At 48.6% G+C, this 72,089-nt stretch overlaps 2 protein-coding genes across 2 annotated transcripts in view; both read right to left on the bottom strand.

Moving 5' to 3' along the window:
- LOC144892559 (P2X purinoceptor 4-like) overlaps positions 1-5,552 on the bottom strand; it is a 218,736-nt gene extending 213,184 nt beyond the window's left edge. Inside the window, exons 1-2 of the mRNA XM_078779581.1 lie at positions 5,496-5,552; positions 235-365 (exon numbers count right to left, since the gene is read on the bottom strand). Of these exons, the coding sequence (XP_078635707.1) occupies positions 235-365 (131 nt within the window). The 5' untranslated portion in view covers positions 5,496-5,552. The remainder of the gene's footprint in view (positions 1-234; positions 366-5,495) is intronic.
- Positions 5,553-39,599: 34,047 nt separating this feature from the next.
- Positions 39,600-64,880, bottom strand: MRPL18 (mitochondrial ribosomal protein L18). Its single transcript, XM_068119568.2, has 4 exons — positions 64,669-64,880; positions 62,402-62,633; positions 54,712-55,003; positions 39,600-40,428 (listed from the first exon to the last, which is right to left on the bottom strand). Exons 1-4 carry the CDS (start codon positions 64,724-64,726, stop codon positions 40,114-40,116), a joined length of 897 nt encoding a protein of 298 aa, XP_067975669.2. The 5' UTR covers positions 64,727-64,880; the 3' UTR covers positions 39,600-40,113.
- Positions 64,881-72,089: the final 7,209 nt, after the last annotated feature.

Raw genomic sequence — 72,089 nt, 5'->3', positions numbered from 1 at the left:
ATAATCCGTCCACAACTTTTTGAAACATCATATATACTGTATATCGTTTTAGACGCTATCACACAACGATGAAGAATTATTTTAAAAATTAAAACCACCAAAAACATGTGGCAATGATAACCACCAAAACATCCATGATATTCAAACAACAAAAGCCAAAATGAAGGAAAAACACCCCTTGCATGAACAAGCAGCTGTTCTAAAAGAACAAAGAACAACAACATTAAAACTCACCCCACAAAGTACACCAGGACGAGCAGTTGAAACACGCGGAAGATAACGCCGAGTCGTCTGCTCCGAACAACAACACTCTTGGAGGTCTCGTAGTCAAAGAACCCTTGGAAGCAATCCATAATGTTTCCCATCTGCTTGGACAAGGAACCAAGCATTTGATAAAGTCATGAACATGGACAAAGAGGTCGATACCACCACCTCCCCCCACCCCCGCCTCGTGTGTGACCCAATCCACCGTGTGTGTGTGACCCACTCCCCCATGTGTGTGTGTGACCCACTCCCCCGTGTGTGTGTGTGACCCACTCCCCCGTGTGTGTGTGTGACCCACTCCCCCGTGTGTGTGTGTGACCCACTCCCCCGTGTGTGTGTGTGGGACCCACTCCCCCGTGTGTGCGTGTGTGACTCACTCCCCCGTGTGTGTGTGTGACCCACTCCCCCACGTGTGTGTGTGTGACCCACTCCCCGGCGTGTGTGTGACCCAATCCTCCACGTGTGTGTGTGACCCACTCCCCTGTGTGTGCGTGTGACCCACTCCCCCATGTGTGCGTGTGACCCACTCCTGTGTGTGTGTGTGTGTGTGTGTGTGTGTGTGTGTGTGTGTGTGTGTGTGTGTGTGTGTGTGTGTGTGTGTGACCCACTCCCCCGCATGTGTGTGTGACACACTCCCCCCGTGTGTGTGTGACCCTCTCCCCCGTGTGTGCATGTGACCCACTGCCCCGTGTGTGCGTGTGACCCACTCCGCTGTGGGTGATCCACTCCCTGGTGCAGTGTGCGTGATGTGGGAGAGATGGGGGCGGGGATGGAGAGGATTTGAGATCTTGAAGTCACATTTTACATGAGATGTAATGACACATTTCAAACTGTATTTCCCATGTGTACGCACATGCATTCACATGTTATCAGAAGTAAATATATTGTGTAGATTACATCATTTGTGCATCTGATAAATTGCCAGTAACCATTTTGTAAAACTGAACGTGCAGCATCTAACTAAATGAAGATGTCCAAATGTCACACACGTCCATGCTCGTGGGATTCCCACGGGTGACCCCACTAGTTTAAATATACTACCGGTACATGTAACAATATCCTCCATTAGACTTGGTTGAATTTAAGATAAGTTGAGGACCGTTGTGGTCATTGGTCCTGACCCCAGTAACATGCTTCCAATGTATGAGTGATCAGCGGTGATGCTTCCAATGTATGAGTGATCAGCGGTGTGAATGAATCAGCAGCGAGCTCAGGGCCACAAACCTTTAAAGATTAAGTCACGTGCCGTACAACTACCTGTCCCACATTGTATAACCCGATGCTCAGTCAAAGACATCCTCAGTAATTTTACCTCCATCACCGGAGATGGACGGAGGTTGTGTTTTCACCCCAGTCTGTTTGCTTGTCTGTGAGCAGGATGTCTCCAAAAGTTATGGACGGATTCGGACGAAATTTGGTGGACAGAATGGGTGTGTGGCAAGGACAAATTGATTACATTTTTGTGAAGATTCGGATCTGGATACGAGAAGTTATTTCTTTTTAATCTACATATAAGAAGCCCTGTGTATTTATTTCTCTGCCACGCAGAAAGTGACCTCACGTTCACGGAAGTGATGTCACATTCGTCACTGAAAAGGAATCTGCGCAATACCTGCGCCATTTGCCAATTTGTTTCCACTCAGGAAAGGTGAATTCATGCCGTGCAGAACTATCACTGCATGCATATGAATTTGGGTTCATTGGATGACCATTTCAGTTGTTTTCACAACTATAACGCTCGGACGTGAAACGTTAGTAATTTTTATATATCCGTAAAAATTATACACATACAAAATAGTAAATAAAATGAGTAAAACTGAGGGGTCAGTAAAAAATATATAAGGGGCTGATTTTTTTCCTATCAACATAATCTATAAAGCAACTGATCTAATCGATCCAAGTGAGTACATCTATAAATTATGTACCGTTCGAATGTGAGCACGTCTACAAATTATGTACCATTTGAATGTGAGTACATATATAAATTATGTACCGTTCGAATGTGAGTACATATATAAATTATGTACCGTTCGAATGTGAGCACGTCTATAAATTATGTACCATTTGAATGTGAGTACATATATAAATTATGTACCGTTCGAATGTGAGCACGTCTATAAATTATGTACCATTTGAATGTGAGTACATCTATAAATTATGTACCGTTCGAATGTGAGCACGTCTATAAATTATGTACCATTTGAATGTGAGTACATATATAAATTATGTGCCGTTCGAATGTGAGTACATATTTAAATTATGTACCACTTGAATGTGAGTACATATATAAATTATGTACCACTTTAATGTGAGTACATATATAAATTATGTACCACTTGAATGTGAGTACATATATAAATTATGTACCATTTGAATGTGAGTACATATATAAATTATGTACCACTTGAATGTGAGTACATATATAAATTATGTACCACTTGAATGTGAGTACATATATAAATTATGTACCATTTGAATGTGAGTACATATATAAATTATGTACCACTTGAATGTGAGTACATATATAAATTATGTACCACTTGAATGTGAGTACATATATAAATTATGTACCACTTGAATGTGAGTACATATATAAATTATGTACCACTTGAATGTGAGTACATATATAAATTATGTACCACTTGAATGTGAGTACATATATAAATTATGTACCATTTGAATGTGAGTACATATATAAATTATGTACCGTTCGAATGTGAGTTCATATATAAATGATGTACCATTTGAATGTGAGTACATATATAAATTATGTACCATTTGAATGTGAGTACATATATAAATTATGTACCATTTGAATGTGAATACATATATAAATTATGTACCATTTGAATGTGAGTACATATATAAATTATGTACCACTTGAATGTGAGTACATATATAAATTATGTACCGTTCGAATGTGAGTACATATATAAATTATGTACCATTTCAATGTGAGTACATCTATAAATTATGTACCATTTTAATGTGAGTACATATATAAATTATGTACCATTTGAATGTGAGTACATATATAAATTATGTACCACTTGAATGTGAGTACATATATAAATTATGTACCACTTGAATGTGAGTACATATATAAATTACGTACCATTTGAATGTGAGTACATATATAAATTATGTACCGTTCGAATGTGAGTTCATATATAAATGATGTACCATTTGAATGTGAGTACATATATAAATTATGTACCATTTGAATGTGAGTACATATATAAATTATGTACCATTTGAATGTGAATACATATATAAATTATGTACCATTTGAATGTGAGTACATATATAAATTATGTACCACTTGAATGTGAGTACATATATAAATTATGTACCGTTCGAATGTGAGTACATATATAAATTATGTACCATTTCAATGTGAGTACATCTATAAATTATGTACCATTTTAATGTGAGTTCATATATAAATTATGTACCATTTGAATGTGAGTACATATATAAATTATGTACTGTTTGAATGTGAGCCCTTCTATAAATTATGTACTGTTTGAATGTGAGTACACAATTAATTATGTCGTTTGAATATGAGTACATCAATTAATGATGTACCGTTTGACAGTGAGTCCGTCTATAAATTATGTACCATGTGGATGTGAGTCCGTCTATAAATTTTGTACCGTTTGAATGCAAGTACATCTGTAAATTATGTACTGTTTGAAAGTGAGTACATCAATTAATGATGTACCGTTTGCATGTGACTCTGTCTATAAATTATGTACCATGTGGATGTGAGTCCGTCTATAAATTATGTACCGTTTGAATGTGAGTACATTGATAAATTATGTACCGTTTGAATGTGAGTACCTCTCCAATTATGTACCATTTGAATGTGTCTGTCTATAAATTATGTACCATGTCGATGTGAGTCTGTCGATAAATTATGTACCATTTGAATGTGAGTCCTGCACATGTCTCTCTTTCTCTTTTCTGCACATGTCTCTTCTTGTGTCTCTCTTTGCTCCTCTAAATCTGTGTACTCCTCTCTCAAGCCTGACAGTCTAACTGAGTGCAGAGTGCACATTGTAGGAGTATGGAGTGCACTTTACCCGAGTACAGAGTGGACTTTGCGTGAGTGCAGAATGCACCATGCGTGAGTACTGAGTGGACCTTGCGCGAGTACAGAGTGCACCTTGCGTGAGTACAGAGTGTACCTCGCGTGAGTTCAGATTGCACCTCGTGCGAGTACAGATTGCACCTCGCTCGAGTACAGAGTGCACCTCATGCAAGTATAGATTGCACCTCACTCGAGTACAGAGTGCACCTCACGGAAGTACAGAATGCACCTTGCATGAGTACAGAGTGCATCTCACTCGAGTACAGAGTGCACCTCGTGCAAGTACAGGGTGCACCTCGCTCGAGTACAGAGTACACCTCGCGCGAGTACAGATTGCACCTTGAGTGAGTACAGAGTGCCCCTCGCTCGAGTACAGATTGCACCTTGCGTGAGTACAGAGTGCACCTCGCACGAGTACAGATTGCACGTTGCGTGAGTACATAGTGCACCTCGCACTAGTACAGATTGCACCTTGCCTGAGTACAGAGAGGACTTTGCGTGAGTACAGAGTGCACTTTGTGTGAGAGTGCAGAATGCACCCTGCGTGAGTACTGAGTACATGAGTACAGAGTACACCTTGCGTGAGTACAGATTGCACCTCACTCGAGTACAGAGTACACCTCGCTCGAGTACGGAGTGCACCTTTTGTGAGTACAGAGTGCACCTTGCCTGAGTACAGAGTGCACCTCGCTCGTGCACAGAGTGCACCTCGTGCGAGTTCAGATTGCACCTTGCCTGAGTACAGAGTGCACCTCGCGCGAGTACAGAGTACACCTTGCGTGAGTACAGAGTACACCTCGCGTGAGTACAGAGTGCACCTCACTCGAGTACAGAGTACACCTCGCTCGAGTACGGAGTGCACCTTTTGTGAGTACAGAGTGCACCTTTTGTGAGTACTGATTGCGCCTTATGTGAGTACTGTGTACATGTTGTGTCCATGTCGCTTTTATCACTTTGGCTGGACCCCCTATAGTATGTCACCCACTATATGACTTACGAACCACAGGTGTCTTGTTCATAAGAGTTCACACAGCACGAGACCACAGCACAAACACGTGGAAGCCTAACAGGTAAAGACAAGTACACCATGAGTTACCTTGTTCACACCATGTCTTACCTTGTTCACACCATGTCTTACCTTGTTCGGTTACCTTGCACGCAGTCCGATTCCTCGGTTTGTCCCTCGTATTCTCTCCTGTCCATGACCCTAACCCTTCCCTTTATGGTTTCCCGGCCCTCCCCCTTCCTTCGCTCTCCCGGTCCCATAATTGCTCCTTTCAGCTCCTTAATCATTTCCAAGAGGGGGAGACGGAGCGAGGGGATGGACATGGAGATTAAATGGGATAAAATGACGAGGATGTGGAAGAAGCAGTTAATGGGTTGAGGTCACGGGTCGCTTCTGGAGAGCACTGAGAGGAAGGATCGATGAGATAACTATAACCATTATTGGGATTGGTCAAAAGGATGGGCAATCCCATATAGATTGTTATAGGGACCAATATGGACAAGGAAAAAGATGAGAGAGAGAGAGAGAGAGAGAGAGAGAGCAGTTTGTAAAGAAATCCTTGGAAACCCGAAATGAGCAAACGGTCCACAGAAACATTGGAGTTGTTGAGGTTTCTCTTGGAGATCGATAAATGGATTCAGATCATTGATTTGGTTTGTATGTGTAAAAGCAATTTGGGGTGAAATGTTATAGTTTAAAATCATCGGTGTAACATGCACCAGTTTACAAGTCATCACCATCCTGTCTGTACCACTGCGAGGTCATCGAGAGTACAATGTACATTACATCCCATGACGTCACGGATATTAATGTCGTCAGTCAAGGTCGTTTGGGGAATAAAAACAATGAAAACAGACAGACGACGTGTCCATGTCGTGCTTTTAATATCACTTACTCTTATTGCCCTGCTCCACCTCCTGGGAGGTCCGTTACTGTGACGTTCGTATATGACGTCACAAATGGGGAAATATTTTGTATTTAAAAACAAATCCAATCCTGCTTCAGTACCACAGCAAGAATTAAATAATAAAAGCTACAATTAATTAATCATGAGATTCTTATTCCATCTTAAATGGGGAATTATGCAAAACGATCCCGGATTAAGATTTTCACCATTTTGGGCCGAACAGGCAAGGAAAGGAAGGAACAGGGAAAGAGGATTAGGTTAGGGATGGTTAATAGGGAGATTAAAGGTCTTGGGTAAAAGGATGGAGGATGAGGACGTGGGATGGTGGATGGTGGATGGATGAGCATCCTGCTTGAAACCCTGGAGGAAAGAATGGGATTGGACAGACCCAGGAAGACAGGTCCACAGCCAGGAGAGAAAAATGAACAAAAGATGGCGGATATGTAGGAAGTCTCGACTTTCTGAATTTAACCAGGACGGGGTTACTGAGAGAACGTCTGCTTCCGGGAGAGACCTGGGAGACCAGCAGTGCACGGAAAGAAGAAGGTGTGCAAGGACCAGGATGGAGGGGAAGAGGATGGAAACCATCACCGGTAACATTGTTAATATTCGTGGTTCAAGGGGAGAGTTTACGTTTGTAAACTTGAACAATCCTTGCCAGAAGATGCTGAAAAAGAGCTTCAGGAAGTTCTGAGAAGGAGCGTTGGGGAACTTGGGATTCTCCTCCAATTACTCCCACATCACCTAATGGACAATTGGGCAATTAATAGGTATCTTTGGAACTTGCTTAATATATATATATATATTGTTTTTTATACCGATACACAGGTATATACCGGTATGAGCCCAGCAATATACCGATATTGGAAACATCGATACCGACGGAGCCAAATTCCAGGGTTTCTGAAAGTTTCCTCCACTTGTGTAACCACGACACTGGATCCTGGGCCCAAAATGGCGGCAGCTTGATGGCGAAACCAGGTACACCGTGGCAGGTTCAGAGTTTGTCATCGTGGTCCAAGATATCATGTCAGGGTCACCACCTTAGTGAGAACACTTCCGTTCACGTTTATAATAAGTTTTATTAACATTCCAAGTAAAGAAAACAGGAAAAAACCACCACGAGAACGTTCTTCAGGTCAGGTCGCCATGCACAAAACCCTACCTGGCCTGGGCTATATACCTGGCCTGGGCTATTTTGGGGGTTAATTTGGCTAGTGCTGTGGGGGGTTTGGCTGGGAAGTGGGAGTTTTACTCCTCCCTCCCCTCAGATATCGGAAACGGAAGATCTGATCATAATATAAATTGGGACGTATGAACAAGGTAATCAGACGAACATACCTGCATTGTAACTTTAGCTCACCTGGAACGTAGTTCAGGGGAACTTATGCGATGGCGCGTCATCCATCAGTCCGTAAACACGTGTCCAAGCACTGATGGGATTGTGACCAAATTTGGCGCAATTGATATTTGTTCTATTGCTGGAGGTCTAGGGGGAGTGGGAGGGGGGGGGGGGAGAGTGGGTTGTGGGGATTTCCCCCCAAAATAGGTATTTTTTTGTTTGTTTGTTTAAAGTCTTATGAATATGTTAATATGATTCTACGTGCTGCCCTGTCTTCTAGCAAGCATTGGAATTGGTTTAAAATACCGTTAGTCAGTGCAGTATACCGTTTATTCTACCAGGTGACCACCAGGGGTATTGCCCCTATTTTTGTAGATCAACATGCCTGGGTTGCAACAACATAAAGGGACAAAACTTCATTTATAAACGAGCTACTGCAAATAACACTGATTTGGGTATATTTTACACACATGCATGTGGAGATTTTACGGGTTTGGATGAACATGCGACCATAAAAAGTTATGGGACCCCCGCCAGCCCAGATATGGTTAAAGTGAAAGGACCGCCACATGATTGGTGAAATTCCCTGAAACGAAATCTTATTCCGTAACTTATAATAAAACCCGTAACTTATAATAAAACCCGTAACTTATAATAAAACCCGTAACTTATAATAAAACCCGTAACTTATAATAAAACCCGTAACTTATAATAAAACCCGTAACTTATAATAAAACCCGTAACTTATAATAAAACCCGTAACTTATAATAAAACCCGTAACTTATAATAAAACCCGTAACTTATAATAAAACCCGTAACTTATAATAAAACCCGTAACTTATAATAAAACCCGTAACTTATAATAAAACCCGTAACTTATAATAAAACCAGGTGCCACGTTTCAGTTGAATATGTTAAAGGCTTCGGGGAAAAGTCTGAAAAAGCCACTGGTGTGACGGACGGACAGACAGACAGACGGAGAGCAAACCTATTGTCCCCTACGGTGACACCAGTAGGAGACTAATAAAGAGAATCGACTCAGAATCAGAACGTCTTGGACATCCTTTCTTCCATGCTGAAGTCAACCCCTTTTGAGGCTGAAAGAACCACCCAGCAATCAACCTCCACCTACACCGTTCGACGTGCCTCCATGAACTTCCTCCAAATCCAAAATGAGCCTTTCAAAGAAGCTTGGGCCATTCTCTCACACATCCTCCTTCTTTCCGTCCCACACACTCCAAGCCGAGCAAGAAATGCAGAAAAGGAACTCCCAATATATCCTCTACACTGACGTTCCGCAACCTAGGCCTATGGGTCGCGACCCAAACATTGGGTCGCGAAGGATTTTCAATGGGTCGCATGATCGTTTACCCTAAATCGCGGGAAAAAAAACTTTATCGACGATTTACTTCTCCCGACTGAACAGAACAGAGATCAAACTAACGCCGACACAAACTTTATAGTGTGGACTCTTCTACCGCGCTGTACCGATGTACCGATGTACCGATGTACCGCGATGTATCGATGTACTGATGTACCGATGTACCGCGATGTATCGATGTACCGATGTACCGATGTACCGCGATGTATCGATGTACCGATGTACCGATGTACCGATGTACCGATGTACCGATGTACCGCGATGTGTCGATGTACCGATGTACCGCGCTGTACCGCGATGTATCGATGTACCGATGTACCGATGTATCGATGTACCGATGTACCGTGATGTACCGCGATGTACCGATGTGAAGAGCAGGGCTCTTGCTTGAGACGGACGAAGTGACAGGCAAGACACAAACTCGTCCGAGAAGATGTTTATTGTAAAAACCAACTCGGGAACTCTGAAAAGCCCGTTTATCGGGCTGCATATCTATCTATAATTCCAGTAATCTCTGTTTGTACGTTTGTACGTTTGTCTGTGACCGCTGTTTCTCGACAACCACGGGTCCGATATACTTTTAACTTGCCAGGTATATTGCTGGGGACCCGAGGATGTGCCTTTTCAAGGTTTCATATTAATCGGACAATTACTTACCGAGCTATGTCCAAAAAACGATTCAACCAATCAGAGAGCAGCGAACTATCGCGTGTGCCGAACGTGGCGGACACACTCTGCCTCGGACGGCACATTTGAGAGCGTATTCATTTATTTCACGTTTGCAAACTATGTTGGCGTTAAACTATGTTTTAAAACTAATAAAAACGAATTTGCGATTCATTCGCTTTCCTGCGCGTTTGTGCACGCGATGGCGATTTCTTTACCAAACTCCGGAAGCCGTTCGCTTTGGACCAAACCATTTCATGTAAATAGAGGGGGGGGATATAATTTTAGATATAGATATAGTACGGGCAATGCCCTAGTATATCAAAACCAGAAAGCACAACCGAAACCGAAAGCCACGCCTCTCAGGCGAGGCGCGCTTTGGTGGTCACGTGACCGACAGGTGCAAAGGATTATAACCGCACGCGCGGCACGCTTTGGTGGTCACGTGACCGGCCACCCCGGCGCCGTGGTTTGCCCGCCAGTTACGTCGCCGGCTGGAACAAGGAGATTCTGTTGCTGGTCTCGCTTGTGGGACCCAAGGGTCGCTACACACGCCCCCCCAGAATGGACTTGATCCAGGAAGGTCAACCTAAGGGGGGTCCGGATGACCTGACCGAAATGACCCCTGGCCAGTCGCGGGGGGGGGGGGGGATCCGGTGTGGTGGCGGGTGGTCGGACGGGGGGTGCAGTGGACGGGGGGCGGCCGCGCCGCGGCGGCTGGCCAACGTCCATGTAGGCCGGCTTGAGGCGGTCCAGCGAAATCCGGTCCGCCCGGCCGCCGATGTTGACGATGAAGGACTTGTTGTCCCGTCGTAGGACCCGGAAGGGTCCGTCGTATGGTGGCCGGAGCGGCCCCCGGTGCGCGTCGTGGCGCACGAAGACGTACTCCGCCGTGCGGAGTGCTGGGGGGACGTAGGATTGGGGGTCGCCATGGCGGGACGTGGGCACCGGGGCGAAACGTCGGGCGGCCTCCTGGAAGTCCGTGCGCTGGCGTGCGGCGGACCAGGGGCTGGTGGCGTCGGGCATGAACTCGCCCGGTACGCGGAGGGCCTGGCCGTACACCAGCTCGGCGGTGGACACCTGGAGGTCCTCTTTGGGAGCCGTGCGGAGGCCCAAAAGGACACACGGGAGCCGGTCGGCCCAGCCGTCGTCCTGGAGGCCGGCCATGAGTGCGGCCTTCATGGAGCGGTGGAACCGCTCACACAACCCGTTGGCCTGGGGGTGGTAGGCCGTGGTGCGGTGCAGGGTAACGCCCAACGTGCGGGCGACCGCGCCCCATAGTTCGGACGTGAACTGTGGGCCGCGGTCCGACGAGATGTCCGCTGGTGCGCCGAAACGCGCGACCCAGGTGGCGATGAACGCCTGGGCCACGTCGGCGGTGGTGGTGGAGGTGAGGGGCACAGCCTCCGGCCACCTGGTGGTCCTGTCCACCATGGTAAGCAGGTGGGTGAACCCCTGCGATGGGGGAAGGGGACCCACCAGGTCCACGTGGACGTGGTCGAACCGTCGCTCGGGCACGGTGAAGGGAGCCAGCGGAGCCTGGGTATGACGGTGGACCTTAGCCCGCTGGCAGGGTGTGCAGGCATTGGCCCAGTCGCGGACGTCCCGTCGCAGCCCATGCCAGACGAAATGCGCCGCCACCAGCCTCTGGGACGCCTTCCGGCCCGGGTGAGAGAGGCCGTGGAGCGAAGCAAAAATGCGACGCCGCCAGGTGACCGGCACAACGGGGCGAGGTCGGCCTTGGGAGATGTCGCACAGCAGGACCGTGTCCGCGAAGGGGACGTCAGCCAAGCGGAGGCCCGTGTCCGCCACCCGGAGCGCCTGCACCGTGCCGTCGGTGGCCTGGTCCGTTGCCATTAGGGCGAAATCGATGCCGAGGTGGACGGCGTTGGCGCCGGCTCAAGAAAGGCAGTCGGCCACGGCGTTGTCCTTCCCGGCGACGTGCCGGATGTCCGTGGTGTACTCCGACACGGCGGAGAGGTGGCGCTGCTGGCGGGCCGACCACGGCTCCGTGACCTTGGCCATGGCGAAAACCAACGGCTTGTGGTCGACAAAAGCCGTGAACGGGCGGCCCTCCAGGAGGTGGCGAAAATGGCGGACGGCCAGGTACAGCCCGAGGAGCTCGTGGTCGAAGGTGCTGTACTTCAACCCGTTGGGCAGGAGTTGCCGGCTGAAGAACGCGAGCGGCTGCCAGGCCCCGGTTACCCATTGTTCATGGACCGCGCCCACGGCGTAGTCGGAGGCGTCCGTGGTGAGGGCGATTGGAACCTGCGGTACCGGGTGGGCCAGCAGCGTGGCGTTGGCGAGGGCCAGTTTTGCGCCGGTAAAGCAGCGTCCATGTCCGTGGACCAGACAACGTCGCGTTTCGCCGGCTGGCCGCGGAGGGCGGCGTACAAGGGCCGCATGAGTTGCGCCGCTCGGGGAACGAAGCGGTGATAAAAGGTCACCATCCCGAGGAACTCCTGCAGCGCCTTGATGGAGCGGGGGCGCGGGAAAACGGCGATGGCCTCGACTTTGGCCGGTAGCGGCACGGCGCCGGTCCGGGTGATGCGGTGGCCCAAAAAGTCGATCGTCGCCGCACCAAAGTGACATTTGGCCGGGTTGACGATCAATCCGTGCTCGCTGAGGCGGCCGAACAGCGTCCGGAGGTGGAGGAGGTGCTCGGCTCTGGACGTGCTGGCGACGAGGATGTCATCCAGGTAGGTGTAGAGGAACGGCAAGTCGTGCAGCACGCCGTCCATCAGGCGCTGGAACGCCTGTGCCGCGTTTTTGAGGCCGAAGGGCATCCGGAGGAATTCAAAGAAGCCGAAAGGTGTAATAACGGCCGTCTTTGGGATGTCGGCCGGGCGGACGGGCACCTGGTGGTACCCCCGAATGAGGTCCACTTTTGAAAAAATGGGCCGCCCCGCCAACCGGGCGGAAAAATCCTGGATGTGCGGGACGGGGTACCTGTCGGGGGTAGTGGCGTCATTAAGGCGTCGGTAGTCGCCGCATGGCCACCATCCGCCCCCCGGCTTCGGGACGATGTGCAGCGGCGAGGCCCAGGCGCTGTCGGAGCGCCGCACGATGCCGAGGCGCTCCAGCACGGCGAACTCGACCTTGGCGACGGCGAGTTTGGCGGGATCGAGACGGCGAGCCCGGGCGTACACCGGCGGGCCCGTAGTGGGGATTTTTTTTTTTTTTTTTTTTTTCGTATACTGAATCGAGGCTCGTGAAAGAGCTAACATTTATTTCACAAACAAATCAACCAGACAAACAAAATATACAAAAGGAGGGAGCGGAAGACAAGATGGGGAGAGAAGGAGAAGCACACAACCACAACATTTGAGAGCAGGGAGAAGTGTGGGAGGGAGAGGGCTTGGGGGCAGGAGGCGTGGGCAGGGGAGGGGGGGGGGGGGGGGAGAGGTATAAAACACAAGGGGACCGAAATTAGCAGGGGTAGAAAAAATCAAGGTTTTGGATGGGGGAGGATAAGAGATGGTGGTGAACAGCTGTTTTAAAGACCTGGGTGGAGTGGGATTGAAGAGAGTGAGGGAGTTTGTTCCAGAGGCGGGAGAAAAGAGGAATGAAGGAGTGAAGGTGAGCAGAAAGTCTTGATTTTGGCAGTTTAACCATAAGAGGGTTGCAGGTAGATCTTGTGCGACCTGTAGGAATATTTGGGGGACAGAGCCCAGAGAGAGCTGGGGGGGGCAAGGCCAGAGAGGAGTCGGTAGAAGACGGAAAGACCACCAACCTGCCTGCGGTGAGTGAGTGAAAGGCCCTTGGAGTTAGCTTCATCGCGGGAGATGTGATGCTCGATGCCGTGACGCACCGTGATGGCCGAAAACGTCGGTCGCGTGAGGGCCGGGAACTCCACGAGGAGACGTGCGAAGTCGTCTGCCAATGGGAGGACGCAGGAAAACTCGGAGGGCGCGGAACGGCTCAAGGCGCATGCCAGGGAGCTGAAAGTTTCGGCATTGACGAGACGCCGGCGTTTCACGTCGACCAGCAGCCCGTGGGCGTACAGAAAATCGGCCCTGAGCAAAGCCATGGGGACGTCCGCCGTCACGAACTCCCAGTGAAAGAGCTGGCTGCCGAAGCGGAGGGCGACGGTGCGTGGGCCGAAGGTGCGGATGGCGGAGCCGTTGGCCGCGATTAAGGAGGGGCCGCAAACGGCGGCCCGCCTGTCCTCCGCCGAAGCGTGAATGACGCTCAGCTGGGCGCCGGTGTCGCAGAGAAAGCGCCGCCCCGACGCTTGGTCCACGATGAATAGCAGGTTTCCGGAACGGCCGGCGTTCATTGCTGGTAGGGAACGCCGGCCCGCCCGTTTCCCGACTTGCCGAACGTGCACGGGGGTCGACATGATCGGGCCTGCCGCCCGAACCTGGCATGGAAATAACACCAGGCCGGGTCCGGCGGGGGCTCCGGTCGACGCGTCGGGACCGGGTGACGCGGCGTCGCCGCTGCCAGTCGCGCCGGCCCGGCGGCCTCCGGGAAGGAAACTGCGGCGCGGGTGCCGGGCGGGTGGGCGGGAGGGCTCCCGGCCGCCACCCCGACGAGCTGGCTCGCCGCTCTGGCGAGCTGGCTTGCCGAATCGATCTTGTCGGCCTCCTTGGCGAGGTCGCGGGGGTTCACGATGGTCGTGCCTGCCAGGGCGACCCGTACCTGGGCCGGGAGCTGGCGAAGAAAAAGCTCCCGAAACAGGAAATCCGAGGGGTGCTTGCCAAGCAACGCGAGCATGTAGTCCATGCGTTCGGACGGGCACGTATCGCCGAGCTCAGGACGGTCGAGCAGGCGTCGTGCACGCTCAGCCGGGGAGAGGGCGAAAGCGCCCAGAAGAAGTGCCTTGATGGCGTCGTACTTGCCGTCAGCGGGCGGGTTCTGGAGGAAGCTCAGGCAGCGGGTGGCGGTCGCGGAGCCAAGCGCAGCGACCACGTAATGGTATCGCGTGGCGTCCTCCGTTATGCTACGCAGGGCGAACTGGGAGTCCGCCTGCGCGAACCAGACGGCGGCATGTGCTTCCCAGAAGGTGGGCAATTTGAGGGACACTGCGGTGTCCATCGCGTGTCGTAAATTCGGGGTCACCAGTGAAGAGCAGGGCTCTTGCTTGAGACGGACGAAGTGACGGGCAAGACACAAACTCGTCCGAGAAGTTGTTTATTGTAAAAACCAACTCGGGAACTCTGAAAAGCCCGTTTATCGGGCTGCATATATATCAAAACCAGAAAGCACAACCGAAACCGAAAGCCACGCCTCTCAGGCGAGGCGCGCTTTGGTGGTCACGTGACCGACAGGTGCAAAGGATTATAACCGCACGCGCGGCACGCTTTGGTGGTCACGTGACCGGCCACCCCGGCGCCGTGGTTTGCCCGCCGGTTACGTCGCCGGCTGGAGCAAGGAGATTCTGTTGCTGGTCTCGCTTGGGAGACCCAAGGGTCGCTACAGATGTACCGATGTACCGATGTATCGATGTACTGATGTACCGCGATGTATCGATGTACCGATGTACCACGCTGTACAGCGATGTATCCGGTCAGTCAGATCATACGTTTAGTTTCCGACACGCGAATGTCCATTGGTTTTCATTCGAAAGATTGACACATATCGACACACAGTAACAATCTGAACATATCGTTTCAGGGAAAAACGAACAAGCAGGTGAAATCCGTGTTCGTAATGTATGACAAGATGGCGGCGTTCAAGTCAAAGCTGGATCTATGGAAGAGAAGAGTACAGACCAATGATGAATTTGACATGTTCGAAAGCCTGGATGATCTGCTCAGCAAGAGTGTTGAGGAACGTGTGGACATTGAGGATGTCATCGTCGAACATCTGGTGAACCTGCGCAAGCGATTTGACGAATACTTTCCTGTTGATCGACGCGTGGAGAAGAAGTGGATCCGAGACCCTTATTCAGTCGACGTTCAGCAGTGCTGCAACTTGTCCGACAGATTGAAAGGACTTGATCGACATCGTGTCCGACGGTACACTTGAGACGCTGTTCAGGAAGGACACTTTAGTAAGGTTTTGGCTGACAGTGTCTCATGAGTACCCAGAGATTGCACATCTCGCGGTAAAGTTTCTGATGCCATTCACGACGACGTGGATGTGTGAGGCAGGTTTCTCAACGGTGACGTATCTGAAGTCCAGGTATCGAAACAAACTGGAGACGGTGGCCCTGTACGCCGACCTGAGACGACGTGGATGTGTGAGGCAGGTTTCTCAACGGTGACATATCTGAAGTCCAGGTATCGAAACACACTGGAGACGGTGGCCCTGTGCGCCAACCTGACAATCGCATTGTCGCCGCTTCAAAGCCGAATCGATGATCTCGCACCCAATATGCAAAGTCAACCATCGCACTCATGTGGATAATCCACATCTACAATGTTGCTAACGGAACATTTGAATTAGGCTTGTAAGTTTCACTTTCGGGTTTAATCAGTGAAAGTTGTTTATTAACGCACAGGTTGTAAACCTGGTGCGTTATAGTGTTTGCCTGGGAATTTCTGTCTCTCCAAAAGTGAAGCTCCAACAGTGTAGACGTTTCTGTCGCTCAGATGTGTAGACAGTTTCTGTCGCTCAGATGTGTAAACATGACGTCATCAAATCTATATTTAGGCTAACCATGGGCTACCCCTTTGGCTGGTACGCGGCCGCTCGCTAGTACATAATATAGGATATATTTGTTATATGTTATGTTATAGGATATATAGGATATATGTTATATGATATAGGATATATATAGGATAGGTTATAGGATATATATGTTATAGGATAGGAATATAGGACCCAAATGACCCAGAGGACCCAAATGACCCAGAGGACCCAAATGACCCAGAGGACCCAAATGACCCAGAGGACCCAAATGACCCAAATGACCCAAATGACCCAGAGGACCCAAATGACCCAGAGGACCCAAATGACCCAGAGGACCCAAATGACCCAGAGGACCCAAATGACCCAGAGGACCCAAATGACCCAGAGGACCCAAATGACCCAGAGGACCCAAATGACCCAGAGGACCCAAATGACCCAGAGGACCCAAATGACCCAGAGGACCCAAATGACCCAGAGGACCCAAATGACCCAGAGGACCCAAATGACCCAGAGGACCCAAATGACCCAGAGGACCCAAATGACCCAGAGGACCCAAATGACCCAGAGGACCCAAATGACCCAAATGACCCAAATGACCCAGAGGACCCAAATGACCCAGAGGACCCAAATGACCCAGAGGACCCAAATGACCCAGAGGACCCAAATGACCCAGAGGACCCAAATGACCCAGAGGACCCAAATGACCCAGAGGACCCAAATGACCCAGAGGACCCAAATGACCCAAATGACCCAAATGACCCAAATGACCCAGAGGACCCAAATGACCCAAATGACCCAAATGACCCAGAGGACCCAAATGACCCAGAGGACCCAAATGACCCAGAGGACCCAAATGACCCAGAGGACCCAAATGACCCAAATGACCCAGAGGACCCAAATGACCCAGAGGACCCAAATGACCCAGAGGACCCAAATGACCCAAATGACCCAGAGGACCCAAATGACCCAGAGGACCCAAATGACCCAGAGGACCCAAATGACCCAGAGGACCCAAATGACCCAGAGGACCCAAATGACCCAGAGGACCCAAATGACCCAGAGGACCCAAATGACCCAGAGGACCCAAATGACCCAGAGGACCCAAATGACCCAAATGACCCAGAGGACCCAAATGACCCAGAATTTCTGTCTCTCCAAAAGTGAAGCTCCAACAGTGTAGACGTTTCTGTCGCTCAGATGTGTAGACAGTTTCTGTCGCTCAGATGTGTAAACATGACGTCATCAAATCTATATTTAGGCTAACCATGGGCTACCCCTTTGGCTGGTACGCGGCCGCTCGCTAGTACATAATATAGGATATATTTGTTATATGTTATGTTATAGGATATATAGGATATATGTTATATGATATAGGATATATATAGGATAGGTTATAGGATATATATGTTATAGGATAGGAATTTTGTACATTTAATAAATTTTTAAGATTACAAAACTATTTGTTTTGTATTTATGGATGTTTAAATCAAAAGAAAAGTACATAATGTGAATACTAGTAGCAATTTTACAAAAACCATGGCATAATTTCAAATCTTGACCCGAGATGATAATTATGCTACATCATAATTTCCATGTGCCAACCTGGGCGGAATCCAAGTGGATTCACTTGTTTCATGTTGTTCATGATAACGGAACATTGAACCTGGATATAAGTTCAGGTGCATATCGGGTTTTTTCAGTAAAAGTTATTCTTGTTTTGTTTATCAGTTCATGTTACATTTTAAGTTCATCGTCTATTCACGATGAAGATTAAAATAAAGTTCAAACACCTCATCTTGTCACTTTAATAATTAAAGTTTTATTCTATTTCACAAAAGATACACCGCCAATGAATGTTGAGATTCATCTTCATCTTCATCATCTTCTTCTTCATCATCTTCATCATATTCATCATCTTCATCTTCATCATCATCTTCTTCATCTTCATCTTCATCATCATCTTCTTCATCTTCATCTTCATCATCATCTTGTTCATCTTCATCTTCATCTTCATCTTCTTCATCATCATCTTCTTCATCTTCATCTTCATCATCATCTTGTTCATCTTCATCTTCATCTTCATCTTCTTCATCATCATCTTCTTCATCTTCATCTTCATCATCATCTTCTTCATCTTCATCTTCATCATCATCTTCATCTTCTTCATCTTCATCATCATCTTCATCTTCATCATCATCTTCTTCATCTTCATCTTCTTCATCTTCATCTTCTTCTTCATCATCTTCATCCTCATCATCATCTTGTTCATTAAATCTTCATCTTCATCATCATCTTCTTCATCTTCATCTTCATCTTCATCATCATCTTCATCTTCATCTTCTTCATCTTCATCATCATCTTCTTCATCTTCATCTTCATCTTCATCATCATCTTCATCATCATCTTCTTCATCTTCTTCATCTTCATCATCTTCATCATCTTCTTCATCATCTTCATCCTCATCATCATCTTGTTCATTAAATCTTCATCCGGATTCATCTCTTCCGAAGCTGCTAACAAGGCGGGGAGTTTACGCCTGATTGGCTGACAATAATATCAAGTGGGCGGGGTCTGTGATCGAAGTCGCTGCTCATTCTCAAGGGGGCGTGGTCTCTCGCTCTCTCTCCTCATGGTCGTGGAGATCCGCACAAAATAACAACAAAATAAGGACAGTGTTTGGTGTGATTGTCGTCACTTTGCTTTATTGTTCAATTACGAATTGTACTACTGTACAACGATGATGAACCGAACCCTTAGCAACATATTAACGTCGTAAGCAATCGATATTTCCGTGACGGTTTGTGGGGGGGGAAGTGGGGGGGGGGGGAGGTTCGATTAGAGTCCCTTTATATACAGAGTTGCGACATAGAGGGTCCGGAAAAATCTAGTCACGTGATTGCGTGGAGCCATTTTGAGTCCATCGCGGACAGGATCAGGATCGGACGCATATCGGTCAGCGTTTTAACGTTCCCGCTGGTACGCAGCGTTCTCATTCGTGTTTTACATCGATTTTACGACAAAATGACAGGTTGTAGCACCTGTGGGTGCACAAATAGAACGGAGAAGGGATTCAAGATGTATAGATTTCCATCGGATGCTAAAAGACGGAAAATCTGGGAGAACAGAGTCAGTCGTGTTGGATGGAAAGTAACTTCTTCGTCAGTTCTCTGCCAGGTCAGTGTGATGGTGGTAATGGTCCCATATGCGTATATTTGTGCGCTGCGAGTGAGACTGGCCTTTGCTTTGGCTTTACAGGCTTGTTATCCATTGCTCGTGGATTAATTAGCATTTGAAGGGGAAGGTGTAGTGGTTATCTTATTCACATGTCACGGTTAACTTATCCGCATGTGACGGTTACCAATACGATATGTTTGGTCTAACCCACGCACACGGGCTGCCCTCTGCCCAATGCCCTCTGCTAAAGGCACTTTCCTGCCTGTGGTAGTTAGTACTCCAACAAGTGAATGACGTGCTTTGTTTTTAACAAAATTATGTAATTTGCTATAAAAGTGGAAGGTTACAGGTTCACGGTTTGAGTAGTAATCGTAAATGAGTTCAAAGCCTTTCACAATGGTCTCTGAGACCTTCGTAAAACAAATAATAAAATAAGTTTTATTTTTTGTACTTTCACATGGAAGATAGGATTATTGTCATTCAAAATTTTCAATGATGCTTCAGAAAGAATTTGCTAGAAACCAATTCATGCCAGTGATACAGTTGTATGCCACAACTGAGAAAGGGGGGGGGGGGGGGCATGCATTGAATGTATGTATTTGTCTCTGTTGATTTGAATGTGTGAGGACATTAACTTGTGTTTGTGTGTGTGACTTTCAATTTATAATTTGTATGTGTGTGCATTAGCACATGCGTGTATGTGTGTGTGTGATTGTAAATATGTAATTTGTATATGTATTAGAGATTGTGTGTGTGTGTGTGTGTGTGTGTGTGTGTGTGTGTGTGTGTGTGTGTGTGTGTGTGTGTGTGTGTGTGTGTGTGTGTGTGTGTGTGTGAGAACGAGCGAGCGAGAGAGAGAGAGAGAGAGAGAGAGAGAGAGAGAGAGAGAGAGAGAATTGACATTTCGTTCCTCTTTATTACTGGGAAGTTAGTGTACATGATGAAAAGTCATACAACACATTTCATATAAATAAGGATGGGGTTACATGAGGGCAAGGACTAGAATTTACAAATGAACTTGGAGGACACCATCAACCAAGCGGCAAAGGGATTCCTTCACGCACCATCGCTGTGAGAAGAGCGTACATTCAATAAATTCAAGCTCCAGATGTAAACGAGACGTAACTAGACCTTTAAAAATCATAAAAACATCATCATCAGATAAAAGTGGTGCACGAATGGTTTGCATTTTGTGCTTTCTTGATAAATAAATAGCAAGTTTTGCCTCCGCAAACAGATAGTTGGCTAAAATACATTCTTCTTTACACCGGTAAGAAAAATTAAAGCCAAATATAAAAACACAATGTGTGAAAACCAAGCCTAGCCCTTCAATCACACGTGATAAAACTGAAAAAAGGAGCCAACCTCGTACATTCAATAAAAGCATGAAAAACAGTTTCAGGGACATCACAGAAGGGACACATTTCCGAGTTGTCAGGGCATATGCGGTGAGATAAAACGTTTGAAGATAAAATATAATGTGCCAGTCGCCATTGCAGGTCCCCAGTGCGTTTGACAATGGGTGCCCTATACATGGTGAGCCATTTGATTGTTGCGGCAGCGCCAATTTGGAGCAGAGGTCTCCAGTGTGTTTGAGGTTCTGTTGGTTTACAGGGAACAAGAATTCCAACACACATGGAATAAACAGAGGATTTCTCCATTGTATTAAAAGGAATAAAACCTTGGAAAGAAATTAAAAGTTTTGGAAAGGGGCATTGTGACAAAGAGGGGTTAGCTTCCACCAGTGGGTCCCATTTTAGCCCGGTTTGTTTAAAAAGGCGTAAAATCAGAGAGAAGATCCTCCCAATGACTCTGATAGAACGAACACCAGTAGCCACAGCAACGTCAGCTGCTGACTTCCATTTATGGAGAAAAGGGTCTCGAAAGTTTTTCACCTTAGTGCAATCAATATCAATGAATTTTTGCATAAAAGATCGGTCACTACAGACCCCTTTAAAAACTGAGTTTAAAAAGACTGGCTCATTTAAAAACATTGGGAGGGAATAATCACATGCATCACGCTGAAATTGAATCGCCTGCCATGCTTCCAGCATGCTCCTGTAGAATAGGGGGACCAAAGTTAAGTCAATGTTCTTGATGTTGATGAGACAGAGTTGCTGGTCAAAACCAAGTTTCCCGGCTTGCCTAAGTAGGCAGTGAGCAAAAGCTTTCCACGGGACATCCGTGTACAAGAGCCGGCGTAGTGAGAGGAGGCGAAAAGCCATCACCTTACTGTTGACATCGACCAACCCCTGTCCACCTTCAGCAACGGGCAGGCTTAGCACGCCTGACCGGAGCCAGTGTTTCCCCCCCCCCCCCCCCCCCCCAAAAAAAAGTCAATGAAAACACTTGAGAGTTTTTTAAGAATAAAAGCTGGGGCTTGTAGTGCCTTAAGCTTATGCCACAGCATTGATGCCGCAAGATTGTTTATTATCAGGGTGCGACCCCGATAAGAGAGCCGATTCAGTAAACCTTTCCATTTTAGAAGCCGCTGCTCAGTTTTAGTTATAAGTGTTTCCCAGTTCTTCGAGACGAAGTCCGGAGTGCCAAGAGAGACCCCGAGATAGTGTATCCCGTCTCGTGCCCACACAAGCTGGCCGGGCAAGGTTGGAGGAGGGGCGTCACTTGGCGGACCCAAGTAGAGAGCATTGCTCTTGAGCCAGTTGATTTTTGCAGAGCTTGCCGAGCTAAACTCCTGGACACAATGAACCAAGGAAGAAACATCTTCATCAGAGCGAACAATTACGCACAGGTCATCTGCGTAGGCAATTGTCTTGACCGGGTTTACTGCTGGAAGGGGGGCGAAACCAAGAAGGCGCGCACGCAATCGAATAAGCAGAGGCTCAACTGAAAGGGAGTACAAAAGACCAGACAAGGGGCACCCTTGGCGAATTCCTCTACAAACAGAGAATGGCTGGCATAAAATATTATTTACTTTTAACAAGCTAAAAGTATTATTATACAATAATTTAGTGTAAGAGATAAAAAAATTCCCCGATACCAAAGCCACGTAAAACAGAAAAGAGATAAAAATGATCAATTGCATCAAAAGCTTTTTCCTGGTCGAGGAAAACCAAACCAACATTCCTTTGTTCAATGGTACAAATATTGATAATGTCACGAACGATAAAAATACTATCATGTATAGTCCTTTTGGGAATGCAGTAGGATTGGTCGGGGTGTACAATCTCCCCAATCACCAGCTTGAGGCGGTTTGCAAGAGCTTTGGCAAATATTTTATAGTCGGTACAAAGTAACGAGATTGGACGCCAGTTTTTCAAGTTCTGAAGGTCTCCTTTCTTGGGAATGAGGGCAAGTACAGCCCTACGACAACTGAGGGGTAGTGAGCCAGATCGCAAGCTGTCGTTTAAAAGACCAAGTAGTTCAGGACCCAAAAGGTTCCAGAAGGCCCGGTAGAGTTCCATTGGGATCCCATCGAAGCCTGACGCCTTGCCAGTGGGTAAAGTTTGCAATGCGGAAAAAAGTTCTTCCGAAGTAACTTCCACATCCAACTGTTGGCGTGCCATTTCGGACAAGGTGGGCAAAGAGGTAACCAGAGAGTCAATCATTCCATGATCAATGTTCTTGGCACGGTACAAGTCAGAGAAATATTCCTTGGCGGAACCTCTGATACATTTTTGATCATATGTCACTCTCCCTTCTTTTGTCCGAAGCGAGGTTAGTTGCTGGCTTCGTTTGGTTCGGGTTTCCAATCCAAAGAAGAACTTGGAAGAGGTATCGAGAAAACACAAATTTTCCATTCGGAGCCGGACCAAAGCTCCTCTCGCTCGCTTTACACACAATTCAGCAAGAACGGCCTTTTTCTTAGCCAACAAAAGATTAGTCCGTTCAGCATTAGAAGCTGAGAGGTTAGATTGTAAAGTTAAAATCTCCTTGGTAAGCAGGGATTGAAGAGCAACATCATTCTTGGTATGAAAGGACCCGTACTGCTGGCAAAACATTTTTATCTGGACTTTTGCATTGTCCCACCACTGTCCGAGGAGAGGGAAGGAAGCTTTCCGCAGGAGTAAGGTCTCCCAGAAGATTTTAAAAGCATCAATAAAACATTTGTCTTCCAGAAGACTAACATTGAATGTCCAATAGACAGCACCACGATTACAAATCGGGGAGAAAGTGCGAAACACAACCATGTGGTGATCTGAGAAACCACTCGGGACAATAGCAGTATGGGTCACAATATTTAAAAAATCACTATTAATATAAAACCGGTCTAACCTTGCGAGGGACAGACGGCCATTTAAACACCGACACCACGTATACTGGCGTGTGGATGGATTTCGAGTTCTCCAGATGTCAACAAGGGAGAAGGTTGTCAAAGTCCGAGTCAGAGGCACAATACTTGCTGGATGAGGCTCATTCCCATTGCGATCAATGGTAGAGTCCATCGTACAGTTAAAATCCCCTCCTAAACAAACAAATCCATTAAAATCAAAATGTGCAAGAGAGGTTTCTAACTGTGTGAAAAAAGCAATTCTATCCGTGCTGTCACTGGGTGCAGAGACGTTCACTATTGTGTGTTTAAAACCATTAAAGGTGAAAGTGAGAGAGATTAAGTACCCTTTAATTATTTCATTAAAATCAACAATGAGATTACAGAGAGAAGGATGTAAATAAATGGCTACCCCAGCCCGAGGACACTCTAAGCTACTGAAGAACCGCCTTCCTTTCATTATTCTTTCCCATTCACTCATACAGGAGGAACTACATCTGGTTTCTTGTAAGAGTAAGATATCGATGTGGTTCTGCAAAACAAGCTCCTTAACTTCAGCTTTTCGTAAATACGAGCGTCCTCCGTTTATGTTTAAAGTGGCTATAGAAAAAGCCATAGTGTGGAATTTGGGGAAGGGTATCAGTCAATTGGGTCATGATATGCCTGCAGGTGCTTCCTTGCTTTCAGAACCCATTTCCTGAGACGAAACATTTGTGGTTCAGTCAAACCAAACTGCTCGGACTGAAGGAGCAGTCGCTTTGCGGAGATGATAAAACTGTGCAGATCAGGGAAGGAATCCTGAATTTTAACATTTCTCTTACGGAAGGTGTGATGTAAAAACTTTAGGATCTCCTGGGGGGGCACAGTCGGACCACTCTCCGGTTCCTGGGATAAGCCTGGATCATTCCAGACCTCGGTGCTACCACCAGAGGCAAGCGACGACGCGCCATCAGAGTCGTAGTTTAATTGGGGATCTACATTAGTATCGTGCTCCCCCGGTGGAGCAGGTATTTCCATTTCTGCCGGGAGGGGAAAAAACTATTTCCGAAACAGAACATACACTCTCTGCTTCCATCATGTCCGGGGTTGTCTGTGGCGCAGACATCTCAGACACTTCACCCTTAGCAGGGAGAGGGACCAAAACAGGTTCATTGCTGACGTCCATGGTTGTAGTATCGGCAACCACAGGGGTAGTCACAGCTACCTCTTGGAACACGACGCTACCTCCTTGTACCTCTTGGGGCACAACACTACCTCCTGGTACCTCTTGGGGCACAACATCACCTCCTTGTACCTCTTGGGGCATGACACCACCTTCTTGTTCGTGCTCGTGTTTGTCTTGCTCGTTATCGGGAGCGTTATTATTATCCTCCGTAGCTAACACGGCAAATCTGTTTTCCGTTTCCACGGCAGCAAACGGGCAGCTGCTTCCAAATGGGAGCCATTTCGTTTGCCCGACGCCGCCAGTTTTTTCGGAACGCTCACCGTTACATCGTGACCATTGACGTTTGGGCGCTTGTTTCTCTGAGATTGAACGGTGATAAAACCCTCGTCATCCGCTTGAGGTCCCTTTAGTTCTGCACTCGCACCGCGGGGCTGATTATGGGAGGCGTCTGTACACTCCGCTCTAGATGTGCCACTCGTGTCTGGCTTGGGCTCCGCGACTCTAGATGTACCACTAGTGCTTGGTTTGGGTTCCAGGTGTTGAGATTCCCGGTTAGATTCCACACGTTGAGATTCGTCACCGGGAATATTTGGTTTCGGACAAGCGTTCTTTAAATGTCCGTGCTCGCCACAAATAAAGCACGTCATTGCCTCAGTAGCGATGTAAATTTGGTAGCTGCGATCTTTGTGCTTCAAAGTCACAGCAGCACTAAGCGATTGTGCATTATTCTTTAAAACAATATAACAGTGACGCCGGAAAGACATGATGTGTCTAACCGAAGCGCCAGAACGCAAACGTAAGGGGATCATTGAGATCCGTGACACGACCGTCCCAAAACGGTTTAAAGCACAGGTAATCTCCTCGCTTTTAAAAAAAGGTGGTAAATTCGAAATAATAATTTTGACGGCAGGTGTGTCCAAAGGACACACAGTAAGAAAAAGATCCGGTGCGACAGACAAGCCGGTTTCGACTGTCTGAGCAACGTATCGCTCTTCGGACAGGAAGAGCACGACACGTTGATTCATTTTCGACGCTGCGAGAATGTTTTCGAGCCCAATTTGTTCTCCAAAACCCATTACAACGTCGTCAACACTAACTCCGTCCGGCGGACAAACTATGACCCCGTTCTTTGGAGTAAGTGCCTCGTACACACTATTGTGCAAACGTACGTTTGCCATAGTGTAAAATTAACAAATGAAGTAAATTGAAAAAACAAAAACAAACCTGCCACAAGCAAAACTAGCAAGTGGAGGAAAAGGAAAAGTATTAATATGGATGAAGTATTTAGCCAAGAAAAGGCTAAACGTATAAACACGGCAAATGGAAGAGCAGGCCCAAACCAGGGGGTCCTTGTAAAGTATCTCGACAAACTCCGATCAATTGTCGTACGCGTTTATTCACTCTGCCGATACAGGCCCGATTCACCTCAGCGCCATCCGAGCTCTGGCGTAGGGATACAACCCGATCCCGGTGTAGGGATACAACGGTGAACATTTGCACTGCATACATGACATCCTCCCCTTTAAGTCCAAAATTACCAAGAGTAATACGTGCTAGATTTCCAGAATTGACATTTCAAAAGCAACATTTCCAAAACATGTGAAAATATGTGTGCAAACGGTTATGAGAATAATGAAAATACGTGAAAATAGAACATGTGTCAACGTGAAAAAAAAAACATCTTCAAAGATTCAACCGGTCGGGTGCTTTTCTCTCACGCATTGAGCGTCGCGGTGTACCAGTGGATACAGAGTCCGAGGTGATTCCTTTGGGTGGCGGTGTACCAGTGGATACAGAGTCCGAGGTGATTCCTTTGGGTCGCGGTGTACCAGTGGATACAGAGTCCGAGGTGATTCCTTTGGTCTCCACGAAGGGTGTAGCGTTTGCAGCGGTTTTCGGGGCATCCGAGCCGGCTGGAGCGGCCACGACGATCTCCGGCAGTGGCGGGTCGAACTGTTGTCCTGACTGTGACGATGCTGCAGGCTCCATCGACTCACAGTGATGGTAGGTTATGTGGTCCTGATGTCGACGAATTTCGCGGCCGTCCTGCAGGCGAATGACGCAGGACAGTGGACCTGGCTTCTCGATGATGTCTCCCGGTAGCCACGTCGCACCTGCACCAAAATTTCGGGCAAACACTGGATCTCCAATGTTGATACATCGACTGTTGGACGTCTTATCGTGCACCAACTTTTGATTAAGCTGGCTCTGATAAACATTTGATGATATGTCTGGTTTGAGATTGTCAAGTGTCGATCTCAAGTGTCGTTTCATCAATAACTCAGACGGAGCTGCACCGGTTGTTGATTGTGGCGTGATGCGGTATTTGAACAGGAGACTAGACAGCTTTGTTTCCAGGGTTCCCTCCTGAAGTTTCTGCAATCCGGATTTGATGATTCCCACGGATCGTTCGGCCAAGCCATTTGAAGCCTGGTGATGTGGGCTGACAAACTTATGTTTGATGCCGTTCCGACGTGTGAACTTGGCAAACTCGGTACTGGAAAAACACGAACCGTTATCACTCACGATCATCCTGGGCAGACCATGAGTGGCGAAACAGCGTCTGAGTCTTTCGATGACAATGGCTGACGTAGTACCACACGTCACATAGGCATCAATCTATTTTGTGTGCGCGTCCGTAATTATTAGAATCATGCTGCCGTTAATAGGCCCGGCATAATCGAGATGTAGGCGATGCCACGGTTCGCTGGGCCATTCCCAGGGATGCAGTGGCGCTTTCGCAGGTGTATTCCGGGTGCTCTGGCAGGGGTAACAATGTCGAACATGATGTTCGATATCAGCATCAAGATTCGGCCACCACACATAGTTTCTGGCGAGTGACTTCATCTGCACAATCCCGGGGTGACAGTCATGGATTTCATCCATGACCCTGGAACGCAGATTTTTCGGGATCACGACACGACATCCCCAGAGTAGGCAACCATTTTCCACGCCGAGTTCGTTTTTACGTGCTTTAAAAGCCGCAAAATCTGGGTCACCCTCAGGTAGCAAATGCCATCCAAGCTGTACAGCCTGGACAGTTCTGGACAGAACGGGGTCTCGTCGAGTATGAGTGCGGATCTGGCCGGAATCGACAGCACAATCTTCCAGATGATCCATCAGTGCGATAATGGATCCTGGTGTAGGCGAATCATCAACGGATTCTGGAAGGGGTAACCGACTCATGGCATCTGCATTTGTGATAGACGAACCGGGCTTATAACATATGGTGTAGTCATAAGCAGCGAGAAACAGGGACCAGCGGATGATCCTGGGCGGTAGTGTGTCAGATGTCACCTTAGTTGGACCAAACAGACTGATCAGCGGCTTGTGATCAGTGCGAATCGTGAAATGATGTCCAAGAAGGTACTGGCGAAATTTGCCGACGCCGAAAACGATTCCCAATCCTTCCTTGTCAAGTTGGGAATAGTTTTTCTCTGCCGGGGACAACGTTCTGGATGCAAATGCAACCGGTCTTTCCGTACCATCAGGCATCACGTGCGATAATACACTCCCCACTCCATACCGACAGGCATCGCATGTCAGCACAAGATCCTTCTCTGGATCAAAATGACCGAGAACATTGGATGATTTGAGCAGATCCTTAGAGGTCTGGAATGCTGATTGTTCAGTAGACCCCCAGCTCCAGGAGACTCCTTTCCTCAAAAGCCAATAAAGGGGGCCCAAAACGTCGGTCACATTCGGGATGTAACGACCATAGAACTGAAGCAAACCAAGGTATGACTTCAATTCGGTCACATCTCGTGGAGAAGGAGCATCCTTGATAGCTCGGACTTTCTCATCTGTCGGGTGTAGACCCTCGGCATCAATCGTATGACCCAGGTACGTGACTGATGGCACCATAAACTTGCACTTGTCTCGACGCAAACGTAGGCCGGAGGCCGAAATCTTCTTCAGAACTCTCTCCAGGTTCTGTAGATGTTCCGCGTCCGTACGACCAGTAACCAGAATATCATCCTGGTAACAAACGACGTTGCGTTCGGCGGCAAACAAACTGTCCATGACACGCTGATAAATTCCAGGTGCAGATTTCACTCCAAAACTAAGTCGGTGGTACCTATACAACCCACGATGCGTGTTGATGGTAAGATACTGTTTCGAATTCTCGTCCAAGCAGAGCTGTAGATAGGCGGATTTGAGATCGAGTTTCGTAAAAGTCTTGCCTCCCGTGAGACGAGCATAGAGGTCTTCGATCCTCGGGATTGGATATTTATCCAATGAAGAACACCTGTTCACGGTCATTTTATAATCTCCACATATGCGGATGGACTGGTCCGATTTTATGACCGGAACGATGGGCGCCGCCCATTCGGCATACTGGATTTGCTCGATGATCCCCAGATTTTCAAGATGATCCAGTTCCTTGTCAATCCGCTCACGCAGGGCGAAAGGGACTGGGCGAGCCCTGCAAAATATAGGATTGGCATCCCGGTCAACCCTGAGTTTAGCCGTATGTCCTTTCAAGGTTCCAAGCTCATCCTTGAAGACATCCGGGTACGTATCCAGCACATTTTTGAGTGTGTATGCTGCGGTAGGAGAAACGTTGGCTGCCCGGAGTTGATGAATGCTTTCCCACTTCAGTCGAATTATGCTCAACCAGTTCCTGCCGAGTAAGGAAGGGCCCTTTCCAGGAATGACGATCAGGGGTAGGTGAAACTCACGGTTATCGTAGCCCACCGTGACATCACATGTACCGCAGGGAACAATCTTCTCACCTGTATAGGTGGAGAGTCCATAGGTAGTAGGTTTCAGATGGGGTCGGTCAGCATCACTCCACAGGTTTGTGAAAACAGCATGGCTGATGAGCGAGACGGCTGCACCAGTGTCGACCTCCATTTGCAATGGTCGATTGTTGACGACAACATTGGCAAGAAGAGGGTCCCGCCTATGGTGAGAATCAATATGAAGCAGGTCATACGATTCTGAGTTGTCGGAAACAGAGCTCACCTGGTCAAGCTCGGGTTCCTCCGAACCGATAAACTGATGAATCTTGTCAGCAGCTTTTCCTTTTCCCGATTTGCGAGTGATGCAAGCTGGAGCAATATGGCCAGTTTTCGAACAGAAATGGCAGGTGGCATCTTTGAACCGACACGTCTCCGGAGGGTGCTTTCCGTTGCACCGAAAACAGTTGTTGTGGGTTTGAGACTGCACTGGCTTCTGACGAGGAGCCTTGTTCCAACGTTGTGGCTGAACATGATCCAACCGATTCACAGCAGGGCTGGTACCAGATGAGTGAGTGGCACCGATGCTTGTAGCGTTGCGTTCAGCACTTTCCATGGAAATGGCGGTGTCTCTGGCATTTTGGAACGTCAGTCTTCTCTCAGCAAGTAGGCGTCTACGAGTGCGGTCATCGGACATGCCAACCACCAGCAAATCACGAAGCATGTCATCGATCGTGTCCCCAAACTCACACAGATGTGACAGTTTTTTGAGGTGTGCAATGAAGTCTGCGATCGACTGACCTTGCTGCTGTCTGCACATGTAAAAATTAAACCGACACAGGATGACTGAAGGAGATGGGTTGCAATGTTCCTTCAAAGCGGCCTTGAGCTCTGCATACATGAGCTCCTGGATTGTCCGAGGCCGAATCAGGTTTTTAACGAGTGTGAACGTCTCACCTCCGCAAACGGACAGGAAGACGGCCTTCATCCGGCCTTCGGTCGCAATGCCATTCGCCTCGAAGTAGAAAGACAACCGCTCAGAATACGTGTCAAAATCCCCCTCATGAGGGTCGAATTCATCGATATGGCCGAAAGATGTCATGGTCTAGATGTTTACCTTCGTCGCCATGTAAAGTATCTCGACAAACTGCGATCAATTGTCGTACGCGTTTATTCACTCTGCCGATCAAGGCCCGATTCACAGCAGCGCCATCCGAGCTCTGGCGTAGGGATACAACCCGGTCCCGGTGTAGGGATACAACGGTGAACATTTGCACTGCATACATGACAGTCCTGAACAGGCCTGCTAATCACTTACCATGTGCGCTCTCTTTTTCTCTCCTGTCTCAACAAAGAAAGGAAACACGGGGAAAACTTCACAAACACGTACAAGGACACAAATGGAGTGAAATGGAGGATGGGAAAGACGCCAACACAGCACAGCACTCACAGCTCCTCACACACAGCAGCCGTGATTGCCACACCCACGCACGACTCACCAACGACCAGGAGAGGGAGGGGGAGAGGGAGAGGGGGAGAGGGAGAGGGAGAGGGAGAGGGAGAGGGAGAGAGAGAGAGTAGGGGAGCCAATCTATTTTTGGTGGGATTAATATATGATCGGCAACATGCAGCAAAGTTTAGATTAATAATTTAAATATGAAAATTAAACAAACTAGGGCATGCCCGTACGTGGGTGCCCGTTCCTTGCCAAAAAAAAAAAAAAACGCTACCCGTACGCTCTACCCCGCCCGTACGCCCGTACGCCCGTAAACAAAAAAAACAACGCTCTTCGCTTCCGCCCTTCGCTCTGACTGAATTGGGAGAAATAATGCGCATAAGAAATCGAGAAATTATTATTTTCTCCGGAAGAAATCGAATTACGAACCGTAATGGCGCACGCGCTCGGCTCGCTCTCACATCGGCCACGCCTACGCAACAACGCGTTCTGTGATTGGCTGCCGGAAGTGCAGTCTTCACTGTCCGGAAGGTCGCAAATCGCAGTTACGATGAATCGCAAATTAGTTTTAATTAGTTTTAAAACATAGTTTAACGGCAACATAGTTTTCCAACGTGAAATAAATGAATACGCTCTCAAATGTGCCGTCCGAGGCAGAGTCTGTTCGCCACGTTCGGCACACGTGATAGCTCGCTGCTCTCTGATTGGTTGAATCGTTTTTTGGACATAGCTCGGTAACAACTTCTCCGATTAATATGAAACCTTGAAAAGGCACATCCTCGGGTCCCCAGCAATATACCTGGCAAGTTTAAAGTATATCGGACCCGTGGTTGTCGAGAAACAGCGGTCACAGACATACAGACATACAAACATACAAACATACAAACATACAAACATACACACAGAGATTACTGGAATTATAGATAGATAAAGCGCGGCGTTACGCGCGCTGCTTGCGAGCAAGGAGGAAGCGGACAAGCGGTAACTTACAAGCGTCTTTATTTCAGGAGCTCACTGTAACACTGGCCCGCTCCGGGCTGGGCGCCCGGTGTATATCATGAGGCCACGCCTACCCCTCGGGCGTGGCCACCGCCCACTTGGTGCGCGGAATGATGTCACCACGCCAGTGGGCTTTTGTGTCCGCCACACGCGCCCCCCCAGAATTCCCGCGCACCTGGAGGGCCAGTTTGCGGGGCAGACGAATGACCCGGCCGAAGCGCCCCCTGGCGATCGGCGGCGTCCGGGGTGCAGGGATGCCAGGTGGGATGCCCCTGGCCGCCCCTGGGATGGGTGCAGGACCGGGGGGCGGCGTGGCGGCAGGGCTGGGCGGTGCCGGGGGTCCGCCCGCAGGAGGGCGGCCCCGACGTGGGGGTCGGGCCACTGGCGGTGGATGGTCCACATCGAGGTGGGCCGGCTTGAGGCGGTCTACCGAAATGCGGTCAGGAGTACCGCCGATGTCCAGGGTGAAGTGCTTCGCCCCGGTCTCCAGCACGCGGAAAGGCCCATCATACGGGGGCCGCAGTGGTGTCCGATGGGCATCGTGGCGGACGAAGACGTACTCCGCCGTGCGAAGCTCCGGGGCGACGTGCGTCGGTGGGTGCCCGTGGCATGCCGTTGGCACCGGGGCGAACCTCTGGGCGGTCTCTTGCAGAGCGGAGCGCTGCTGTGCCGCGGACCGTGGTGCCGTGGAGTCGGGGAGGAACTCGCCCGGCACCCGCAGCGGTTGCCCGAAGACCAACTCCGCCGCGGATGCGCGCAGGTCCTCCTTGGGCGCCGTCCGGAGGCCCAGCAGGACCCAGGGGAGCCTGTCGACCCAGCCGCCGTCGCGGAGGGTGGCCCGGAGCGCGGCCTTCAATGAGCGGTGAAATCGCTCACACAGGCCGTTAGCCTGGGGGTGGTAGGCCGTGGTTCGGTGCAGCCGGACCCCGAGCCCCTGCGCAACCGCCCCCCAGAGCTCCGAGGTGAACTGGGGGCCGTGGTCGGATGAGATGTCTGAGGGGGCGCCGAACCGGGCGACCCAGGTGGCGATGAAAGCCTGCGCGACATCGGCCGCCGTTGTCGACGCCAAGGGCACGGCCTCCGGCCACCGGGTGGTGCGGTCCACCATGGTGAGGACGTAGGTGAAACCCCGCGAGGGGGGCAGAGGTCCCACCAGGTCCACGTGGACGTGGTCAAACCGGCGTTCCGGCACCGTGCACGGGGCCAACGGGGCCTGGGTGTGCCGGTGCACCTTGGCGCGCTGGCACGCGAGGCACGTCCTGGCCCAGCCGCGGACGGCCTTCCGGAGGCCATGCCAGACGAACTTGTCGGCGATCAGCCTTTGGGAGGCCCTCGCGCCCGGGTGGGACAGGCCGTGGATGGCGTCAAACACCTGGTGCTGCCAGCCCGCGGGCACGATGGGGCGAGGACGCCCGAGGGAGACGTCGCACAAGAGGGCCGCGCCCGCGCCGTCGAACGGCACCTCGGTGACGCGGAGGCCCGTGACGGCGGTCCGCAAGGCCTGGACGTCGGGGTCAGCGGCCTGGTCCGCTGCCATCCGGGCATAGTCGATGCCGAGGTGGACTGCATGGGCGACGGCCCGGGAAAGGCAATCCGCCACCGGGTTGTCCTTCCCCGCGACGTGCTGGATGTCCGTCGTGTACTCGGACACGGCCGAGAGGTGACGCTGCTGCCGGGCCGACCACGGCTCGGTGACCTTGCCCATCGCGAAGATCAGCGGCTTGTGGTCGACGAAGGCAGTGAACGCACGGCCCTCGAGCAGATGGCGGAAGTGCCTGACCGCCAAGTGAAGTCCGAGCAACTCGCGGTCGAAGGTACTGTAACGGCGTTCGGGCGGGCGAAGCTGCCGGCTAAAGAATGCCAGCGGTTGCCAAGCTCCACGCACCCATTGCTCGTGCACCGCGCCCACCGCGTAGTCCGAGGCATCGGTGGTGAGGGCGATCGGTGCATCGGGCGCCGGGTGCGCGAGCATGGTGGCGTTAGCCAAGGCGAGCTTCGCGCCCGTGAACGCCGTGTCCATCTGCTCGGTCCAGGTAACGTCGCCTTTGCCCGGCTTACCCCGGAGAGCTTCGTGCAGGGGGCGCAGGAGCTGGGCGATACGGGGCAGGAACCGATGGTAAAAGTTCACCATGCCCAGGAACTCCTGCAGCCCTCTGATCGTGCGGGGGCGCGGAAACCCCTTCACCGCCTCCACCTTGGCCGGCAGGGGGACGGCTCCGTGCCTGGTGACACGGTGCCCCAGAAAATCGATTATGGCGGCGCCGAACCGGCACTTTGCGGGGTTCACAATCAGGCCATGCTGGCCCAGGCGTTCGAAGAGCGTGCGGAGGTGGCGTAGGTGCTCTTCGCGGGACGCGCTGGCGACGAGGATATCGTCCAGGTAGATGTAGACAAAATCCAAGTCGCGCAGGACGCTGTCCATCAGTCGCTGGAACGCCTGAGCCGCATTCTTCAGACCGAAGGGCATGCGCAGGAACTCGAAGAGTCCGAATGGCGTGATGACCGCCGTCTTCGGGACGTTCTCCGGCCTGACGGGGACCTGATGGTAGCCGCGTATGAGGTCCACCTTCGAGAAGAAGGACCTGCCCGCCAAACGGGCGGAAAAGTCCTGAATGTGGGGGATGGGGTAGCGGTCGGGAGTCGTGGCATCATTGAGACGGCGATAGTCCCCGCACGGTCGCCATCCCCCGCCGGGCTTCGGCACGATGTGCAGCGGCGACGCCCAAGCGCTCTCTGAGCGCCGAACGATGCCGAGTCGCTCCAGGGTAGCGAACCCCGCTTTTGCCACCGCCAGCTTCGTCGGCTCGAGGCGGCGTGCCCGGGCGTAGACCGGTGGCCCGACGGTGGGGATGTGATGGGCCACCCCGTGCTTGACGGCCCCGCCGAGAAGGTGGGCCGCGTGAGGGCCGGGAAGCCGGTGAGGAGGCGGGTGAATGCGTCCGCTGCCGGAAGCGTACAGACCAACGTGGCCGGAACCGAACCGTTCGGCAAGCCGCTTGGCAAGCCGCTCGTTGAGCTGGGCAACGCACAAGCGAGTGAGCTGAACGTCTCGGCCTGGACAAGACGTCTGCGCTTGACGTCGACCAGGAGCCCATTAGCGCACAGGAAGTCCGCGCCAAGCAGTGCCATGGGCACGTCGGCGGTGACGAACGTCCATCGGAAAACCTGCCCTCCAAACCGCAGAGAGAGGCAGCGTTTTCCGTACGTACAGATGGGCGTCCCGTTCGCGGCAAGCAGCGCGGGGCCCCCACCCGCGGCGTGCTTGTCTGACGTGCCGGCGGGAATGACACTCACCTGCGCTCCCGTGTCGCACAGGTAACGGCGCCCGGAGAAGGTGTCCGTTATGAACAGCAGGCTGCTCGAACGGCCGGCGCTCATCGCCACTATTGAGCGCCGGCCCGGGCGTTTCCCGACCTGTTGAAGGAGCATGGCGGATGACACTGCCGAGCTTCGTGGCCGAACTTGGCGTGGAACCAGCACCAGGTGGTGGAGCTGGAGGAGCGCGGCTGGCTCTGCCAGGCCGGTGGAGTTGGCGGGTTTCCCCGCGGTGGCGGTTTTCGCCGCGGTGGTGGGCGGGGCGTGGCGGCGTTCACGAGGTGCGTATCAGCATGCTGCGTATGCTGTAGAAGCTGATGCTGTGGAACAGCAGCATCAGCAGCATCAGCCTCGAGGGCCGTGACGGCCATGCCGACTCTCGCCCGCGTGTCCGAAGCGGCGAAGTACCTGTCCGCCTCGGCTGCCAATGCTCGGGGTTCCGTTAGCCCGGTCCCGGCCAACGCGAGGCGAACCTGCGCTGGAAGTTGGCGAAGGAAAAGCGCCCGGAATAGAGAACCGGGGGCTTCGTCGCCCAACAGTGACAGCATATGGTCCATTCGGACCGACGGGCGCGTGTCACCGAGCTCGGGGAGATCCAGGAGGCGGTCGGCCCGTGCGTCGTCCGTGAGGCCGAACGTGGCTAGGAGTAGCTGCTTGAGTGCCTCGTACTTGTGGCCGTCCGGTGGGTGGCGAAGGACGGACACAACTCGAGCGGCCGTGCCGGGCCCGAGGGAGGCGACGACGTGGCAATAGCGCGTGTCATCGCCGGTGAGGCGCCGAAGCTGAAATTGGGCTTCGGCCTGGACGAACCAGACTTCGGCCTGAGCCTCCCAAAATTCGGGAAGTTTGACGAAGTTGGCCATGGCAATGGCGTCGCGTGTGGAAGGATCGCTCCGGCAGATCCAACGTCGAGGGGGTCACCAGTAAAGCGCGGCGTTACGCGCGCTGCTTGCGAGCAAGGAGGAAGCGGCCAAGCGGTAACTTACAAGCGTCTTTATTTCAGGAGCTCACTGTAACACTGGCCCGCTCCGGGCTGGGCGCCCGGTGTATATCATGAGGCCACGCCTACCCCTCAGGCGTGGCCACCGCCCACTTGGTGCGCGGAATGATGTCACCACGCCAGTGGGCTTTTGTGTCCGCCACACAAACACAAATATATACCCACACACGATAAACAAGGTCAAACAACTGCAGAAATACAAAGATAACTCTTAACATTGTATTGTACATGTACATGTATAAGCAGGGAGGTGAGAGTTCCAGTCTCGCTCTCGCCTCCCTGAAATTAAAATGAGGCTGAAATAAGCAGCACGTGTACCTGTCTAGTTCATTCCTTCTTTGTCATGGTTCTAAATGTCTGTGACTGTTAAATCACAACCAGCTCTGTGATTTTCTTCTTTATCATATGGCTCTTAGTTGTCATAAATCTTCTATTTTGTCATCTTCACATAATTTGTTCATTATCAACATGGAAAAGACCATTCCCATCTCTCATACATAGAGAACATAATGGCATACACGGTTCAATGCACTAGCGCCATACGGCGGCTCCGCACTGAATGGACTCAAAATGGCGTCAAATCGTTAGTTGTCGCTACTCTCTCTATAAAGGGACTCTAGGTTCGATGGGTCACGACTAGATGCCTGGGATTTTTATTGGGTCCTGGGCTAAAAAGGTTGCGGAACGCAGCTCTGCACCCAACCTCAAATGGCTGACATGAAACACGCCAACCCTTCTCCCGACACTCTGCCTCCAACTCACTGTACTTTCCTCTCTTCCACCTCCTCCATGTTCTCTTCCCAAGGTACCGACAATTCCCCTAAGATGACCTCCCTTGTTGCACCTGACCTGTTGACAGCTCTTTCCGTCCTCTTCTTACCACCTCGCCCCTCTGCCTCTATCATAAACAACACCTGTCTCCCATTGGCCTCCTTCTCCACTCCCCTCTCCATCGATCTCTTCACCTCTTGTTGCACCATCTTCACCACCAGCACTTGATCATCGTGCCGCAATCGCGGTTCCATCCTCCAAATCTATTGTCACTTAAACGTCCTCACCTGCACACCGAGTCCAAGCACCTTGGTGTGCCTGTCCTACTGCCTTTACATATTTCCTTCCTTATTTTTTCTCACCTCTCGCCCTCAACCATCAAGCCATGTTTCCCGTGCTGCACCATCCCCATGACCTCCTCCTGTTGCAACCGCTCCTCCATCTCATGCACCTCAGCTCTTGCATTCCACTTCCGACTTCCCTTCTTCTCTGGGAGAGCATTCTTCATCACTGGATCACTCGAATCCTGCACCATCATGAACTCCCGCACGATCATGAACTCCTGCACCATCACGAACTCCTGCACCATCATGAACTCCCGCACCATCATGAACTCCCGCACCATCATGAACTCCCGCACCATCATGAACTCCCACACCATCATGAACTCCCACACCATCATGAACACTCGCAACATCTTGAACTCCCGCACCATCTTGAACTCCCGCACCGTCTTGAACTGCCGCACCGTCTTGAACTCCCGCACCATCATGAACTCCTGCACCATTATGAACTCCTGCACTATCTTGAACTCCTGCACAATCATGAACTCCTGCAGAATCATGAACTACTGCGCCATCATGAACTCCTGCAGAATCATGAACTCCTGCACCATCATGAACTCCTGCACCATCATGAACTCCTGCACCATCTTGAACTCCTGCACCATCTTGAACTCCTGCACCATCTTGAACTCCTGCACCATCTTGAACTCCGGCACCATCATGAACTCCTGCACCATCTTGAACTCCTGCACAATCTTGAACTCCTGCACCATCATGAACTCCTGCACCATCTTGAACTCCTGCACCATCATGAACTCCTGCACCATCATGAACTCCTGCACCATCATGAACTTCCGCACCATCATGAACTCCTGCACCATCATGAACTCCTGCACCATCTTGAACTCCTGCACCATCTTGAACTCCGGCACCATCATGAACTCCTGCACCATCATGAACTCCCGCACCCTCACCACCTTAAACTCCTCGGTTAATTATGTTAAGGGAAACTGGAGTTTTCCACCCTGACCATAAAAGGCAATGTTCGTCAAAACACGTGGCACTCCCAACCACCTCCTCACAAACCCGCTCACCACAACCTCCAGCCTCTCTACATGCACAACCACAATATCAGAAACCATCAATGGACACAATACTCCCGGCAGGAAATCAATCGCAACTTGTTTTCCCCTTTTTTTCTGCCAATGTCCGAGGACTTTCGGAATGAAATTTTGCATCAATGATGGCGACACACAATATACGTGCTGGAGAATCTTCTTCACAACAACAACAACAACAACATGCATGTTAAGGCCATTTTCCCTGCTAGAGCGGGGTTAGCCTTGCGGTCCCCACGACAATCTTCTCCATTTTGCCCTATTTTCTGCATCTCTCCTTGTTAACCCCCTTGCCCGCATTTCTTCTTCCACCATCTTTAGCGAAGTCTTTCTCGGTCTTCCCCGTCCTCTACTTCCTTCTACATTCATTTCCATCACTCTTCTCAACCAGTCACTTTCATCCTTCCTCAACACATGACCAAACCATCTCAACCTGTTTCTCTTCACAGCATCAATCACAGGCTCTATTCCCATCATCTTTCGCAATTCATCATTTGTCTTCCTCTCTCTCAACGATACTCCACACATCCAGCGAACCATTCGCATTTCCACCCTTTCCAGCCTTCGTTGCTGCTCTACGTTCATTACCCATGTCTCGCTCCCATAAATCATAACACTTCTCACACATGCAGCATACACCTTTCCCTTCAGCTTCAACGACACTCCCCTCCTCATCAGCACGCCACTCAGTTCCCAAAACTTCTTCCATGCACATCTCACTCGAGCAACCATTGCCGAGTCTGATCCACCTTCTCCATTCAGCATGTCTCCGAGGTAGCAAAATGTTTTCACACCTTCCAGCTTCACGCCGTCTCCAAGATCCAACTCAACATTTCCTCCATCCAATCTTCTTCACCTTGATCCCATTTTAAGGTCATGACCCAATTATAGACATTTAAACATTTTTCACCATAACTCGATTCGACCTTTTGTCCATCTTGTCCACCCACAATGCATGCAATCCTGCCCCACATTCCTCCCCACACCCAATGTTTGTCTGCCCCCATCTGTCTCGACCATCAACTCTATTGTTGGTGCCCCCCCCCACCCCCCTACTTACCGTTCCTTTTGTCCTATTGTTCCCCGATCCGACCAATGTTCTAGTACGAGGTCCTCCACAAGCCGAACTATGTATACAAAGAATAAATAAAAAAGTGGAACAATCCCAAATTTATCTTTTTTATTTTTCATCAAAATGGTGCAGTGAACATTTGGAGCAATTCCAGGAAGGCCAAAACAACCCGGACAGCACCAGCACCAACAGTGAACTCAAGCATGGAGGAAGTTCTGTAATGCTTTGGGAATAATCTCATGGAATAATCTCATGGAATAATCTCTAGGCCCAATTATTACAGTTGTTTCACAGATGTTTCCATTTTCCCACCCAAACCTTGTACCTGGACCCATCATTTTGCACAAACAGAAGAAGCAAAGTACAAAGAAACCGACAGATTTTATGTTTTTTAACAAAAAAAAGGTTTATTTCTCCGATGCCAAACATGTCCAAAAAGACACTCAAGATTAAGCAACAAATGATGGAGACAAAAGGTAAAGTACGAAGAGGGGGAGGGGGGGGCAGCGCATGAGTGCACACAGGATAAAGGAAACACTAAAGGTGGAGAGATACAGGAAGAGTGATGTGAACAGGTGAATAACGATTGAAAGAAGGAGCGAACATGTCATACAACAAGTCGGCGTCCCCGTTTGGGCGGATTCCGACTGGGTTTCGGTCGGTCGCTCCGACGAGGAACCGGCAACCGAGCCTCGGGTGGGTACGAGGGGGAGTCGGTAGGCCAGGGAAGACCTCGGCGCTGATTGGATGGCTGCCGAATGAGAGGGACTTCCAGGTCGGAGTTCAGCACCAGGAGGGCTTCTCGCCTCGCACCGAGATTTCCAGGCCCGGGGATCGGAATGACTCCCCAGGTCCCTCGAGATCGCCTCGGCTCGCTCAAGACAAATCCGCCTTCTTTCATTCCCATCCAGAACGATTGAACCTGTGGGTGAGAGTCGTGGGAAGCACGTGGTAAGTTCAACTCAAACAGTGTGAAGCTTCCGGTAGATCCTATTGGGTTAAGTCCCAGTAATACTGGGGGATGAAAAGCAGAAACCGGAAGGTCAAACATCCATCAATGTCACCGTCCAATGACAAGTTTGGGGAAGAAAGGGAATCTTTGACATCAACACTTTGGGATAACACAATCATCAAACTTAATAACACCATCATCATAGTTTATAATGAGATTATAGAACACCACTCCATTGTAATCAGATTATAATACAACACCACACAATTATAATCAGATTATAGTACAACACCACTCCATTGTAATCAGATTATAGTACAACACCACACGATTGTAATCAGATTATAGTACAACACCACACGATTGTAATCAGATTATAGTACAACACCACTCGATTGTAATCAGATTATTGTACAACACCACTCGATTGTAATCAGATTATAGTACAACACCACTCGATTGTAATCAGATTATTGTACAACACCACACGATTGTAATCAGATTATAGTACAACACCACTCGATTGTAATCAGATTATTGTACAACACCACTCGATTGTAATCAGATTATAGTACAACACCACTCGATTGTAATCAGATTATAGTACAACACCACTCGATTGTAATCAGATTATAGTACAACACCACTCGATTGTAATCAGATTATAGTACAACACCACTCGATTGTAATCAGATTATAGTACAACACCACTCGATTGTAATCAGATTATAGTACAACACCACTCCATTGTAATCAGATTATAGTACAACACCACTCGATTGTAATCAGATTATAGTACAACACCACTCGATTGTAATCAGATTATAGTACAACACCACTCGATTGTAATCAGATTATTGTACAACACCACTCGATTGTAATCAGATTATAGTACAACACCACTCGATTGTAATCAGATTATAGTACAACACCACTCGATTGTAATCAGATGATAGTACAACACCACTCCATTGTAATCAGATTATAGTACAACACCACTCCATTGTAATCAGATTATAGTACAACACCACTCGATTGTAATCAGATTATAGTACAACACCACTCCATTGTAATCAGATGATAGTACAACACCACTCCATTGTAATCAGATTATAGTACAACACCACTCCATTGTAATCAGATTATAGTACAACACCACTCGATTGTAATCAGATTATAGTACAACACCACTCCATTGCAATCAGATTATAGTACAACACCACTCGATTGTAATCAGATTATAGTACAACACCACTCGATTGTAATCAGATTATTGTACAACACCACTCGATTGTAATCAGATTATAGTACAACACCACTCGATTGTAATCAGATTATAGTACAACACCACTCGATTGTAATCAGATGATAGTACAACACCACTCCATTGTAATCAGATTATAGTACAACACCACTCGATTGTAATCAGATTATAGTACAACACCACTCGATTGTAATCAGATGATAGTACAACACCACTCAATTGTAATCAGATTATAGTACAACACCACTCGATTGTAATCAGATTATAGTACAACACCACTCCATTGTAATCAGATTATAGTACAACACCACTCGATTGTAATCAGATTATAGTACAACACCACTCGATTGTAATCAGATTATAGTACAACACCACTCCATTGTAATCAGATTATAGTACAATACCACTCGATTGTAATCAGATTATAGTACAACACCACTCAATTGTAATCAGATTATAGTACAACACCACACGATTGTAATCAGATTATAGTACAACACCACTCAATTGTAATCAGATTATAGTACAACACCACTCGATTGTAATCAGATTATAGTACAACACCACACGATTGTAATCAGATTATAGTACAACACCACTCAATTGTAATCAGATTATAGTACAACACCACTCGATTGTAATCAGATTATAGTACAACACCACTCGATTGTAATCAGATTATTGTACAACACCACTCCATTGTAATCAGATTATAGTACAACACCACTCGATTGTAATCAGATTATAGTACAACACCACTCGATTGTAATCAGATTATAGTACAACACCACTCGATTGTAATCAGATTATAGTACAACACCACTCGATTGTAATCAGATTATTGTACAACACCACTCGATTGTAATCAGATTATAGTACAACACCACTCGATTGTAATCAGATTATAGTACAACACCACTCGATTGTAATCAGATTATAGTACAACACCACTCGATTGTAATCAGATTATTGTACAACACCACTCGATTGTAATCAGATTATAGTACAACACCACTCGATTGTAATCAGATTATAGTACAACACCACTCGATTGTAATCAGATTATTGTACAATACCACTCCATTGTAATCAGATTATAGTACAACACCACTCGATTGTAATCAGATTATAGTACAACACCACTCGATTGTAATCAGATTATTGTACAACACCACTCGATTGTAATCAGATTATAGTACAACACCACTCGATTGTAATCAGATTATAGTACAACACCACTCGATTGTAATCAGATTATAGTACAACACCACTCGATTGTAATCAGATTATTGTACAACACCACTCGATTGTAATCAGATTATAGTACAACACCACTCCATTGTAATCAGATTATAGTACAACACCACTCGATTGTAATCAGATTATTGTACAACACCACTCGATTGTAATCAGATTATAGTACAACACCACTCGATTGTAATCAGATTATTGTACAACACCACTCGATTGTAATCAGATTATAGTACAACACGACTCGATTGTAATCAGATTATAGTACAACACCACTCGATTGTAATCAGATTATAGTACAACACCACTCGATTGTAATCAGATTATAGTACAACACCACTCCATTGTAATCAGATTATAGTACAACACCACTCAATTGTAATCAGATTATAGTACAACACCACTCGATTGTAATCAGATTATTGTACAACACCACTCGATTGTAATCAGATTATAGTACAACACGACTCGATTGTAATCAGATTATAGTACAACACCACTCGATTGTAATCAGATTATAGTACAACACCACTCGATTGTAATCAGATTATAGTACAACACCACTCCATTGTAATCAGATTATAGTACAACACCACTCGATTGTAATCAGATTATAGTACAACACCACTCGATTGTAATCAGATTATTGTACAACACCACTCGATTGTAATCAGATTATAGTACAACACGACTCGATTGTAATCAGATTATAGTACAACACCACTCGATTGTAATCAGATTATAGTACAACACCACTCGATTGTAATCAGATTATAGTACAACACCACTCCATTGTGCATCTTTGCATCACTTTCCAATGGAATGCACAAAAACAAAACGTTCGAAACATCTTTCACCAGCAACTTCTCCATCATGAGCGGGAATTGTTTCTTCCAATCACTTGTGTATGTCACCGGCCCAAGACATCCCAAAATACACGGGATGCTCACTGCACACATTCTTCCACCACCTTTTCTTCCTGGTTTGCCTGTGTGTGTGTGTGTGTGTGTGTGTGTGTGTGTGTGTGTGTGTGTGTGTGTGTGTGTGTGTGTGTGTGTGTGTGTGTGTGTGTGTGTGTGTGTGTGTGTGTGTGTGTGTGAGACAAAGTTGTAATTCTTCTTCTTCTTCTTCTTCGTCAATTGGCAACAAATTTCCAAATCTTAGCCAACTTACTAAATCAAGATAACAAAGAACCCATTATTCTGGATGGGTTATTTTCCCCGAGAATTACGGATGGGTTCTTCCCCCCAGAAATATAGACGAGTTATTTCCCCCAATGACTACCTGATGGTGCGTAGGCGAGATAGGGGGCACCTCCGGGACACAAAGGTGATCCCGGGGGAGGAGGCTGTTTCACAGCACCACTTGGTTGTCTGCGACATAAGGGTGAAAGGTGCGAGGAGAGCTCGGCGGGTGAAGTACCAACCGAGAATGAAGGTGTGGAGGTTGAAAGAGGTGACAGTAAGGGAGGCATTAAAAGAGAGGCTGAGTAGGGTCGAGGATGATGTGGTTGAACTTGAAAGTGGTTGGATGTCAATGAAAGATAGTCTGTTGGGAGCCGTTGGTGAGGTATGTGGATGGACAAAAGGACCACCGAGGCACTCGGAAACATGGTGGTGGGATGATGAAGTTGGAAAGAGGATTGATGAGAAGAGGAAGAAGTTCAAGGAGTGGCAGAAGGCGAAGGGTACGGGAGAAGAAACAGCAGAGCATGAAAGTTATAAGGCAGCCAGGAAGGCTGCAAAGAAAGAGGTAGCAAAGAAAGAGGTAGAAAAGGCGAAGGAGGCATACAGGAAAATGTTCGGAGAACGCTTGGATTCGGAAGAGGGTCAGAGAGCGATATTCAGGATTGCAAAGCAGATAGCGAAAGAGAGGTGTGATGTGATGGGGGTGAGTTGCTTGAAGGATGAAGTGGGACAAATCGTTGTGGACCCAGATGGAATTAAAGGAAGATGGAAGAGATATATGGAAATGCTGTTGAATACAGAGAATGAATGGGATGGCAACATAGAGAGTAACCCTGTTTTAGGACCGGCAGAGAAGATAACCGAGAAGGAAGTTGGGGAAGGGATAAAAGCAATGAAGAGCAGAAAAGTGGGAGGGCCGACGGGAGTTGTGGGAGATATGTTGAAGGCAGCGGGAAATTGGGGTGTGAAGAGAATGACAGTGATCTGCAATCTGGTGGTGAAAGAAGGCCGCATTCCAGTGGATTAGGAACTGAGTACCCTCGTCCCTCTATACAAGAGGAAAGGTGACCGTCTGTAGTGTGGTTCGTACCGAGCGATAAAGTTATTGGAGCATGGAATGAAGGTATTGGAAAGGGTGTTGGAGAGGAGGATAAGGAAGAAAGTGAAGATTGACGAAATGCAGTTTGGATTTATGCCAGGAAGAGGAACGACAGACGCGCTCTTTATTGTGAGGCAGTTGCAGGAGAAGTACATGGAGAAGAGGAAGAAGTTGTTTCTTGGGTTTGTTGATCTGGAGAAAGCATTCGATAGGGTTCCACGTGAAGTAGTGACATGGGCATTCAGGAAGTTAGGAGTGGAGCAATGGTTCATCAGAGTAGTGATGACAATTTACGAGAGAGCGCACACAGCTGTAAGGACGAAGGACGGGAACAGTGGTGAGTTTGAGGTGAAGGTGGGAGTGCATCAGGGGTCGGTACTAAGTCCATTACTATTTGTAGCTGTGATGGAGGTGCTGGCTCAGAACGTAAAGGAGGGTTTACCGTGGGAGTTGTTGTATGCAGATGATCTGGTGTTGATTGCGGAAAGTATGGATGGACTGAAGGAGAAGATGAACAAGTGGAAGGAATGTATGGAGACAAACGATCTGAAGGTGAATATCGGAAAGAGGAAGGTGATGGCAAGTGGTAGAGCATGTGGTGAGGTGGAAAGAACTGGGAAGCGGCCGTGTGCTGTGTGCAGGAAGGGTGTCGGAGTAAACTCAATTCAATGTACAATGTGCGCTGAGTGGGTTCATCAAAAATGTAGTGGTCTGAGAGGGTCATTTACCAGTGTGGCAGCTACATTCAAATGTAAGGTGTGCACAGAGGGAGCTGCAGATGGAGGAAATGTTGAGTTGGATCTTGGAGACGGCATGAAGTTGGAAGGTGTGAAAACATTTTGCTACTCGGAGACATGCTGAATGGAGAAGGTGGATCAGACTCGGCAACGGTTGCTGGAGCGAGATGTGCATGGAAAAAGTTTCGGGAACTGAGTCGTGTGCTGACGAGGACGAGAGTGTTGCTGAAACTGAAGGGAAAGGTGTATGCTGCATGTGTGAGAAGTATTATGATTTATGGGAGCGAGACATGGGTAATGAACGTAGAGCAGCAACGAAGGCTGGAAAGGGTGGAAATGCGAATGGTTTGGTGGATGTGTGGAGTATCGTTGAGAGAGAGGAAGACAAATCAAATGATGAATTGCGAAAGATGTTGGGAATGGAGCCTGTGATGGATGCTGTGAAGAGAAACAGGTTGAGATGGTTTGGTCATGTGTTGAGGAAGGATGAAAGTGACTGGTTGAGAAGAGTAATGGAAATGAATGTAGAAGGAAGTAGAGGACGGGGAAGACCGAGAAAGACTTGGCTAAAGATGGTGGAAGAAGAAATGCGGGCAAGGGGGTTAACAAGGGGAGGTGCAGAAAATAGGGCAAAATGGAGAAGATTGTCATGGGGCCCGCAAGTCTAACCCCCACTCTTGCAGGGAAAATGGCCTTAAAATGCCTGTTGTTGTTGTTGTATATATATGGTGATGACAATGATGTCATTGGTGAAGTGGTATTTCAGCCATCATTGGTTGATTTGAAATCCTTATCCAAAAAAATCTGAAATGTCATAAACACTACATGGTCAAAAGTATGTGGACGCCCCTTCTAATTAGTGGATTCGGCTGTTTCAGCCACACCCATTGCTGAGAGGTATATAATCAAGCACACAGCCATGCAATCTCCATAGACAAACATTGGCAGTAGAATGGGCCGCACTGAAGAGCTCAGTGACTTTCAATGTGGCACCGTCATGGGATGCCACCTTTCCAACAAGTCAGTTCGTCACATTTTGGCTCTGCTGGGGCTGTCCCGGTCAACTGTAAGTGCTGTTATTAGTCCCCTACCGGTGTACACCGGAGGGAAATATAGGTTTGCACGCCGTCCTTCTTTCAGTCCGTCAGTCAGTCAGTCAGTCAGTCCGTCAGTCAGTCCGTCAGTCAGTCCGTCAGTCAGTCCGTCAGTCAGTCCGTCAGTCAGTCAGTCCGTCAGTCCGTCCGTCCGTCATGCAAAGAACAGTTTTTCGGACTTTTTTTTCTAAACTCTTAATGCTAATGATTTCAAACTTGGTACATGGTTTCCTCATGATAAGTTACAGATCAAGTTCGAATTTCACGACGTTTCGATCATGTTTGACAAAGTTATGGCACTTTGTTTATTCTAGAGTTCTCCTCAAGCCGCACCGCGCGCCCTCAGCCTCGTCTCACGGTCAACAGCGCGACACAGCGCGCGCTTTCGGGAGGGGCGGAGCCAAGCCGAGCAACATATATATGCACATCGATCATTGATCGTGAACCGGAAAATATAATAAATTACTGATATTTAGCGACTCGAAAGGTTCTTTATAAACAACATATTTTCTCGTGCTTCTGCTGACCTGTCTGCGAGGTGTATACATCGAAATCCCGAGTGCGAATCACAGGTGAGCCCGTCCTGAGGTAATTAGCGATTGGAAACGATTCAGAACCTGTGGGTAAATAACCCTTGGTAATTTCCCCAACAGTTTTCCGGACGACAGACTGGCGGTAGGGGACATGTATTGCAGCGCAATAATCAGAATGCTTGTTGTGAAGTGGAAACGTCTCGGAGCAACAACAGCTCAGCCGCGAAGTGGTAGGCCACATAAGCTCACAGAACGGGACCGCGGAGCGCTGAAGTGCGTAAAAATAATCTGTCCTCAGTTGCAACACTCACTACCAAGTTCCAAAATGCCTCTGAAAGCAATGTCAGCACAACAACTGTTCGTCCGGAGCTTCATGAAATGGGTTTCCATGGCCGAGCAGGTGCACACAAGCCTAATATCACCATGTGCAATGCCAAGCGTCGGCTGGAGTGGTGTAAAGCTCGCCACCATTCGACTCTGGAGCAGTGGAAACGCTTTCTCTGAAATGACAAATCACGCTTCACCACCTGGCAGTCCAACGGACGAATCTGGGTTTGGCAGATGCCAGGAGAATGCGACCTGCCCAAATGCATAGTGCCAACCCTAAAGTTTGGTGGAGGAGGAATAATGGTCTGGGGCTGTTTTTCCTGGTTCGGGCTGAGCCCCTTAGTTCCACCAATGAAGGGAAATCTTAACGCAACAGCATACAATGACATTCTAGACGATTATGTGCTTCCAACTTTGTGGCAACAGTTTGTGGAAGGTCCTTTCCTGTTTCAGCATGACAATGCCCCCATGCACAAAGCAAAGTCCATACAGAAATGGTTTGTCGAGATCGGGGTGGAAGAACTTGACTGGCCTGCACAGAGCCCTGACCTCAACCCCATCGAACACCTTTGGGATGAATTGGAACGCCGACTGCGAGCCAGGCTTAATGTAAGCAAATCCCCGCAGCAATGTTCCAACATCGAGTGGAAAGCCTTCACAGAAGAGTGGAGGCTGTTATAGCAGCAAAGACCAACTCCATATTAATGCCCATGAGTTTGGAATGAGATATTCGACAAGCACATACGCGTGTGATGTTTGGATGTCCACATACTTTTGGCCATATGGGGTATATGATCTTTGACTCAATGCGAGTGAAGAATTAAATTTATAATGTCGTTCAGAACCCACGCCAAGAAATGGTGACATAATTGGGTGCATGGATGATGTGGGTATATTGGCCATAATAGCAGTCGGCCATGTAATGAAATTGTATCTAAGTTGAACACAGGTGTTATGCTCTCTCTAACCACTGAGAGGCATCTATAAGAACTCGGACGGCCATCGCTCCGGAACATTCCTGTGACATTTAATCCGTGACACGTAGACTCGAATGGTGCGTATACGTAGATGATCTAGGCTTGCTTGCACTGATTGATAATTGCTGAACTTCTCCGTGATTATATAATCCTGATATATTGCGTGATTGTATTTCTACAGGATGTTGCCAGAGATCGAATTGTCATTAAACCTACTATTAGGACAATGTTGTGGATTTGACTTTCATAACAGGCCAAAATAGTAGCGTGTTCAGTTAACGATGGTATTTTGGTTAAGAATCAATGCACGAGGCGAGACTATGTGCTCTATGAGTGCCATTCTTGTTTAATTTGAGTTCTTTTGGATATACTGTATGACATGATGAAGCTGATAAAATACAAACCCATCATTCATTGCTAACAAATCATCAATGAATCTCAAGATATCTCCACACCTTCTCGCGTTTGTTAGTTTACTCTTGCACATGTTCTGGACCCAATCAAACTCGTACATGTGCACTGTGCAGGAACAAATTTGCAAAAAAAGGGGCCGGATCTGAACCCATGGGTATCCCCACTGTCTGCTTGAGTATCTTGGAATCTGAATCCATGGGTATCCTCACTGTCTGCTGGAGTATCTTGGGATCTGAACACATGGGTATCCTCACTGTCTGCTGGAGTATCTTGGGATCTGAACACATGGGTATCCCCACTGTCTGTGGGAGTGTCTTGGGATCTGAACCCATGGGTATCCCCAATGTCTGCTGGAGTATCTTGGAATCTGAACTCATGGGTATCCCCACTGTCTGCTGGAGTATCTTGGGATCTGAACACATGGGTATCCCCACTGTCTGCTGGAGTATCTTGGAATCTGAACCCATGGGTATCCCCAATGTCTGCTGGAGTCTCTTGGGATCTGAACCCATGGGTATCCCCACTGTTTGCTGGAGTATCTTGGGATCTGAACTCATGGGTATCCCCACTGTCTGCTGGAGTATCTTGGGATCTGAACTCATGGGTATCCCCACTGTCTGCTGGAGTATCTTGGAATCTGAACTCATGGGTATCCCCACTGACTGCTGGAGTATCTTGGAATCTGAACTCATGGGTATGCCCACTGTCTGTGGGAGTGTCTTGGGATCTGAACTCATGGGTATCCCCACTGTCTGCTGGAATCTGTTGGGATCTGAACCCATGGGTATCCCCACTGTTTGCTGGAGTATCTTGGGATCTGAACTCATGGGTATCCCCACTGTCTGCTGGAATCTGTTGGGATCTGAACACATGGGTATCCCCACTGTTTGCTGGAGTATCTTGGGATCTGAACACATGGGTATCCCCACTGTCTGCTGGAGTATCTTGGAATCTGAACTCATGGGTATGCCCACTGTCTGTGGGAGTGTCTTGGGATCTGAACTCATGGGTATCCTCACTGTCTGCTGGAATCTGTTGGGATCTGAACACATGGGTATCCCTACTGTTTGCTGGAGTATCTTGGGATCTGAACACATGGGTATCCCCACTGTCTGCTGGAGTATCTTGGGATCTGAACCCATGGGTATCCCCACTGTCTGCTGGAAGCTCTAGGGATCTGAACACATGGGTATCACCACTGTTTGCTGGAGTATCTTGGGATCTGAACACGTGGGTATCCCCACTGTCTGCTGGAATCTCTTGGGATCTGAACACATGGGTATCCCCACTGTCTGCTAGAGTATCTTGGAATCTGAACTCATGGGTATCCCCACTGTCTGCTGGAGTCTCTTGGGATCTGAACATATGGGTATCCCCACTGTCTGCTGGAGAATCTTGGGATCTGAACCCATGGGTATGCCCACTGTCTGCTGGAGAATCTTGGAATCTGAACTCATGGGTATCCCCACTGTCTGCTGGAGAATCTTGTTGCCAAATATGAAGAGAAACTGTTGTTTAGGGGAAATCGAAAAGTTTCTTTGAGTTTACTTTTTGAAAAATTACATTAATATTGATTGTCCTTTACAGACCAGTTTGCTCTTTTTTGATAGACTGTAATGTATACTTTATTACCTCCTGTAAATGCTTCATCTACCGCTCTGTCCAGTGCGGTTACGAGCTTGTCATGCGGAATGTTTGTGTATTATTAGCAGACCCGTTGGTCCGTTGGATCAAATTTTCATTGGTCTTCACCACCTTGTAGCAGCATACCTGCCTGCTGTACTGCTTGACCATTAGCTTGCCTTTCGCCAGGCCCAGATGTGCTTTGGCCAGGGCAGGAGGGGGGGGGGGGAGGGGTACCCCTTTCAATAATAAGTACCCCCCACCCCGGGGTGGAAAATGTGATATTCCTGCAAAACAACTACTTCTACTGCGGTTAATGCCAAAATTAATCATCACAATAACTTTTATTCTGCAAAAATCAGCAGGGTCATGCCAACTATAATATTGACGGACATACGAACGCGCACAGGTGCAATTTTCGAGATATCGTCTTTTTATATTAGAAGAGGTGTTAGAGATGACTATGATGTCTATAGGGAACTTTGGAAACTCACCTCCCATCAATTAGATCGACATCATCACTTTAAATCAATGGAAATGTCCATAAGCAATTACATAGCGGAGATCACAGCAAGTTACAAAAAGCTATACCCAAAAAAAGAAGATCCCTCAAATCCCTTTTCTCACATTTAGATTTCATTCTACTGCATGAAGTTGTCTTTATGGTCTCTTTGTCTATATCTTACTATAATTCACCAAATGTCCGTCTGTCCGTTCGAAGGTACCGCAAAAACGGCTCAACCAAACACAACGATATTTTGGGTGGGTATTCCTGGGACCCCTTGGAGTAAAATAGGCTGTATTGTTTTTACCAAATTTTTACAAGTTTTCCAATTTTTCCAAACACGATGGAATAATATTTACCGATATGAACAGTGATATGGCTTTTGTTGAAATTCTACAAATACTGTTTAGAACTTTAGATTTTGATGAGAATTATGAACCTGCCGCGAATGCGGAAGTGGACAGATGACGGCAATGCGCGGGTTTGATAATATCCCAATACAACCGTCATTCAATAGTAATGTTAAATCGTTAAACGTTAATCGTGTTAATCGTTTTGTTAAAGCATCAATTGATGATTGGAATTGAGTGAATACAATTACGATTTTGAATTCGTAATTGTATTCACCCAACCGTACGGAACTTCACATCAGGATTTAAATATTTGTTTATGTCACGAATGTTGTTAAAAGTTTATTTTTTATATTAATGTTATTGAATTTGTGATGGAGTTATGCTGTTTGGAATGAAAAAAGAGATATCGAGTTCAAGTGAATGATGAAATGCCGTGACGGTTTCTACTTTCTAAACGTGAATTCGCGGATCGCCATATGCAGATTTGCCATTGACTGGGTATGGAACAAACGTACCCGTTTGTTTGCCAACGGGTACGTTTTTCATGGAAGTCCTTCACGAGCTTGCTGTCCATGTCTGACGTGTGACTGAAGGTGCTACAGGAATGTGGAATTTATTGGTTTCATGCTTTAGCATTTGCCGTTTCTGCATCGTCTGTTTGCTTCTGGCCTCCCACCCGTGCATAGCATGGGTACCTCACTAGTTAAATTAAATACATACATCATCATTTGGCCAATTTCTTCAGTATATACTAATTTAAAGGGGAACTTACAAATGGCCTACACCTATTACACACCTTAGCTGATTTTGACATATATATATGTATATATAAAGTCAATTGGATGAAAATGAATGATGTGACCTTGTCCATTGACCTCACAAACAATAGGCTGCCACATTGTCACTACCTCTACCAGGTGGTTAAGTTTTGTGAAGATCGGAGTAAAATGTGACCTGTAGATAATTGACATACAAACAGACACGGACAGAACAGACCAACCAATATACAGTGGAACCTTGACTTACAAGTGCACCAACTTACGAGTTTTCCGAGATACGAGCCGTCGCTCGGGCGGTTTATTGCTTTGAGATGCGAGCCGAGATTTGAGTTACGAGCTTTCGCCACCCGCCACCAGGTGGGTTCCGGTCACGTGGTTATCTTGCCGTGCAAGTATCTCTGCCGTATATCGCTGCTGCTTTGTTTTCGCATTTTGGTTATTTTGGAAAATTTCTTAGTTTTAACCATGGGTCCTAAGAAATTGAGTGCCAAGGGAAGAGAGGATGATGTGCTTGGATATAAAACACGCAATCGTCGAAAAACATGAGCGAGGTGTGCGTGTTGTCGACTTGGTGAGGCGGATGTGAAGGCAGCTGAAGATTTTATTATAACTTTTGCCGAACTGATAGAAGCCGAACGATACATCCCCCAGCAAATCTTCAACTGTGACGAGACAGGGCTCTTCTGGAAAAAGATGCCGAGGAGGACGTATATAACGGCAGAGGAGAAGAGCATGCCAGGCCACAACTTGTTCAGAGTGCCGGCGATAGCTCGCCTTCTCTTTGTGGAAAACACGGTACTGAGAAGAAGAAGAGGATGATGTGCTTGGATATAAAACACGCAATCGTCGAAAAACATGAGCGAGGTGTGCGTGTTGTCGACTTGGTGAGGCGGATGTGAAGGCAGCTGAAGATTTTATTATAACTGAGAAGAAGAAGAGGATGATGTGCTTGGATATAAAACACGCAATCGTCGAAAAACATGAGCGAGGTGTGCGTGTTGTCGACTTGGTGAGGCGGATGTGAAGGCAGCTGAAGATTTTATTATAACTGAGAAGAAGAAGAGGATGATGTGCTTGGATATAAAACACGCAATCGTCGAAAAACATGAGCGAGGTGTGCGTGTTGTCGACTTGGTGAGGCGGATGTGAAGGCAGCTGAAGATTTTATTATAACTTTTGCCGAACTGATAGAAGCCGAACGATACATCCCCCAGCAAATCTTCAACTGTGACGAGACAGGGCTCTTCTGGAAAAAGATGCCGAGGAGGACGTATATAACGGCAGAGGAGAAGAGCATGCCAGGCCACAACTTGTTCAGAGTGCCGGCGATAGCTCGCCTTCTCTTTGTGGAAGACACGGTGAGATCCTTAACATCCAACAACTAATGGGACGCAAACGGGGCGCCCAGTTTAGCGGTACACACATTGATGAATCACCCTGCCTGTGATTCACCCGTGACAGGTTATAGCTGGGTCGGGATTCAAACCCAGGCTGGACAGTTTAGAGTCAAGTGTGCGTACCTCCAGTCCAGGCCATCCTGCCAACTTGTATGCTGCATACAGGTGAAATATAAAGCGCGAGATATTTTTATATATACTGTATATTTTAAAAAAAATTGGTGTGGTTTTTGGCGGGCTGGAACGGATTAATAGCATTTCAATGCATTTTAATGGGGAAATTTAATTTGAGAAACGAGCAAATTGAGTTACGAGCTCGGTCACAGAACGAATTAAACTCGTAAGTCAAGGTTCCACTGTACTTGCAAATGTTCCATTTTGTAAGTAACAAACAGACAGACACAAACGAGTGAAAAAAAAACCTCTGTCCACCAAACTAAAGCGTTATTATGGAACCGTGTTGAACTGTGGGACCGAACCCTGGTACTCCCATTGGCTTGTACTCCACCTCCATCACGTTTCAGCCAATCATGTGGTCCGGCCAGAATGCACCTGTATGACCGAGGGGTGTATACTATAATTGCTTTAGGAACCAAAATAAAATCATCTCATTTGTGCCACCAGTGAGACCTTCCCACTAACTTTCATTACTTCCTGCAAAAGTCTTTGATAACATCAACTCCGACCGAAGTTTCGCCAGGAGTCTCACTCACCGTTTGCACTCGTCTGAATTCTCGAGGTATCAACTGAAAGCGCGCTTGGCCCAATCCAGCTTGCAGGCAGCGCCGAGCCAACACCAATCCAACTATTTTACCCACCGCCGGACCTGTCGTCTTCCCAAGCCTCGATCTGATGGCCCACTCCTTGGTTGAGACCGTTACTACGGCAACTGATGGTACGTGTTGGGGTGAACTCTCGGGACAGTTGTGTATGCCCCAACCTAAGTACGTCGTGGAACCTTCAAGCCATGCTGTTATGTGCTTCTGTGAGCGATGGATCACAATTCTGGGGAGTAAGAAAAACAAAAGAAGGAAATTAAAAGGTCAGTTTAGAAAGAGTCCATTCCCCATTGTCCACAATAACTCCACAAAGCCTTCTGAAACACCTCTGTCTGCGTATAGCTCTCTGCAACTACCCAACACTTTCAGGAGATAACATATCTGCACCCCCTATTGGGGATCAGAGGCTACTACTACATTCCAGTTCCTGTTTTACCCTCTCTAGTCTAGCCTTCTCGAAGGTACCATCTCTAGGGAAACCCTTTTTGTGTGCCCCTGTCCATTGACACCACTTAAAATGTCACCATGCCAGCTGGATAGGTGTTAGTTCACCAACAACCCGCCACGACATTTCAGCAAAGGTCTTCTACAACTCTGTGTGTTTGCCCAATCTATCAACTCCCCATCGCAGATTTCGGCCTCCCTCTGGACCTAGCAATGACTAACTTTCCTTCAAATCTCCGTTGTTCCTCTTCTGCCCACTTTCTTGTCAAGACCTACATCTCTCTGGCTATTGCAAGGGAGCAACCTTAATGAGGCGGGATATAGCTGTTTGTACAGACCAAGTGATATATCTCCATATCTCCATGACATATCTCCATGAGCTATAAAGGGGTAAACCAACCCCTCCCCGGATTGAATGTTGTGCCACCAGTGAGACCAGTTACCTCATCTAACACACAATCATGTGGGTTCACTGTACCATCCAGATTGAATGTTACCTCATCTAACACACAATCATGTCCACAAAACGTGCATCCTCGTCCACCTTACCTTGAAACCTTTCACAAAACTCAGCTCTGCAATCCGGATCGACGTCAATCATTTCATGTAACAGTCTCAGCACATTCGATTACCACTTTGGTGTTTTTGAGAATCCGGTGAATCAGCCCTGCCGATTCCAGTCTCTCGAGCACATTGCCTTACAGATTTTTGTGGTGATCGTGTGAATTGCTTTAACACCATTTTCCCCACTCGATGAGCGGGGTCTCCCAGATTGTTGCTTGCGTCTTGCACAGTACCGTACGTCTCAAACTTATCACAATTTTTTTGTAATTGTTATTCCTGATGGAGGGCCCGTTGCAAATTCACTTCTCCACTTTCTTTTTACTTCACACACATTTTCGAATTTCCAATTCCACTTCAAAATGACTATATTGTTCAAGTGTCAAACGACCCTCAGCCATGTTGTTTACACTTTGCATTATGGGTATCTTTTCCCTTTTGGCTTTGCAACTAATGCAATCAAACAGGTGTTTGCCACACTAATGAGAGTGTTACGTGCTCCTCCCCAAACCCCGGTCACGGTGTACCTCCGAGCCCCGAAAGGAGTCACGGTAGAAAGATGTGTTATAATGTGTCAATGACCAATGGTGAAACCACACCAACCAATTGTTACCAAAAAACAAGTATTGTAGAGGTCACACAAGAATAACAGCACAAGTACAATATGTTTCAATTGCACCACAAAAATACCATATAATTCCGATGATGGTACCATCAGTTTCTTACTCAATAACTCACTGTGCTCCAAGTGAGCGAAAAGAACATTCCCCAAAGTCTGTGTCCCAGCACCAAGTCAAAGTCGATCCACGCTCCGGTGATCGCAAGAAAAAGGTCATATCGAGACCAGAATCCAAGTCGGCTGACAGTCAACGCTGCCAAAGAGGCGCAAAGGTGCACCCAAAAGGCGACTGGGAAATCACACCTTCGGATATGAACGTTCCACGGCTCCCAAACGGAGGACCGCAAATTCCCAATCGAAATCCACGTTACACACGCAAACCAGGCTAACGGCTGGGTGCGGTGAAATGGCTGGAGCGAGGTGAAATGGCGGGCGGGCCCGTAATGGAGGCGTACCTGCTCTCCAACAACGATTCTCTTCGGAATCAACCGCAAAACCCGTCACGCAGGTTTATCTGTCACAGCGATAACCACTCTGTCACAGGAATCCCTTTCCGGGGAAAACTAAATTTCGCTCGTGACCCACGTTCGCCAGCGTCTCCTCGAGACCTCAAAGCAGCTCGGCTTTTTCTTCTCGATCTCCTTGCTCCGCTTTTTCGCTTCCTCCTCCTCCTCCTCTTCCAATTTCTCCCGATCCGGTTTCCGGTTTCTTTTAAAACACTAATTTTTTTACCTTTTGAAAACAGTTATCTCCATTTCACTTAAACAATAACAATAATAGTACATCGAACTAAACATGCTTCCAGTGGATGAAAACCACAACGACGGAAGTGACGAATCAGTAACAGAGAGGCACATTAAGATTCAGTTCCACCATGACAACCTGATGAGTTAAAATTGGGTTCCACCATGACAACATGAGTTAAAATTGAGTTCCACCATGACAACATGACGAGTTAAAATTGGGTTCCACCATGACAACATGATGAGTTAAAATTGGGTTCTACCATGATAACATGATGAGTTAAAATTGGGGTCCACCATGACATGATGAGTTAAAATTGGGTTCCACCATGACATGAGTTAAAATTGGGTTCTACCATGACAACATGATGAGTTAAAATTGGGTTCCACCATGACAACATAAGGAGTTAAAATTGGGTTCTACCATGTGTTACGGATTCGTCACTTCCGTTGTTGTGGTTTTCATCCACTGTAAACATTTTTGATTCCATGTACTATTACTGTTGTCGTTTAAGGGAAATATCGGTTACTATTTTCAAAACGTAAAAAAGTTAACGTTTTAAATGAAACCGGAAGCGGACGACGGAGAAGAGGAAGAGGAGAAAGAGAAGGCGGAGCGAGTGAATCGGAGAAGAAGCCTAGCTGCTTCGAGGTCTGGAGCGAACGATTGGCGAACGAGAGTCACGAGTGAACTTTGGGTTTCCCAGGAAAGGGATACCTGCGACAGAGTTGTTATCGCTGTGACAGATCAACCTGCGTGTCAGGTTTTGCGGTCGATTCCGACGAGAATCATCGTAGTGCCGTTCCGCCTCGAGAACGGGCCGTCGGCGATTTTGACTCGCACGCTTTGCGCTTCGCTCAAGGTTTTTCACTTCGCTTCAAACCATTTTCACTGCATTCAGATGCTAATCTGGTGTGTGTGTGTGCAACGTGGCTTTTGAGTTGGAAATCTGCGGTTCGCCGAGTGGGAGCCGTGGAACGTCCATACCCGAGGGTGTGATTTCCCAATCGCCTTGAGGGCGCCTTTACGCAGCTTTGGCAGCGGGACTGTGACTGTCATCCGAACGGGATTCTGGTCTCGATACGACATCATACGGACGATCACTGGAGTGGATCGACTTTGGCTTGATGCCGGAATACGACTTTGGCTTGATGCGGGAATAGAGACATTGGGGAATGTTTTTCTTTTCCCTCACTTGGAGCACAGCGAGTTATATTGTACGAACCTGATGGTACCATCATAGGAAATATATATTGGTTGTACAATTGATTACTATTGTTTTTGTGTTGTTATTCTTGTGTGACCTCAATACAATACTTGTTTGTTGGTAACAATTGGTGTGGTTTCACCATTGATCTTTGACATACAGAATAACACATCTTTCTGCCGTGACTCCTCTCGGGGCTCGGAGGTACACCGTGACCAGGGGGTTTGGGGAGGAGCACGTAACACATGACAACATTATGAGTTAAAATTGGGTTCCACCATGACAACATGATGAGTTAAAATTGGGTTCTACTGTTACGTGCTCCTCCCCAAACCTCCTGGTCACGGTGTACCTCCGAGCCCCGAGAGGAGTCACGGCAGAAAAATGTGTTATTCTGTATGTCAAAGATCAATGGTGAAGCCACACCAATTGTTACAAACAAACAAGTATTGTATTAAGATCACACAAGAATAACAGTACGACAACAATAGTAATCAATTGTACAACCAATATATATTTCCTATGATGGTACCATCAGGTTCGTACAATATAACTCACTGTGCTCCAAGTGAGCGAAAAGAAGAAGATTCCAAATGTCTCTAATCCCGGCTTCAAGCCAAAGTTGCTTCCGGCTTCAAGCCAAAGTCGATCCGCTCAGCGATCGTCAGAACAAAGTCCAATCGAGACCACAATCCTGTTGGGTTGGCAGTTACAGTCCTGCTGCCAAAGCTGCGCAAAGGTGCTCTCAAGGCGGCTGGGAAATCCAAAGGCGCCCTCCAGGCGACTGGGAAATCACACCCTCGGGTATGGTCGTTTCACGGCTCCAAATCGGCGAACTGCAGATTTACCTTCAAAATCCACGTTACCCACACACACACCAGATCAACGTCTGAATGCGGTGAAAATGGTCGAAGCGAGATGAAACCTTGAGCGAAGCGCAAAGCGCGCGAGGCAAAATGGCCGACAGCCCGTTCTCGAGGCGTAACGGTACGATGATGATTCTCCTCGGAATCAACAGCCAAAACGTGACACGCAGGTTGATCTGTCACAGCGATAACAACTCTGTCAAAAGAATCCCTTTCCCAGGAAACCCGAAAGTTCGCTAGTGACTCCCGTTCGCCAGCGTTTGCTCCAGAACTCGAAGCAGCTCGGCTTTCTTGTCGAACTCACTCGCTCCGCCTTCTTTTTTTTCTCTTCCTCTTCTTCGTCGTCCGGTTCCGGTTTCATTTAAAGCATTAACTTTTTACGTTTTGAAAATAGCAATATCTATTTCCCTTAAATGACAACAATAATAGTACATGGAATCAAAAATGTTTACAGTGGATGAAAACCACAACAACGGAAGTGACGAATCTGTAACATCTACCATGACAACATGATGAGTTAAAATTGGGTTCTACCATGACAACATGATGAGTTAAAATTGGGTTCTACCATGACAACATGATGAGTTAAAATTGGGTTCTACCATGACAACATGAGTTAAAATTGGGTTCTACCATGACAACATGACGGGTTAAAATTGGGTTCCACCATGACACCATGATAAGTCAAAATTGGGTTCAACCATGACAACATGACGAGTTAAAATTGGGTTTTACCGTGACAACGTGACGAGTCAAAATTGGGTTCTACCGGGACAACATGACGAGTTAAAATTGGGTTCCACCATGACAACATGAGTTAAAATTGGGTTCCACCATGACAACATGACGAGTTAAAATTTGGTTCCACCATGACAACATGAGTTAAAATTGGGTTCCACCATGACAACATGAGTTAAAATTGGGTTCCACCATGACAACATGAGTTAAAATTGGGTTCCACCATGACAACATGAGTTAAAATTGGGTTCCACCATGACAACATGAGTTAAAATTGGGTTCCACCATGACAACACAAGTTAAAATTGGGTTCCACCATGACAACATGAGTTAAAATTGGGTTCCACCAGGACAACATGATGAGTTAAAATTGGGTTCTACCATGACATTGATCGACGTGAAAGATTATATTGTAGTAGAGGTAATGAAGTGTAACACGTGTGCAAAATTTCAAGATGATTGGATGTACGGTCTGGAAGCTAGAAGTTGTTATTGCGTGAAGAAGAAGAGTCTTCTAGAGTGGGCAATGGCATAGAATTAATTATCACACTGCACATGGCGAGCAGGCAAAGTACGGGTACGGAGCGACCTCACGGGGTCATTTTGACCTCAAATAAAATTCTGATTTCAGATTTATCAATCGCTGAGGTATATGAACACACGACCAAAACAGATTTGGTGAAATTCCGACGATTTTTGACGAAAATATAACATTTGTGTTAGCATTTCAGTAAAGTAAAGTGTGTGCCGTGTCAGCATTTAAAAATTGAAACGTGGCTCATTGTAGATAACTCCATATGGGGAATAGGTGTTGTTAACGATGACGTCATTGGTGCCATAATTATGACGTCATAATTCGACAGGGACAACGCTTACTCTGATCAATTTGAAATTTATTGAGCATTTTCTATGCAACAATTATTTAGAGAATATAATTTTATGACGTCATCGCTGACGTGGTCTGGCAGCCATATTGGATCAAAAATAAAGAAACGTTCAAAAATAGAAGAGTTGGCTCACACCAAGTTGACTGTGCAAGGTAAGTATTGTCGCATGACCGTCTTTGATTACTATCAGGCGGTCACGGATGCCGATCGCGAAGGCCTTAACCCCTGAGGCGAAAACTCAATGGCGGACTCCGGAACCAAAAAGCTACACCAAAGCGCGCGGGATGGAGGGGAGTGGCGAGAGCCCTGCAGCCGTACCTATTGAATCAATCACACGGAAAACTGCGTTCAAGTATGTACAGCAAAATAATACAAGGGTTTATTCAAAATAAAAGCAAGGACAGGAAAACGCGATAATCAATCTAATAAGAAACCTAAATTGGGATACCACACACCGACTTCAGAAACAAGAACAATAAATGGAATACGAACGAAAATGTCTCGTCATGTAAAGTGTAACCGCGGAGCTCGGACTTATCTGGTCTTTGTCGTCTTCAGTGTAACACGGCCCCGCGGCCCTCTCCGTCCGCCTCCGAGCACCACCAGGCCTCGTCGGTTCAACGGGACACCACGAGGTCCCTCGCTCCAAAGGTCCAACGCAGGGCTGCACAAAGCAAGCGAACTCCACTCGGGCTGCCGGCTGGGACTAAAGCTGCTCGAGCTGTAACTCTCCACTCGACCAGGGACAGGACTCTACAAACTCGGGATTGCACCGGGACTGCCAAATCAAGCCAAGAACTGCGAACCGAACTGGTCAACTGCTCTGAACCAACTCACTTTCAGACTCGCGTTCGGCGCTCGCTGAACTCTCCTCTCAAACCAACAACCGCGACCCAACTCTGCTGCGCAACTCACTCACTCAAACCAAAGTCCTGCCGCGCCTCGTATCACTCCGCGGCGGTGACGTCAGCCTTGGCGCACCACCCAATCAGTGGCCTCCACCGAATCACAGGCCTGTGGTGTGGTCATAGCACGTGGCAATCGAGGTGGATAGGCCTGTCGGAGGTGTAAATGGCGGCGGCCATTATCGGCGGTGTCTGATTTCTTCCTAAGTCATGTCAGGGAAGGGCATTATTTAGTGTTGCGCTCAGGACCTGTCGGAATGTCTATGTTGGTCTGCAGTGCCAAAAGGGACAAAGGTTTGGCTAACCAGGTGAGGACACACAGGGGCGCTACTCTTTAATCCCTAACTCTACTTAATACACGAACCTCCTGGTAGGTTCACAAGTATACTCCTTACCCGACAAAACGCCTACACATGAAGAACTTATTACAGGTAGTTTTCCTTACCGCGACAGACAAAGCACGTTACCTATTCAGATCTATCTGCTCTACATATCACTACCCCGCCAGACATAACAGTATTCTTTGAATACCATCTAGTTTACACTCTGTTCCAAGCTCTTCCATGATCCCACATCTTCTGAATAGAAATGTAATCAAAACATTTGTGAAATACTTAAGGAAATTGACGTTTATCTGCCTGGATGCTACAGACCGGTGCCAGTAGTTCCGAGGTGGCCAACTCGTCTTCCATCCTTCATCCTTCATCGCAAACGCAAGACGTTCCAAATTTCGTGGATTACGGTTTTGGAATTCCAGGGCAGCTGGGTGCTCAGAAGGAGAATCCGTAGGCACGTTCTGCCCCGTAGTCCATTGCATGTACTTGGCCTTGGGTAAGAACTTGTGTTCCGCAGCAATGCAGGGAATGGTAGAGAGGGAACGCTGGGCTGAGGGAAAAGGGTGAATGAACAAAATAATGAAGAATCAGATAATGCGAGTTACAAATTATAATGAAATAAATGCATTCAAACATTATCCCTGCTCTTCGCATCCCATATCACAACCTCCATCCTGCATCCCTGTGTCTCACATCGCTTCCTCTCCCTCCATCCTGCGTCCCTTCCTCTCCCTCTATCCGCGTCCCTTCCTCTATCACGCGTCCCTTCCTCTATCCCGCGTCCCTTCCTCTATCCCGCGTCCCTTCCTCTTCCTCTGTCCCGCGTCCCTTCCTCTTCCTCTGTCCCGCGTCCCTTCCTCTCCCTCTGTCCCGCGTCCCTTCCTCTCCCTCTATCCCGCGTCCCTTCCTCTCCCTCTATCCCGCGTCCCTTCCTCTCCCTCTATCCCGCGTCCCTTCCTCTCCCTCTATCCCGCGTCCCTTCCTCTCCCTCTATCCCGCGTCCCTTCCTCTTCCTCCATCCCGCGTCCCTTCCTCTTCCTCTGTCCCGCGTCCCTTCCTCTTCCTCTGTCCCGCGTCCCTTCCTCTCCCTCTATCCCGCGTCCCTTCCTCTCTCTCTATCCCGCGTCCCTTCCTCTCCCTCTATCCCGCGTCCCTTCCTCTCCCTCTATCCCGCGTCCCTTCCTCTCCCTCTATCCCGCGTCCCTTCCTCTCCCTCTATCCCGCGTCCCTTCCTCTCCCTCTATCCCGCGTCCCTTCCTCTCCCTCTATCCCGCGTCCCTTCCTCTCCCTCTATCCCGCGTCCCTTCCTCTCCCTCTATCCCGCGTCCCTTCCTCTCCCTCTATCCCGCGTCCCTTCCTCTCCCTCTGTCCCGCGTCCCTTCCTCTCCCTCTGTCCCGCGTCCCTTCCTCTCCCTCTGTCCCGCGTCCCTTCCTCTCCCTCTGTCCCGCGTCCCTTCCTCTCCCTCTGTCCCGCGTCCCTTCCTCTCCCTCTGTCCCGCGTCCCTTCCTCTCCCTCTGTCCCGCGTCCCTTCCTCTCCCTCTGTCCCGCGTCCCTTCCTCTCCCTCTGTCCCACGTCCCTTCCTCTCCCTCTGTCCCGCGTCCCTTCCTCTCCCTCTGTCCCGCGTCCCTTCCTCTCCCTCTGTCCCGCGTCCCTTCCTCTCCCTCTGTCCCGCGTCCCTTCCTCTCCCTCTGTCCCGCGTCCCTTCCTCTCCCTCTGTCCCGCGTCCCTTCCTCTCCCTCCGTCCCGCGTCACTTCCTCTCCCTCCGTCCCGCGTCCCTTCCTCTCCCTCCGTCCCGCGTCCCTTCCTCTCCCCCCGTCCCACGTCCCTTCCTCTCCCTCCGTCCCGCGTCCCTTCCTCTCCCTCCATCCCGCGTCCCTTCCTCTCCCTCTATCCCGCGTCCCTTCCTCTCCCTCTATCCCGCGTCCCTTCCTCTCCCTCTATCCCGCGTCCCTTCCTCTCCCTCTATCCCGCGTCCCTTCCTCTCCCTCTATCCCGCGTCCCTTCCTCTCCCTCTATCCCGCGTCCCTTCCTCTCCCTCTATCCCGCGTCCCTTCCTCTCCCTCTATCCCGCGTCCCTTCCTCTCCCTCTATCCCGCGTCCCTTCCTCTCCCTCTATCCCGCGTCCCTTCCTCTCCTTCTATCCCGCGTCCCTTCCTCTCCCTCTATCCCGCGTCCCTTCCTCTCCCTCTATCCCGCGTCCCTTCCTCTCCCTCTATCCCGCGTCCCTTCCTCTCCCTCTATCCCGCGTCCCTTCCTCTCCCTCTGTCCCGCGTCCCTTCCTCTCCCTCTGTCCCGCGTCCATTCCTCTCCCTCTGTCCCGCGTCCCTTCCTCTCCCTCTGTCCCGCGTCCCTTCCTCTCCCTCTGTCCCGCGTCCCTTCCTCTCCCTCCGTCCCGCGTCCCTTCCTCTCCCTCTGTCCCGCGTCCCTTCCTCTCCCTCTGTCCCGCGTCCCTTCCTCTCCCTCCGTCCCGCGTCCCTTCCTCTCCCTCTGTCCCGCGTCCCTTCCTCTCCCTCTGTCCCCAGCCTTTTTCTGTCTCTCTCTCTCTCTGTAAGTGTAACATCCCTGTATAGTATATCGCTCACCATCAAAAAGCGTTGCCCAATGTCGGTTAAATTGTAACAAGATTCCCTTCAACCACATTCCTCATTAAGCAAAATAACTCCCTGAACCTCCGAAATTCCCTATATTCTTAAATCCTGTAATATGGGAAGCCGAACAGGCTTGGAAAACGAAACAGTGCACGTAAACTGCAGATCCTTGACCTGACCCCTCACGGGTACGGTGGCCGATAATAATAAAACGCGTTTTACAATACGAAGTGACGTCATCGACGTCAGACAACAAATCGTCCAATGAGAGAGGACAGGCTGGACAGCGCTCGATGTGTGCACTGCGTCTCCATTATTTTAGGTTAGGGGACTTAGGGGGAGGGGTCACGTGTCCATGATGATTTTAGATTCGGGGGAGGGAGGGCGTGTGTCCATGATGATTTTAGATTCGCGGGAGGGGGCGCATGTGTCCATGATGATTTTAGATTCGGGGGAGGGAGGGCGGGTGTCCATGATGATTTTAGATTCGGGGGAGGGGGGGCGTGTGTCCATGATGATTTTAGATTCGGGGGAGGGGGGGCGTGTGTCCATGATGATTTTAGATTCGCGGGAGGGGGCGCATGTGTCCATGATGATTTTAGATTCGGGGGAGGGGGGGCGTGTGTCCATGATGATTTTAGATTCGGGGGAGGGAGGGCGGGTGTCCATGATGATTTTAGATTCGGGGGAGGGAGGGCGGGTGTCCATGATGATTTTAGATTCGGGGGAGGGGGGGCGTGTGTCCATGATGATTTTAGATTCGGGGGAGGGAGGGCGGGTGTCCATGATGATTTTAGATTCGGGGGAGGGGGGGCGTGTGTCCATGATGATTTTAGATTCGGGGGAGGGGGGGCGTGTGTCCATGATGATTTTAGATTCGCGGGAGGGGGCGCATGTGTCCATGATGATTTTAGATTCGGGGGAGGGGTCACGTGTCCATGATGATTTTAGATTCGCGGGAGGGGGAGCGTGTGTCCATGATGATTTTAGATTCGGGGGAGGGGTCACGTGTCCATGATGATTTTAGATTCGGGGGAGGGAGGGCGGGTGTCCATGATGATTTTAGATTCGGGGGAGGGGGGGCGTGTGTCCATGATGATTTTAGATTCGGGGGAGGGGGGGCGTGTGTCCATGATGATTTTAGATTCGCGGGAGGGGGCGCATGTGTCCATGATGATTTTAGATTCGCGGGAGGGGGGACGTGTGTCCATGATGATTTTAGATTCGCGGGAGGGGGCGCATGTGTCCATGATGATTTTAGATTCGCGGGAGGGGGCGCATGTGTCCATGATGATTTTAGATTCGGGGGAGGGGGGACGTGTGTCCATGATGATTTTAGATTCGCGGGAGGGGGGACGTGTGTCCATGATGATTTTAGATTCGCGGGAGGGGGGACGTGTGTCCATGATGATTTTAGATTCGCGGGAGGGGGGACGTGTGTCCATGATGATTTTAGATTCGCGGGAGGGGGCGCATGTGTCCATGATGATTTTAGATTCGCGGGAGGGGGTGCATGTGTCCATGATGATTTTAGATTCGCGGGAGGGGGCGCATGTGTCCATGATGATTTTAGATTCGCGGGAGGGGGCGCATGTGTCCATGATGATTTTAGATTCGGGGGAGGGGGGACGTGTGTCCATGATGATTTTAGATTCGCGGGAGGGGGCGCATGTGTCCATGATGATTTTAGATTCGCGGGAGGGGGCGCATGTGTCCATGATGATTTTAGATTCAGGGGAGGGGTCACGTGTCCATGATGATTTTAGATTCGCGGGAGGGGGCGCATGTGTCCATGATGATTTTAGATTCGCGGGAGGGGGGGGCATGTGTCCATGATGATTTTAGATTCAGGGGAGGGGTCACGTGTCCATGATGATTTTAGATTCGCGGGAGGGGGCGCATGTGTCCATGATGATTTTAGATTCGCGGGAGGGGGGCGCGGGTCCATGATTTTAGATTCGGGGGAGGGGTCACGTGTCCATGATGATTTTAGATTCAGGGGAGGGGTCACGTGTCCATGATGATTTTAGATTCGCGGGAGGGGGGGCATGTGTCCATGATGATTTTAGTTTCGGGGGAGGGGGGGCGTGTGTCCATGATGATTTTAGATTCGCGGGAGGGGGCGCATGTGTCCATGATGATTTTAGATTCGCGGGAGGGGGCGCATGTGTCCATGATGATTTTAGATTCGCGGGAGGGGGGGGCATGTGTCCATGATGATTTTAGATTCGGGGGAGGGGGGACTTGTGTCCATGATGATTTTAGATTCGCGGGAGGGGGCGCATGTGTCCATGATGATTTTAGATTCGCGGGAGGGGGCGCATGTGTCCATGATGATTTTAGATTCAGGGGAGGGGTCACGTGTCCATGATGATTTTAGATTCGCGGGAGGGGGCGCATGTGTCCATGATGATTTTAGATTCGCGGGAGGGGGCGCATGTGTCCATGATGATTTTAGATTCGGGGGAGGGGGGGCGTGTGTCCATGATGATTTTAGATTCGCGGGAGGGGGCGCATGTGTCCATGATGATTTTAGATTCGCGGGAGGGGGTGCATGTGTCCATGATGATTTTAGATTCGCGGGAGGGGGCGCATGTGTCCATGATGATTTTAGATTCGCGGGAGGGGGCGCATGTGTCCATGATGATTTTAGATTCGCGGGAGGGGGCGCATGTGTCCATGATGATTTTAGATTCGCGGGAGGGGGCGCATGTGTCCATGATGATTTTAGATTCACGGGAGGGGGCGCATGTGTCCATGATGATTTTAGATTCGCGGGAGGGGGTGCATGTGTCCATGATGATTTTAGATTCGCGGGAGGGGGCGCATGTGTCCATGATGATTTTAGATTCGCGGGAGGGGGCGCATGTGTCCATGATGATTTTAGATTCGCGGGAGGGGGCGCATGTGTCCATGATGATTTTTGATTCGCAGGAGGGGGCGCATGTGTCCATGATGATTTTAGATTCGGGGGAGGGGGGGGTGTGTGTCCATGATGATTTTAGATTCGCGGGAGGGGGTGCATGTGTCCATGATGATTTTAGATTCGCGGGAGGGGGCGCATGTGTCCATGATGATTTTAGATTCGCGGGAGGGGGCGCATGTGTCCATGATGATTTTAGATTCGCGGGAGGGGTCGCATGTGTCCATGATGATTTTAGATTCGCGGGAGGGGGTGCATGTGTCCATGATGATTTTAGATTCGCGGGAGGGGGCGCATGTGTCCATGATGATTTAAGATTCGCGGGAGGGGGCGCATGTGTCCATGATGATTTTAGATTCACGGGAGGGGGCGCATGTGTCCATGATGATTTTAGATTCGTGGGAGCAGCGCATGTGTCCATGATGATTTTAGATTCGCGGGAGGGGGTGCATGTGTCCATGATGTTTTTAGATTCGCGGGAGGGGGCGCATGTGTCCATGATGATTTTAGATTCGCAGGAGGGGGCGCATGTGTCCATGATGATTTTAGATTCGCGGGAGGGGGGCGCGTGTTTCCATGATGATTTTAGATTCGCGGGAGGGGGGCGCATGTGTCCATGATGATTTTAGATTCGCGGGAGGGGGCGCATGTGTCCATGATGATTTTAGATTCGCGGGAGGGGGTGCATGTGTCCATGATGTTTTTAGATTCGCGGGAGGGGGCGCATGTGTCCGTGATGATTTTAGATTCGGGGGAGGGGGGCGTGTGTCCATGATTTTAGATTCAGGGGAGGGGTCACGTGTCCATGATTTTAGATTCGCGGGAGAGGGGCGCGTGTGTCCATGATGATTTTAGATTCGGGGGTGGGGGGCGTGTGTCCATGATTTTACTTTTAGATTCAGGGGAGGGGGGCGTGTCCATGATTTTACATTCGGGGGAGGGGGGCGTGTGTCCATGCTTTTAGATTCGGGGGAGTGGAGCGCGTGTCCATGATTTTAGATTCGGGGAGGGGTCACGTGTCCATGATTTTAGATTCGCGGGAGGGGGGCATGTCCATGATTTTAGATTCGGGGGAGTGGAGCGCGTGTCCATGATTTTAGATTCGGGGAGGGGTCACGTGTCCATGATTTTAGATTTGCGGGAGGGGAGCGCGTGTCCATGATTTTAGATTCGCGCTAGGGGGCGCATGTGTCCATGATGATTTTAGATTCGCGGGAGGGGGGCGCGTGTGTCCATGATGATTTTAGATTCGCGGGAGGGGGCGCATGTGTCCATGATGATTTTAGATTCGGGGGAGGGGGGAGTGTGTCCATGATGATTTTAGATTCGCGGGAGGGGGGCACGTGTGTCCATGATGATTTTAGATTCGGGGGAGGGGGGGCGTGTGTCCATGATGATTTTAGATTCGCGGGAGGGGGTGTGTCCATGATTTTAGATTAGGGGAGGGGGGCGTGTGTCCATGATGATTTTAGATTCGCGGGAGGGGGGCGTGTCCATGATTTTAGATTAGGGGAGGGGGGCGTGTCCATGATTTTAGATTCGGGGAGGGGCATGTGTCCATGATTTTAGGTTAGGGGGAGGGGCACGTGTCCATGATTTTAGATTCGGGGAGGGGCGCATGTCCATGATTTTAGATTCGGGTGAGGGGGGCACGTGTCCATGATTTTAGATTCGCGGGAGGGGAGCGCGTGTCCATGATTTTAGATTCGCGGGAGGGGAGCGCGTGTCCATGATTTTAGATTTGCGGGAGGGGAGCGCGTGTCCATGATTTTAGATTCGTGGGAGGGGAGCGTGTCCATGATTTTAGATTCGCGGGAGGGGAGCGTGTGTCCATGATTTTAGATTTGCGGGAGGGGAGCGCGTGTCCATGATTTTAGATTCGCGGGAGGGGAGCGTGTCCATGATTTTAGATTCGCGGGAGGGGAGCGTGTGTCCATGATTTTAGATTCGCGGGAGGGGAGCGTGTGTCCATGATTTTAGATTTGCGGGAGGGGAGCGCGTGTCCATGATTTTAGATTTGCGGGAGGGGAGAGCGTGTCCATGATTTTAGATTTGCGGGAGGGGAGCGCGTGTCCATGATTTTAGATTCGCGGGAGGGGAGCGTGTGTCCATGATTTTAGATTCGCGGGAGGGGAGCGCGTGTCCATGATTTTAGATTTGCGGGAGGGGAGCGCGTGTCCATGATTTTAGATTCGCGGGAGGGGAGCGTGTGTCCATGATTTTTTGCGGGAGGGGAGCGCGTGTCCATGATTTTAGATTCGCGGGAGGGGAGCGTGTGTCCATGATTTTAGATTTGCGGGAGGGGAGCGTGTGTCCATGATTTTACTTTTAGATTCAGGGGAGGGGGGCGTGTCCATGATTTTACATTCGGGGGAGGGGAGCGTGTGTCCATGATTTTCGATTCGGGGGAGTGGTCACGTGTCCATGATTTTAGATTTGCGGGAGGGGAGCGCGTCCATTATTTTAGATTAGGGGAGGGGGGCGTGTCCATGATTTTAGATTAGGGGAGGGGGTGTGTCCATGATTTTAGATTAGGGGAGGAGGCACGTGTCCATGATTTTAGATTCGCGGGAGGGGGGCGTGTCCATGATTTTAGATTCGCAGGAGGGGAGCGCGTGTCCATGATTTTAGATTCGCGGGAGGGGGGCGTGTCCATGATTTTAGATTAGGGGAGGGGCGCGTGTCCATGATTTTAGATTAGGGGAGGGGCGCAGGTCCATGATTTTAGATTAGGGGAGGGGCGCGGGTCCATGATGTTAGGTTCGGTGGAGGGGCGCGTGTCCATGATTTTAGGTTAGGGGGAAGGGGGCGCATGTCCATGATTTTACGTTTGGGGGAGGGGGGTACGGGTCAGTGGTTTTAGGTTAAAGGAGCCGGCAGGGGGGGAGGTCCATGATTTTTGGTTGGGGTAACCAGGGGAGCGGCAGGAGAGAGATTAGAAGAAAGGAACCATCTCTGATGACGTATCAATGATTCCGGTAATTCGTTAATCATGAAGTATTCACCGTGGAAACAAATGAATGATACAAATCAGTTTCATGTTGAACTCCGCAGATAACATCACCTGTGGTCTCACGAATATCGGGTGATGCCACATTCCGAGACCACATCTTCGGTTATGTTCACGTCAATTTTACAAATAGCGCCGCCTTACCTGGAGTGCCTTTATGTCTTGTTTGGGGCGAATTACGTTTTAAAAATGTAAAAATAGGGGCAATACACCTGGGCACTCACCTGGTAGAATAAAGCAGTATACTACACTGACTAAAGATATTTGAAACAGTATCACGGTATTTTAAAGCAATTGCAATGGTTGCTAGGAGACACGTAGAATTGTACTAATGTAATCATATGACTGTAAACAAACAAAAAAATACATATTTTGGGGGGCAACCTCTCCCCACCCCCTCCTCTTCCCGCCCCCTTCATGTCGATGCTCAGACCTCTATTTTTTTTTTAATGCCGTGAACACATTTTGGTAAATCACGGGTGATGAAGGTTGTGGTCGTTTCATCAAAATTGTGTGTGTAGTTTCGGAGGGAAATAATTCGTGTAAATCTGTGTGTATTATTCGGATTGTTCGTGCCGTGTTTGCGGCCTGGTTCCCTTGAGGCCTGTTCAGTCTCCTCGGCGGTCTTTTCTTTATTCACGTTCGTTCTTTCGCTGTATTGCCTTTTTTGACCTCCTACTTCCCCCGAACCTCTTACCCTTTGTTTCATGCATTGAATACCAAAAAAAACTAGAAAGAGCAATCAGAAGTTGCAGACCCTCGCCAGGACGTGTTTTTGGTGGTTTTTTAAGGCTTTTGTGTTAAAACAAATATGGCGGCCGAACCATGTGACCAATGATATCATAATTATCATTTAAAAAATAATACAGGTGGAAGTGCACCTATGGTGAAAATTTCCTGTCAATTGGACCAACGTTTGCAGAGAAAACCATATTTATTCTGTGCGGACAGACAGACAGACAGACAGACAGACAAACGGACTCAAATGCAATACCCTCTCCTCTGACGAGGGTAAAAATATGGCAGCCAAACCACGTGACAGATGTTATCATTTTTTTTCTCCACGTGGAGAAACTAATCTCCACGTGATTAGTTTCTAATCAAACTAAACTCCTAATCTAACAACCCGTGAAATGGAGATGACTTTAGTAAAAGGTAAAAATAAATGTTTGTGAAGGAAAAAGGAAAACGCAGCAAAGAGACCGGAAGTGGGGAGATCGATATGGGCAGAGAGAGACAGGAGGAGAGAGAGAGCTGTGTCACGTCGAGGCTGCCAGCGGACTTGTTTTTATATATTGGTCACGAATGAGTTGAGGTTTCCCGTGAAAGGGATTGTCCGCGACATCGTCATATATTGTGAGTGCAATTAAACCTGCGTCTCAGGTTTTATCACCACGTGTGATTTATTGTTGGAGAAATCAAGCACCTCCATTAGGGGCCGATACGCCATTTTGTCCTAGAAGAAGAAGAGGCTGTCCGCTT

Source organism: Myxine glutinosa, chromosome 6, assembly GCF_964187855.1.
Source record: "Myxine glutinosa chromosome 6, kmMyxGlut1.1, whole genome shotgun sequence".
Classification (NCBI taxonomy): domain Eukaryota; kingdom Metazoa; phylum Chordata; class Myxini; order Myxiniformes; family Myxinidae; genus Myxine; species Myxine glutinosa.
The sequence above is the reverse complement of the archived record's forward strand: the minus strand, read 5'-3'. Positions and strand labels throughout refer to the sequence as shown.

Excerpts from the sequence above, each read along its gene's own strand:
- MRPL18 (XM_068119568.2), bottom strand. The coding sequence starts at position 64,726 with ATGTGGTTGAAGGGAATCTTGTTACAATTTAACCGACATTGGGCAACG. Across the intron at positions 62,634-64,668 it reads TTGGGCAACGCTTTTTGATG|CCCAGCGTTCCCTCTCTACC; the intron begins GTGAGCGATATA and ends CTTTTCCCTCAG. Across the intron at positions 40,429-54,711 it reads AATTCAGACGAGTGCAAACG|GTTCAATCGTTCTGGATGGG; the intron begins GTGAGTGAGACT and ends TCTCACCCACAG.